Source organism: Engystomops pustulosus, chromosome 3, assembly GCF_040894005.1.
Source record: "Engystomops pustulosus chromosome 3, aEngPut4.maternal, whole genome shotgun sequence".
Taxonomy (NCBI): Eukaryota; Metazoa; Chordata; class Amphibia; order Anura; family Leptodactylidae; genus Engystomops; species Engystomops pustulosus.
The window spans coordinates 77,282,059-77,338,641 of NC_092413.1; the positions used below are offsets into that span (position 1 = coordinate 77,282,059).

The 56,583-nt window shown below is 42.1% G+C and overlaps 3 protein-coding genes across 4 annotated transcripts in view; 1 reads left to right on the top strand and 2 right to left on the bottom strand.

Moving 5' to 3' along the window:
* The window catches only part of MAP1LC3C (microtubule associated protein 1 light chain 3 gamma), a 13,209-nt gene extending 3,548 nt beyond the window's left edge, over positions 1–9,661 (top strand). The window contains exon 4 of the mRNA XM_072139514.1: positions 9,336–9,661. Within this exon, the coding sequence (XP_071995615.1) occupies positions 9,336–9,495 (160 nt within the window). The 3' untranslated portion in view covers positions 9,496–9,661. The remainder of the gene's footprint in view (positions 1–9,335) is intronic.
* Positions 9,662–23,023: 13,362 nt separating this feature from the next.
* FH (fumarate hydratase) lies at positions 23,024–55,956 on the bottom strand. The gene is made up of 10 exons (XM_072141165.1): positions 55,703–55,956; positions 44,991–45,125; positions 44,198–44,308; positions 40,515–40,691; positions 35,557–35,739; positions 33,743–33,908; positions 32,597–32,800; positions 27,756–27,883; positions 24,516–24,669; positions 23,024–23,227 (listed from the first exon to the last, which is right to left on the bottom strand). The coding sequence occupies exons 1-10, from the start codon at positions 55,925–55,927 to the stop codon at positions 23,085–23,087; spliced, it is 1,626 nt and encodes a 541-aa protein (XP_071997266.1). The 5' UTR covers positions 55,928–55,956; the 3' UTR covers positions 23,024–23,084.
* LOC140121495 (uncharacterized) lies at positions 47,380–50,588 on the bottom strand. Of its 2 annotated transcripts, none has more exons than XM_072141163.1 (2): positions 48,093–50,588; positions 47,380–48,014 (listed from the first exon to the last, which is right to left on the bottom strand). In XM_072141163.1, exons 1-2 carry the CDS (start codon positions 50,586–50,588, stop codon positions 47,718–47,720), a joined length of 2,793 nt encoding a protein of 930 aa, XP_071997264.1. In that variant the 3' UTR covers positions 47,380–47,717. The 2 variants fall into 2 exon arrangements, with proteins under 2 accessions (XP_071997264.1, XP_071997265.1); XM_072141164.1 differs by having other exon boundaries at positions 47,927–48,014; positions 48,475–50,588.
* Positions 55,957–56,583: the final 627 nt, after the last annotated feature.

The window sequence follows — 56,583 nt, forward strand, 5'->3', positions numbered from 1 at the left end:
TTTTTTTTTCCCCACATGTTGTACTTCATTTTAGTGGTAAATTTTGGCAGATAAGTTTTGCGTTTATTTACAAAAAAAAAGAAAGTATGATAAATTTTTTGAAAAATTTGCCATTTTCGAAATTCAAAATCATTGCGTTTTCAGGCAGATAGATTTACCACCTAAATAAGTTGCTGAATAACATTTACCATATGTCTACTTTACATTTTCATAATTTCTGAAATGTCTGGATAATTTATTTTGATGTCACGCGGCTTACAAATAGAATATCGCTTTTCCGGATTTTCAGAATTGACTATTTTGGGGATAAATACAGTTTTGAATGAAATTTTACATATTTAGCATCAAAACCCCCTATATAACCAACCCATTTTCAAATCTGCACCCCTCAAACTATGAGAAACAGCTTTTACGAAGATTGTTAACCCCTTGAGATCTTCATAGTAATTGAATCAAAATGGAGGTGAAATTTAGAATGGTCATATTGTTCCCTTATACGTTCATTTAGCCCTAAAATTTACACATTTCCAAAATATAAAAAGAGAAAACCCACCATAGAATTTGTTCAGCAATTTCTCCTGAGTACAAAGACCCCCCCCCCCCCATGTGGCCGTTACTTGTTTTATGGGGGCACAGCGAGGCGCAGAAGGGAAAGAGCGCCCTGCAGTTGCCAGGATTTTAGTTTCCTCATTGGCCCCTTTTGAAGGCAATAAAATTTTCGCTTTTTCGTTATTGGGGCCATGTGATGCCATTTTTTTTGCGCGATGAGATGCTTTTTCCATTGTTACCATTTTGGGGTTGGTATCACCTATTGTTGAAAATTTAGGAACTTTTTTTGAGGGCAGGAGTAGAAAAGCATCAATTCTGTACTGGATTTTTTACTTTTTTTTTTTTTTTTTTTTTTTTTTTTTTTGGTGTTCACTGTATATCCTAATAATCCTGTTATCTTTATTCTATGGGTCGATACGATTACGGGGATACCAGACATGAATATATTTTCTTACGTTTTACTAAATTTGTCAAACAAAACCCTAATGTGGGGAAAAATCTATCATTTATGTATTGCCGTCTTCCAAGTGGCATAACATTGTTACTTTTTTGGCTACAGAGCTGGTTGATGGCTTGTTTTTTGCGGGACATGTTGTACTTTGTCGGAGTACATATGGTTTTTTGATCACATTTTATAGCATTTTTTTGTGGGATTGAAAAGGTAAAAATCATAATTTTTGGAGGGATTATAACAGTTTTTTTTTTACGGCGTTTATCGTGGGGGTTCAATAATGATTTACTTTTATTCTACGGGTTGTTACGGACGCGGTGATACTATATATGTGGGGTTTGTGTTATGATTTAGACTTTTTTTTTAGTTATATGTCTCTTTATATGTTTTGGGGGTTTGGAGCATTTTTAGTGATTTATGACTTTATTTTTTTATTGAATAACTTTTTTTTTTTACTTTTTCACTTTTATACCATGGGACATGAACATGTTCATGATAATATTCTGCAATACTGATGTATTGCAGAATATTATCAGTGTCAGCCTATACACTTGCACAGGCTGGCACTGTGCCAGTAAGATGACGTCACAGACGCCATCTTACCGGCAATTCTTGCAAGTAACTCTGGGGTCCAGATCAGACCCCAGAGTTGCTATAGCAACGATCGGCGCCCCCCGAAAACGGTTCAGGGGGGCCGATCGTGGGGGAAAGACCCCCCCAGATGCATTGTAGATGCTGACTGCGGCATTTAACGGGTTAAGCACCCGCGATTGGAGACAACTCCGATCGCTGGTGTTACACTGGGGTGCCGGCTATCAGTCACAGCCGGCACCCCGTCTTTCCTGATGCTGGTTCGGCTCAGATCTTGAGCCGAACCGGCATCAGCTCAGCGTCCAATATATTGGACGCTGAGCGCTAAGTCACTGAGCTCAGCGTCCGATATATATCGGACGCTGAGCGTTAAGAGGTTAATGAAGAACGCACGCCACAATTTATGATTCTCTCGCCCTCTATGTGTAGTGCAGTTTGCACAGTGTTTAGTAAATGTGTTCCACTGGTTGCAGGCTATGGGTGAAGACACACGTGGCGTTTTTGGGCCGTTTTTAGTTAAAAAAAAACGCATGCGTTTTTGAAAAATGCATGCATTTTTGACAGGTTTGACCAATTATCTTAATTCAAACTGGTCAAAAATGCATGCGATCACCAATCAGTCAGTGTTTTGTATTGTGTAAATGAGAGACTCCAGACGCTGACTGCCGATCGCATGGGTTTGCATACAAACTCATATGCAACCGACTGCGGGCCGCCCCAGTGCGCGAAAACTGAATCAAAACGCTAACCTGTAGCAACCCCCTTAAGGCCATCGACACACGTGGTGTTTTGTTGCATTTTTCTCATTATGTTTTGCATCAGATTTGCATATTTTTCAATGGGTTTTAGGTTTAAAGTGTCTTGGTGTTTTCCTGCACTTTTTTTTGTCTGCGTTTTTGAGGTGAGATTTCATTGTGCTTTTCAAAGTGGCTGTTTTTTTGAAAATGCATGCTTTTGTGGTCTGCGTTTTGAAATGCATGTGATTACATGCACAAACAGCATAGAGAAGATCCCTGCATCTTTACAAATTCCAAGGAACACAGCTGCAAGCAATTACCGCACATCAAGCATTGTGTTTTTAAAAAATGCTAACGCAATTGAACATTTGAACACACATGTGCAAAAACGCATCCCTTTTCAATTCGTTTGCAATCGCAACCGAAACTCAACAAACGACACGTGTGTCACCGGCCTAAGGGTGAAGACACACGTGACATTTTTGGGCTGTTTTTTTGTTTTTAGCGCGTTTTCAGATCGTAAAAAACGCATGCGTTTTTGACCAGTTTGAATTAAGATAATTGGTTAAACCTGTCAAAAACGCATGCGTTTTCAAAAAACGCATGCGTTTTTCACGATCTGGAAACGCACGGCCCAAAAACGGCCATAACGGTGGTGCCACACATGGCGTTTTGAACCCGTTTTTAGGCCGTTTTTAAGCAGTTCCTTAAACTCATGCGCATTATAAACGCATGCATTTAAACCCATGACAGCCCACTTTGAGGATGCCACTTGACCTCTGTAGGGACAGGAAGAAGAGAGGTTAAAGGCCTCCCACCAGCATCCTCCCGCCAGTGTTCTTCCTGTCCCTACAGGGGTCAGGTCAAGAGTGTCTCTCTCCTCCTAAGTTTGGGGGGTGGGGTGGAGGGAACGTCGCTATAATTACCTGGGGTTATGACGGCCTTCGGCGGTCGAAATTCCCCTCCGGATCAATCCTTGGTCGGGGTGTCTTCCCTGAGTCATCTTTGGTCCGGCGTCCGTCCTCTCCAGCGGCAATGCGGGATTATGGCATATGCCAGGATGCACGACAGTTCCCAGGCGTCCTTTGCGCTCCGTGCCGGCTTCTGATCGTGACCGGAAGTGACATGGATTTCGCACGTAATGCTGAGGGAATGATAGGAACGCTGATGGTGGCCACCTGCATGGGGGATGGGCTCCCCATTAAGGTATTTAAACCTCCAGAGATGGTAGTTGCATTGATCTGAGGTCTATGGTGTGCATGCTTGTTTGTTCCTTGCTACCCCAGACAAGCTATGCGTGAGATCTCGTGAAGATGAGCTGTTTGGCCGTCTTAAAGCCAAGAAGCAACATATTTGTCCATTAAACAATCCCTTAAAGTGGTTAATCACTGAGGAATGGAAGGACCCTGAGAAAAAAGATTGCGATTTCTAAAAATTTCAGAAGACTTTTCATCTTTGATCAAGAGGTTTCCAAAGATTGGGATTCATTCCCAAAAGTGGACGTCTGGTTTGCGGCTAAAGCAGGTACCTAAACCAACGCAACAATAAGGGCTCTGTGGCTGAAACAATGGGGCAGCAATATTTGTCTAAGACCAAGCTCTGCAGTGTCCCCATCTCTGGGGCCTTTGTATTTTGTCCAGAATTAGATGCCATCCTGGAGAAGGCTTCTGATAAAAAGGGGTTTCCGGTGAACAAGGCAGTTACTTAGACTTCCTTTTATCCCTTCAAGAACCCCAAGTGCTCCTTTTGTTGGTGGAGCTACCCTAAGGGAGGAAGGCTTCATCTTTGCTAACCAACCTGCCTGTTGTGGAAACTTGAAACAGTGAGACCGGGGGGAGGGCGACTCCTAGGATTTGCATTTTTTAAGTGGTCAAGTATTGCTTCAAATCCTTGGGTCTTGAGTGTTATGCAGATGGGGTACAGAATAGAATTAAATCTGACCCCCCCCCCCCCTCAAGATTTGTTCCTCTATCTTCTGCTTCTCCCTCCACTCACTGTCTTATCTGGCAGGAGGTCTCATCTCTCTTCCGCTCGGAAAACGTAGTTCCAGTTCCTCAAGATCAAGAGTTGTCGGGCTTCTATTCTCTGCTGTTCCTGGTCAAGAAGCCCAACGGTTCAAATCGTCTAATCCTAAATCTGAAGCTTCTAAAGAACTTTATCACCTACAGAAATTTTCATATGGAGTCTGCAAGATCTGCTACTCAACTTACTCACACCAATTTCTGTATGTGCACCATAGATCTTCGGGATGCTTACGATCATGTCCCAATTCACCCCTCATCTCAAAGATTTCTCAGATTCTCAGTCCTCTCTCCATAGGGCTCTATTCTTCATTTTCAGTTTCATGCTTTTCCTTTCGGTATTTCCTCAGTTTTTACCAAAATTATGGTGGAGGTTGTGGCTTTTTTAAGGCTGTGGAATGTTTCCATGATTCCCTACTTAGACGACCTACTGATAGTAGGGAAGGACAAGCCAGGTCTAATTGTTGCAAAAGAGCTTACCCTGAAACTCTCAGATCTGGGGTGGTTAGTCAACACACAAGTCAGACACCTTCCACCCAAAACATATTTCTAGGGGTGTTGTTGAATTCTACTTATCAATGGTTTTTCCTCCCTCAGGGAAAAGCAAACAACATAAGTTCAGATCTGATCCTTTAGGAGAAAGGCTTCCATATCCATCAGAGGGGCAATGAAGATCCTGGGCCTGGGCAACACCGCGGCTGTATCTTATCTGAGAAGGCAGGGAGAAACAAGATCCCCGGTCCTTTCCAACTTGGCTCACACCATATTCTCCTGGGCAGAGGTTAACATACTCTCCATCTCAGGCACTTATCTGAGGGGAGTCCTAAACAGAGAAGCAGACTATCTCAGCAGGAGAGAAGTCTTGCCAAACAAATGGTGCCTCAATCAGGAGATCTTCCTTCAGCTAACCAGCCTCTGGGGCAAACCTCGTGTTGACCTCTTTGCCACAGGAGAGAATACAAAGTGCCGTCTATACTAGTCCATGGAGACTAGAGAGCACCTGGATGCTTTCGGTTACCCATGGAGGAGCCTCTCTCTTACACCTTTCCTCCTATTCCCTTGATCGCAAGGATCCTCAAGATCTTTCTGGATCAGGCGAGGTTGATTTTAATCTGCCCAAACTGGCCAAAGAAAAGCTGGTATCCTCTGCTAACGTCCCTGTCCCTGTAGCAGCCAGTACTCCTTCCTTTTAAAGAAGAATCTCCTGTACCAGGGTCCCATCCTTTATCCAGACCCGGGGGAAACTTCAGCTTTCAGCCTGGATTCTGAGTCTGAATTCTTTAGATCTCGGGATCTCTCCCAAGGCAAGTAGAAAAATGGTTACTTTTGGTATATACCATAAAATATGGAAAAGGTTTGTGACTTTTTGTGGGGCTTATTCCCTCTTCTCAGGCTAACCCCAATATTTTTCAGATTTTGTCCTTCCTACAGAACGGCCTGGAACTCTGGTTATCTACCAGCACCCTGAAGGTCCAGGTTTCTGCTTTTGGCGCCTTTTTTGACCATCCTTTTGTGGAACACAGGTGGGTCAATAGATTTATTTTGGCTGCATCCAGGATCAGACCTCAGATCCTCAAGCTGGTTCAAACCTGGGATCTCACCTTAGTACTAGACTTCCTCTCCAGGTCTCCTTTTGAACCCTTGGAAGGTGCTAGTATTAAAAATCTAACTCTTAAAAACCACACTCCTGATTGCGGTGACTTCAGCCAGGAGGTTGGGAGAGCTTCAGGCTATCTCCATTAGAAAGCCCTACATGTGAATACTTTAATTGTCACCTTGGATTCAAGCTTCGCCCCCAAAGTGGTATCAAAGTTCCAAAAGGACCAGATCATCACTCTTCCGTCCTTCTAAAAGAAACCATCTTCAAGTAGAGAATCCTCGTGGCATTCTCCTAGATGTAAGACGTTCTGTCTTATCTACAGGCCATAAACTCTTGGCGCATAGACCATAATCTGTTTATTCAATTTCAGGGGAAGAATAAAGGGGAAAAAAACTTCCAAGACTTCAATAGCGTGATGGCTGAGAACAGCTATTGCCACTTGCTATGTGGAACAAGGGAAAGAGGCTCCTCCTAACCAGAAGGCCCATTCTTCTCTAGCCATATCTGCCTCTTGGGCAGAAAAAGAGGCGCCTTCCTGGAGCAGATCTGCAAGGCGGCTACATGGGCTTCTCCTTCTACATTTATCAAACCCTACCGTTTGGGATTATCTGGATCTCAGGACCTTTCACTCAGATGGGGCAACATGGTGGCTGAGTGGATAGCACTTCTGCCTTGCAGCGCTGGGTCCTGGGTTAAAATCCCACCCAGCTCAACATCGACAAAGAGTTTGTATGTTCTCTCCGTGTTTGCATGGGTTTCCTCGGGGTCCTGCGGTTTCCTTCCATACTCCAAAATATACTTTTAGGTGGTTTAGATTGTGAGCCTCATGGGGACAGGGATCAATTTGGCATTCTTTGTGCAGTGCTGTGTAATCTGTAGGTGCTATATAAATATAACTATTATTATTAAGGAAGTTTCTTCAGGCTGTGGTCCCACCCTAACACTGCTTATTTTGAAAATTTCCAAGTGGGCCGTCATGGGAATGGTGAATTAGTACTCACGGGTAATTTGGTTTCCATCTAGTCCTCCATGACGGCCTAGTTTTGAAATGTATTTTTTGATGCATTTTTTATTTTTCTTTAGGTGAAAACGGTTAAAAATGTCCAGAATCTGAATGAAGAATCTGAACCATAAGCCATATAAAAAATGCATTCCTTTATAATCTAGTTGTGATATAGTTTTAACGGCAATGTGAGAATGCATGTGTTTGTCCAAAATTTGTTCTTGCTCACTTATGACATAATTGTGTGTCGAATACTCTGGGTTGCTGCACTCCCTGGTAGTTACAGGAAGCCAGCTTGATGCATATAGTTAGGATTCCTAGTACAGTAGTATGTTATGCCTCTGGTTATAATCATGCCATTTGTATAGCTAATTCACATGATTTTGGTATCTGTTTTGCCTACCAAAAAGAATGGCTGGCTGGCTGGCTGGCTGGCTGACTCGCTGAAGAGAATTCCTGAGGGAGAGGTGAATGAGAGAGCAGATTTCTCTTTAGTGAGTCACATAAGCCAACCTCTCTCTAAGCTCCCTTATTCCTGAGGAATGCCAGGTTAGCAGTGTCCACATAAGTTAGGTGGGTTAACTTGACTGTATGTTATCAAAGTGCAAAACGCCACAAAAGGTGGGCACCCCCTTCCCCAGTGTTGATCCACTCGAATATCGAGTTTACAAGCAAAAGTTTAGTGTCCTTTCTGTTTCCGTTAATGGATTTTTTTTTTTTAACCACTTCAGGACAGTGCCAGAAATGTTCATAGTAATTAAATCATAATTGAGGTAAAATTTAAAATGGTCTGATTTTGTAATGTGATCATTTAGACCTAAAATTTACCCCACTTGCGAAAGCTAAAAAGAGAAAACCCATCATAAAATGTATTATGCAATTTCTCCCGAGTACATAGACACACCTGATGTGGACGTTACTTGTTGTAGGGGCGCAGAAGATGAGGGCAATGCCTTGGCCGTAGAATTTGGTTATTTTTCAGTTGGTTCATGGTGCACTTTTTGTGCTATAAAATGTTTTTCAGTTAATGTTGCCATGTTGAAGGGGTTTCGGAAAATACATCAATGCTGTAATTGATTTGTGAGTTTTAATTTTTTTTTTTTTGTTGTTTACCATATACCCTAATATGTCAAATTTATTCAGTGGGGCAGTACGCTTGCCACAATACCAAATTTCTATGGTTTTGCTTACATTTTTCTAATTTTGCATAAGAAAACCTCATGTGGTGAAATATGTGGCTGTAATATTTGCATTACCATTTTCCAAATAGCGCAACTTTTAAAATTTTTGGTCTATATAGCTGAATGAGAGCTTGTGTTTTGCGGGATATGTTGTGCTTTACAACAGTACCATTTTTGTATTGATGTTGTTGTTGTGTTTTTTTTTTTTTTTTTTTTTTTTTTAAATACCTTTTTTGTTACATTTTATGTGGGACAATATAGGTAAAATTTTGGGCGGTTTAAAATTTTTTTACGATGTTCATTTTGTGGGTTTAATTGATTTTGTTAGGATGGGTCATTATGGTCGTGCTGATACTACATATGTGGGGTTTGTATGGTGATTTTCACATTTTTAATTTTTTTTTTTATTAATATAATGTGTGTGTGTATGTAACAGGGCTGATATATTGAAGGGTATCACAGGCATATACCATGTACAGCCCCGGGGTCTTGGCTGACACCCTGGGACTCCCGATGCTGGCTCAGTGCCATACCGGTACTATGGGCCATACTAGAACGGTTCAGAGCAATAAGGAGTTAAATAAGTTATAAATATTTACCAACAAAATCAAGCATGATAATTGGGGGGTACTTGCTTATAGATCCAAGTCCCATGGCTTTGGTAACTGTAATATATTTCTCAACCATGGCCTCATTCCTGCTAAAATCAACTTTTAAATTCTAATGAGTCAGGAAGGCTATGGGCATGTTATCGAAACCATTCCTGCTACAGATTCGTATGCGGTTACATTCTGAAAGGGCACTCTCCCCTCCCACAGTGTGTTCGCTTCTCAATGCTGCCAAGATTACAGAAGGTGCTGGAAGGTGGTTGAGACGAAGATGTGCTGCTGCAGCAGCGTAACAGCAGCTTGTGAAGCCACAGCACAGAGGGCTTCAGTAACATGGCCATAGTCATTCTGGCTTATTAGCATGATTATACATGTTTCTTTATAAAGAAAGTAGGCTATGAATAAGTCTGTGCTGGATCTATGAGTGTTTCTTAAGTGCTGGGTTTGAAAAAGATGCCATGGAGCTGAACATTTCCTGTTCCCTTTCCAGGCATATCAAAGCACACCAAAAATCAACAATAGTCTTTAATAGCTTCTTATTCAAATGAGATTACATATGAATGAAAAAATCTAACTTTTTTGTTTTACTTTCAGAAACCGCATGGACTTGTGTGCAACACAAGCATTTTATATTCTGGTGAATGAGCAGAACCTTGTTAGTATGTCCCTCACTATGTCAGAATTGTACAGGGAACATAAGGATGAAGATGGCTTTTTATACATGACTTATGCATCCCAGGAGATGTTTGGATGAGTGTTTTCTTATGTGTGATTTTATTACTTCCAGAACTTCAGCAAAGTAAATCTATTATTGCTGATGTTTTATTTGGTTCAAAATGATCCTCATTTTAAGTGATGATTTTATATATTTTATGCACGTTCATATATAACTGTAATAAAGTATTGGACTATGAACAATATTTAGTTCAATTATCCATCTGCCTATAATAGAAGATAATTACCATATATACTTGTGTATAAAGGTACTTTATTTTAACACCAACAGGGAAAAACTATTGACTCAATTAGAAGCCTGGAGTGGGAAATGCATTGGTCACGGGCTCCCCCCAGTATATAGCTAGCTTGCCAGCCTGCCCTCCACTATGCCCACCACAGTATAAAAAAAAAAAATCTGCATTCAACTTTCTGATGCTCCCCTCAACCCATTGGGCCCCCTCAATTGCTGTGGGTGGCCAGCAACAGGTTCTTGTGCAATGGCCCTGCACACAATATGACATAGCCGCTTGCTGATAACATAGTGTGAGTGCGCCACCGTCACGCACAGACCTTTCTCTCCCTGTGCGCACACGGATGTCAGCAGGTGGCTAATGTTGTCATGTGTCTCCAGCCAGCGGGCAAGGACCAGTCGCTGGCAGCCCACAGCAATCAAGAGGACCTGCATGGGACGTTGGAAGTGAGTGTAGAGTTTCTACAAGTACATGGGCCAGCAATGCCTAAATTGAGATCCGTGATCCTTTCACCATGCTAGTGGTTTAATCATACCTCCCAACCGTCCCGATTTTCAGCGTGACTGTCACGGTTTTTAACCCCTGTCCTGCTGGCATGGGTTACTAAGATAAAGTCCCGATTAGTCCCTCCCTTCCCCGCGCTACCTGTGGTTGTCCCGGCTCCGTGTCCCGCCCCCAGCACCGCCTCCTTCCTGCTGTATTCAGGTCTGTGGGATCTCCTGCACAGCCGGGCACCTCTCCCATCAACGCCCCCAGCCCAGGGACCAATCAGAGCCCAGTGTCCTCCCCCAGGGCTGTTCTATGAATGGAGCACAGGCTTCTTCCTACATGCCGAGAGCTGCACTGAACGTCTCCCAGCAGCATCCTCGGAGGATCCTCCTATCTGTGACTGTATATCTGATCCAGCAGCAGCATCCCTGTTCCCTGTTTTTATAGATTTCACTGTGCGCCCCAAATGACACCTCTGCTTTATTCTTTGGCCGGTACAATCAGAGACTCCACATTTTATAGAAGAATCATTATGTTTTAGTAAATTTTTTTAAAAAAAAAACCTTTTGTAGAAAAAATTAATTTTGCCATATTTTGGGGCCAATAACTTTTCTATACTTCGGTGTGTGGAGCTGTTTAAAGAGGACCTGTCACCCTGAAAAACAGCACTAGGAGGGTGCGTTCACACATTGTGTTTTGCCTGCATTTTCATTGCGTTTGAAACGCATTACAACAGCTGAGAGGCGATTTGCCTAATTACATCACTGTTAACGTTTACATTTACAGAACGCACTCTAAACGCATGTGTTAACAAACGTAAATAGTAATGTAAGTAAGCAAATCAGCTCTCCTCAGCTGTTTTAATGCATTTCAAACGCAATGAAAACGCAGGCAAAACGCACCATGTGAATGCGCCCAGAGATGTTACTAAAGTAAGCAGCTCCTAGTGCTAAGACAGACGCAGCAGTGTCATACTGATAGCGTTACCGGAAATCTCTGATAACACTAACAAACACTGCTGCGCTGTACCCTACAAATGTCAGACCGCTCTCAAAGGGTCCTACTTATTCATGAGGGGGCGGCCCGAGACGCCGCCTCTTCCCCTGACCTCCCCGCTCGTTCCATAGGCCGGTGACTAAGGAACGCGGCTTGACACAGGGCAGTCACCGCCCACAATCCTGCCCCCTCACGAATACGCCACTTTGAGAGCAGTCCGGCGTTTGCAGTGTTAGTTAGCATTATCAGAGGTTTCTGTGCTGCGTTTGGTTTAGCACTAGGCGCTGATTACTTTAGTAACATCTAGTGCTGATTTTCTGGGTGACAGGTGCTCTTTAAGGTGTCACTTTTGCGGTATGAGAGATGACATTCACATTAATACCATTTTAGGGACATCTTATTGAGCGGGTGCATGGAGCATGTCACAATAATTCAGTGCATCTGCCACAGTATGTGTTATGTGTCTTCCAGACCCGTACCTGTTGTGGACTACTTCGGATTCGAAGGATTACATAGATGACCATTTTATTTGTTAGAAATGTCGGTCAACGAGGGTGTGTCTGCGTTTTTTTTTGTTCAATTAAATTTGTTAAAAATGGTGTGAGTTATTTTTTTTGCAACACTCTTCATAGTTTGCCATAGTAGTGGTGCTGGCTAGATGACGGTGCTCATTACTAAGGGCTGGCCTTAGTGTTTTCCTTAATTGTTTTTGGCAAATTCACCGTCTATAGATGGTCAGGTAGTGGGGCGGCTGCAGGCTGATATTGTTGCGCTGGAATAGCCCCCTAACAGTGGACTATCCCAGCTCAGTAATGGCAGGCTACTGCTTTTTTTTTGTGTGTGTGTGTGTGTGTGTGTGTGTCTGATTTGAAAAAAAGGAGGCACCCCATGCCATTTTTTCCTCCAATTTTTGTCAAAAATGGTAAAAAAAAAACAAAACACGCGGGGGTCACCCTTTATAAGGGGATCCCAGGATGTTTCCCCCATTTTTCCAAAAAAATGGAGGAAAAACGGCATGGGGTGCCCCTTATTTTTCAAATCAGCCAGATACAAAAAAAAAAAGCAGCAGCCTGCCATTACTGAGCTGGGATAGTCCTCTGTTAGGGGGCTATTCCAGCGCAACAATAACAGCCTGCGGTCGTCCCAGTACCTGACCATCTATAGATGGTCAGGTACTGGTTTGTACCCGGCTCTTCCCAGCACCCCTGGTGGCGGTGGGTACTGGGGTAATGGTATGGGCGTTCGTGTGAATTTGCCAAAATTAAGGTAAACACTAAGGCCAGCCCTTAGTAATGAGCACCATCATCTAGCCAGCACCACTACTATGGCAAACTATGAAGAGTGTCGCAAAAAAATGAATCACACCGATTTTAACATATAAATTTAATTGAACAAAAAAGGCAGACACACCCTTGTTGACCATTTTATTTGTTAGAAATGTTGGTCATCGCAGTAATCCTTCGAATCCGAAGTAGTCCACAGCAGGCATGCTCCTGGAAGACGCAAGTAACACAAACACACAAAAAAGGGAACGTAGCCTTGGAGGGGGGAGGGGGTTGGGGACACGCTCGTTGTCTAGGGGGAGTGGAATATGCCCCCCAATTATATACATAAATATACATTGGTGCCAGTGGGGTTAATCAGCCATGGATAGATAGATATATATCTCTATCTATGTGCTATATATACATTGGTGACAGTGGATGGGTTGGAGGTATGAGCAGTGGCGTGGCCAGGGTGTGGCTTCCATAGGAAAAAAATCGCCGCTTCGCGAGACGCCATTTTATCCCTCTTTCTCCTCCACAAAAGTTGGGAGGTAAGGTTTAACTGGGATGACACTGAAGCTGAAATAGCTTGAAAGTAAGTGTGAGACTTCGAATACTACAGACACTGGGACTGTGATATTCTTATATTTGTTATTCATGGCCTCCTTCCTTATAAAATAAACTATTATAATTATGCTAAACAATTATGCTGAACAGCAGGAGGAGGAAGTGCATGGGGAGCACTTCCCCATGTCTTTTTAACAACCAGTAAAAAGATATCCCTGCAGGGCTCTGTAAACCCCCCTCCCTTCAGAGCCTCTCAGGCTCAATGGGGCAGATTTATCAAGTGTCTGAAAGTCTGAACCAATCACAGCTCCCCTTTAAAATATTCATGAGCACTGGTAAAATGAATGCTGAGCTGTGATTGGTTGCCATGGGCAACTGGAAATATTCCAACTTGATAAATCTGCTACATTGTATTTTAGAAGGAAGGAGGCAATGAATAACAAATATAAAATTGCCACAGTCATGGTCCCTGGTTTATGGTTTCTGGTCCCTGGGTTTGATGCTAGATTTTCTTTAAAAACAATTTCCTAACCCTTACCCATTGATGTATTCCATCCATCCCACCTTTATTATGACCTTCCCATTGTCTTAATAGTTAAATTGTATGTGGTTAGGGGGCAGATGGTTGTTTAGAGCAAACACTCATTCTTTCACTCCCACAAAATAGATATTTGCCAAAATTTAATGCAAAGAGATTGGTGCAGGTAAAAAATTAGCATTTCCCCCCCCCCCCCTCAAATATGCTATTTTGGCGCCAAATATTTTTTGCTCAAGTCATGCAATTGGAGACAAACATGTAAAAAATCATCATGTAGGTTATCCTGCTTATGGCAATAAGCCATAACGTGGCAATCAACAGGATCCGCACAAAGCAGGGCTTAGAAAAGAACTAGCAAAATCTAGCCTTTGGAACTGTATTTTAACTAGACTGGTGTTGGGGTGCCATTGAGGTACCAGTACAATGGAAACCCCCAGAAGTGACCCCATTTTGGAAAGGGCACTCCTCTAAGAATTTATCTAGGGTTATAATGAGATGAGCATTTTAACCCCCAAGATGTTGGCAAAAAGTAAATGGTGGAGAGTTAGAAATGCATAGCAATTTCTCAAATGTGCCATTTTGGTATCAAATGTATTTTGCCCAACTCATGCAACTGGAGGGGAACACCCGAAAAATAATAATGCAGGTTCTCCTGGGTATGGCGATACCTCATTTCAGGCAATAATCGACAGGATGGGCAGGGCTTTTTTTTTTTTTGTGCATCATGAAACATTTGTAGATGGCAGTAGGGACCTGTACAGTAGAAATCCTGTGACTTGACCAACCCTATATTGAAACTAATTCATGGAGTGGTGGAGTGAGCATTTTAACCCCACCGGTGGATCCGAAGGATAATGGATAGTGCATAGTAAAAAATATCCATTATAATATATTTTGCCCAGCTCTTGCCACTAGAGACAAACACCCCCAAAATCACGATGCCAGTTTCCTACAGCAATACCCCAGATGTGGCAATATTCTACAGGCTGGGTGCACGGCAGGGCTCAGAAGTGAAGGCATGAAGTGGCATGCAGCATGATGTACAGTATAATGCAATAAGAGTAAATTCATGGTGATTAAAATCTCAAAATAAAGTACAATAGCTACTAAATAATAATAATAAAAATGTATATCTAGGGAGGTGTGATTCTAAAACATTCTTTCATGCATAATCCAGTTTAAGTGGGGCATGTATCACACTGATAATTGGATTCCCTCCTTGTACCCCTTTTTGGAGCACATCTGCACTTTTTTTTTTAATTCCTTATTGCTGTCTGGGGAAACTTCTTCTGGGAAGTGCTGCCCTGGTAGAATATGTGGGGCCTTGCTTACAGAAGGACTGTAACTCCCCTTTTCCTGGTTTCCAAAGATCAATTGTTTTCTGACCATCTCTTGAAACTCCAGGAAAGTTCCCCTCTGGCCTGCACATCAATGTAGTACATACGCATTATACAGTGCCATCTGCAGGAGTTGCATGGCCAGCTTCTTGTAGCACACCCTCAGTTTCCACACACGGCTTTGTAAGGCTGAAGCACTTAGCTATATAACAAATATAGACATGTATATACAATACATAGACTATGTCCATGTACCTATTGTAGTCCAATATACAGTGATGTTTCTGTACGGGTAAGGGGGTAGCTGCATTTTGGAGTCTCTATTCTTGAGTCCTTCCCTTCATAGACTCCGAACTTATATGTGTACCCTTATGTACTCTCACATAGATTCTACATCTTCATGACATACCTTACCCTCTTATTTGAAATGTATTAGGGACTGGTCATCTGTGTATCCCAGGACTAGCTGCAAAATCAGAGACCTGAGGGGCATAGTTACTGGGGGTCACCTTTGTTATGTCAGAAGTTCTACGAACTTCAGTCCTAAGGCGCCTTCTCGGGGGTTTCTGAGTCACTAGGGGATGATGAGGAAGAAAAATAAAATGGACAAAATTGTATGTCTCCAATGCTGTATATGTTTTGTTTATTTCAAAGGCGGCTTGGCTTTGCATCACCCCCCCAGGACTTATACTCCAGTCAATAATATTTCCCAGTTGTTGTTTTTTTGTAGTAAAATTAGTTGCTTTGGCTTATACACAAGTATTTACTATATGAAAATTTTCCTCCATAGTGAAAAGGCCAAAGACAAGGAGGCATATAGTAGGGATATAGAGAAAGGGTATTTGTGGGGTGAACTTAAAGTTTAAAGTTAATCATTAAATTACTTTAATGAACAGCACAAGTAGTACTTAAGTTCTAACATCCAGGCACATGTTGGTATGGACGCTGGAGCACCCTATTTGTGTTAACTGCTCAGTGCCCATTGGACACAAACCGCCACTACCTACCGAAAGTTTTTATTTATGCATTTTTCAAATTTTATAACAAGAATAAAACTTTAACAATTCAACAAGAGAGCTGAACACAATGGAGCAAATTTACTTGCCTGGCCCTGTCGCGATCGCCGAGGCGGACAGTGCGACAAAGATGAAGTCCGGCGAGATTCACGTAGCCTGTGCCCCCGAGTCCCTGCATCAGTCGCTTCCCCGCTGAGGTCCACCGGAGTTCACCTTCTTCTTCCTGGTGCTTGCAAGTGCGTGTCTTGCGACACAATTCTAAATGTTAAATCCTGCACGTAGTCCGAATCAGTCGGGTTGTACGAAGGCCCGCCCCCGATTTGTCTCACGTGCAAGCCGGCGCCGATGTGCCAAAATCAGATCGCGCCCACCAAAATAACCTGTTAAATGCAGCGCAAACCGGAAATCGTCGGCAAACCCGATGAAAATGCTTAGTAAATAAGCCCCAGTGTATTATTTTCCGAACGCACATAGTGATGCAAGCAATCATAAGTATATATCAGTACAGCAAATGTCAATGAAGTGAAGTAATATGCAAGATGGTCAGAGCAATTGCATTCAGCTCAACCGATTAAAACAAAGTCTACATAAACACAGGACACACATGCAAACATTCCGCCTTACACAATCTCCTATATTATAAAAACAACCACCACCTGGGTATCTCTAGGGCAGTATAAGGATTCTCGCACCATCTGGACCAGAGGAGATCAAATTTCCGAGGACATCTCCTGTTGACATACACCAAGCGATAATGAGGGATGGTACTATTAATAAGTAGTATTCAACGTTTCAGGGACGGGGGTTCTTGATCTTTCCAGGACATAATTGCAACTTTCCAGGCATAGTATAGAGTAAGCCAGAAGAAAATCTTGTCATAATGGCCATTAATCGTTCATAATACACAGGAGGCATACCGTAGGGGACATTAAGCGTGGGAAGTCAAAGTGGGTAGATAAGAATTCCAGGACCTCTGACCAAAAAACAGTTACCTTTGGACAGGTCCAAATGCAATGCAGAAAGGTCCTAGAGTCGGCCTTACAACGAAAGCATAAGTCATTAGGCATAACCCCCATGTAAAATAATCTTGTAGGGGTGAAGTATACCCAATGCAGAAATTTAGATTGTATCAGAAAGTCCCAGACGCTCACCACGGATTCAAAATAAGAGAGTTCAACTTCCCTCCAGTCATCATCAGACAGGTCAGGGATGTCATTCTTCCAGCATTTAAAGGCTTTTTCAAAAGGTCTGTTGCCTTGTGCTTGCAAGAGACCATGACCTGGGTAGACCTGTAATCTTTGCCAATACACTGCAATGGTCCGAATAAGGAGCAGAAATTTTAAGGGGGGGTTTGTATCTGTATAATGAATTCCTTAAAGCTTCATACGATCCAGTGATAGCCCCTGTCAGGGAAATGGCAGCGTTACCCCTATCAATATCAATCCACCATTAGGCAGCCAAGTAGTATAGGTATAAGTCAGGAGCTGCCAATCCACCCCATGATTTGGGTGCCAGCAAAAGAGCCAAACTAAAACCCGGAGACCCTACCTTCCAGTAAAAGGATCTAAGAACCCCATTCAGGTGCTGAAATATGCTCTTAGGGAGCAGTACATGGAACAAATACAGGAATTTGGGGAGAAAAATCATTTTAAATATATTAATACGTCCGTATAGAGAGAGGGGAAGAGAGGACCAGGCATTCAAGCGAGACTCAGTTGTACATATTAGGGGCTCTTAGTAGCCCGACTCCCTGATGACGCTGTTTTTCCGGCAAAACATGTCGGGGTGGGGGTGGGGGCTAGAATGTGTTTTTTAATAGTCATGCTTGTGACTGTTAACAAGTAGGATCACTGCAGGGATCCGATAATGAGATTTACACATTGAGCTTACACTCATTCTTTAACCCCTAGGCGCACCAGGACGTTATAGTACGTCCCCGGCGCTAGATGCTTAGCGCACGGGGACGTTCTATAACGTCCTGCTTCTGGCACCGGCTCACGAACGGAGCCGGTACCAGAAGCAGCGGCTGTCAGCTGTCTAGTACAGCTGACAGCCTGCGCTAACACCCGCGATCGGAGCCGGCTCCGATCGCGGGTGTTAACCCCTTACTCGCCGCGGTCAAACATGACCGCGGCGTGTAAGGGTGTTTGCGCTGTGGATCGGATCCCCCGTGCCGCTTACCGGGGGATCCGATCCACTTCTGGGCAGCTCCGAGGACTGGCATGTGCCCCGGAGCTGCCCAGTCTCCATGGCAGCCAGACCCCTTCCGGGTCTGGCTGTAAACTGTCTGAGCATGCGCAAGCTTGCTCAGACAGTTTACACTGCTCTACAATAAAATAGTATTGTAGAGCAGTGTATTGAACTTAAACCAGTGATCAGAGCATCACTGGTTTAAGTTCAAGTATGTAGAAGTAAAAATATGCAAAAACACTTAACACTACACATTATAATAAATAAAAAATAAATACATAAAAATATAAGCCCCTAAAATGTCACTTTCCCATAAAAACACTTAATAAAGTATAAAAAACACAAAAACACAAAAAACCCCGCATATTTGGTATTGCCGCGTCCGTAACAATCTGTATAATAAAACAGAATCGTTACTGGACCCGCACGGTACACGCCGTAGAAAAAAAACGCAAAAACGTTCCGAAAAAAGATAATTTTTAATTAATACCTTATCAAAAAATGCTCTAAAAAGTAATTTAAAAAATGTTATGCACTCCAAAATAAGCCCACTAAAAAGAACAACTCTTCTCGCAAAAAATAAGCCCCTAACTAGATTTGTCAGCCGAAAAATAAAAAAGTTATGCATATGAAAAGATGGTGATGCTAAAATGAACAAGATTTTCTCCAAATTGGTTTTTATTCAGTACAATTGAATAAAATACACAAAACCCCCACATATTTGGTATCCCTGCGTCCGTAACAATCTGCATAATAAAACAGAATCGTTATTAGTTCCGCAAAGTGAACCCCGTAAAAAACAAAACAAAAAAAAGCTCCATAAAAAAGATCATTTTCAATTAATACCCTATAAAAATGCTCTAAAAAGGGATTTAAAAAATGTTATGCACTCTAAAATAAGACCACTAAAAAGAACAATCCTTCTCGCAAAAAATAAGCCCTTAAACAGATTTGTGAGGCAAAAAATAAAAAAGTTATGCATATGAAAGACGGTGATGCTAAAATTAACAACATTTTTGCCAAATTACTTTTTATGCAGTAAAAATGGGAAAAAAATAAAAAATCTATATAAATGAGGTCTTTTTGTAATCGTGGCGACTCATAGAATAAAAATAATATACTATTTTTATGGTATGGTAAACGGGCAAAAAAAAACCCCATAAAAATCTTCCTGAAAAGTGATGATTTTCATTTCCTCCACCAACAAAGAGTTAATAAAATCTCACCAATTAGCCTATAGATTCCCCTAAATTACGTACCAGAAAAGTGCATCTCATGTGGCAAAAGAAATAAGCCCCTATAGGTCCACATTAAAAAAAAGAAAAAAATTATAGCCTGTACAATGTGACATAGAAAATCTGATCTGGATGGCGCCTCCTTCCCTTCTATGCCCGGCCGTGCGCCCATACAACAGGTTACCACCACATATGGGGTATCGGTGCATTCGGGAGGAATTGGGTATCAAACTTTGTGGAGCCTTTTTTTATTTAATCCATTGTAAATGTTTAATTTTCCACCCAAAATGGGTGTATTGTGAAAAAATATTACAATTTGCAGACTGCACCTCCATTTTGTTTTAACCCCTATAAAACACGTAAAGCGTTAACAAACTTCTTAAAAGTGGTTTTTCATACGTTGAGGTGTGTAGTTTCCACAATGGGGTAATTTACGAGTCTCGCTATTATTTAGGCCTCTCAGTGTCAATTAGAAGTTGAGCAGGTCCATCTAATACAGGTTTTGGTGATTTTACAAAAAATGTGAAAAATGATACCTAAATTCTGAGCCTCATAACATTCTAGTAAAATATGTGGAATCTTAAAAAACCATGCCAACATAAAGCAGACATTTGGGAAATGTAAGTTATGAATTTATTTGGGTGCTATGACTATCTGCATCAAAAGTAGAGAATTTAGAACGTTGAAAATAAAGAATTTTTCCAAATTTTTTCCAAATTTTGTTTTTTTTCATAACTAAACACAAAAGATATCATCCAAATTTTTAAACTAATTTGAAGTACAATGTGTCACGAGAAAACAATCTAAAAATCCCATGGATATCTCATAGCGTTCCAAAACTATAACCACTTATAGTGACACAGGTCAGATTTGAAGAATGGGGCCGCGTCCTTAAGGCCAAAATAGGCTGTGTCCCCTAGGGGTTAACGTGTATGTATAGTTAAGGCAGCAGCTCAAACATGCAGTTTTAAAGAATGATTTCAGTTAAATTCTGAAGTTAGACATAACCTAATAAAAGTTAAGTTTTAGGCCTGACCGATAAGGCATCATTCTGTCTTAGGACAGATTTGTAATTAAGGTGTTGATCTGCCTTGGCAGTCCTAAAAGGGCTAATCATTTTGTAGAATTGATGTTTAATGTTTACAAGGGCTATAAACCGAGTACCGATCCCCAATCTAGACAATAGAGCCCATAAATAAGACCATTCGAAAGAATCAAAGGCCTTGCAGTTATCTAAGGAGAGGATAAAACCTGAGTCAAGTGTGTCCCTGGCCTCTGCTATATTTAAATGCAATCTTTGGATTTTGATATCAGTTCCCTTACCTGGCATAAAGCCCATCTGATCTTGGTGGACCAGTGATAGGATGACTTTGTTGCGTCTTCTTGCAAGAAATTTGGCTAGGACTTTAATGTCAGAGTTTAGCAGGGAAATTTGGCGATAGGAATCAGGGAGTAAAGGGTCTTTACCTGGCTTAGGAAGGAGTACAATAAGGGCTTCTTGCATAAACTCAGGAAGAGATCCACGTTCCAATGCTGCGGAGTACATTTGCAGTAGGAGAAAAGATAGAGGGTGTAGGCGGGAAGGAACAAGGTGGACATTATGGTATATATACCAAATGATCTGTACTATAAGGAAATGAGGTATCAGTATGGTAAATACAGGAATAAAGTAAAGCACAACCCTCCTATACTGAAAGGATAACAGTAACAACACAATTAGAATTGTTCGTTTTCATTTAGGAGGAGGGGATCCCCTAGCAGCTTGGGCCTCCCGGGGGGTGGGGGTGGGGGGGTTTCAGCATCCGCACAGTGAAGAGCCTCAGCTGGTGAGGTGAAGAATCTGGTCTTTTGACCGTCCACGATGCCCAGAACGTCTGCATACTTGTACCCCCTTTTCCCAGAGATAAGCACAAGCTTCAGTGAAGTGCGAACTTCGCTTCCGTACTGAGACTGAAAAATCAGGGTAGATGGACACTATTATTGGCATATAGAATCTCCCCCTTGGTACAGACTGCCCTAAGGATAGAGTCTGTGTCCTGAAAGTGTAGCAGGCGGGCAAGAAAGGATCTGGGTTACCCCCTAGGGGGGCCAGGCTGGGATGGCACCCGATGGGCACTTTCAACTGAAAAAAAAAAATAAAGAGAAAGTGTCTGCTGGCTATAAATTTTTAAGTCACGTTTCAAAAAAGGATACAGGATCAGGACCCTCAGATTTTTCGGGGCGCCCTATCACGTTGTTCCTCCTTATCCGGTTTTCAAGGTCATCCACTCTGTCAATTGACACCCTCATTTGTCGCCAGAGATCATTAATTTGTTCCGGCATTGGCCTCTTCATCTTCGACCTCCGACACCCCCTTGGCCTTTTATGTCTCAGCAGCAAAAAAAATCTTGCCTAGCTTTGCTTGAAATAGATTAATGGCTGCCAGTACCTCATCAAACTTGCGATCCAGTGTTGCGGACGGATCAGGTGGATCAGTTATGTCCCCCGAGAAAGACTTTGAGGCGGACTTTGGGAGCCCTCAAACAACGAGGGGGATGAGTCTGGAGGCTCTTGAGGTGAGCAAGGCTGTGTACGAGAGAATGTCTCCAGTTTTTGAGCAGCATTAGACTATATTTGTGCCAGAACTACTTGAGAAGTAGAACAGTGGGCATACAGTGACTGAAACGAAGGATCATCTGAGGGTGGTGCAGAGGCACAGGACGCCATTTAAGATTGTTTGGCTGTCTTCCTCCTGTTAGCAACAAGGGCAGCTGGAGAGGATATCAGTACAGTTCAGGTTTCGTGACACGTGGCCAACAACACTGCACCCTCAAACCCCTCTAAAAGCCTATACATAAATCAACACAGTTAATAAATAGCAGGCACCCTATATGTGCAGGGCCGGTGAGGGTATCAGAGAAGATAGATGCCTGCAGGCAGGCTCATTTCTCACCTCCTTCACAGGAGAAGGCCAGGTAGCCTCAGGGCTTACAGCACTTGCTGTAGATTGAAGTGCAAGTGCAAGTAGTGCAATATGGTGCCGGCCACGTGGTCTTCCGGAAGGTGAAGATGTCAGCCGGCTTCATTGCCACTCTGGGTAGCAGTAGCGAAGCGGCAGAGCTGTGACACTGCCGCAGTGCAGGAGTGGAGGCAGCGGAGGTCACCAGGCCCAGCAGTATCGGCGCTCCTGCACACGTGGTGCGGAGGTGAGAGGGCCAACAGACGGGGCACAACCCGGCCTGTATACGGTGTCAGACTGGAGCAGACCGCGTACGGGACCCAGGGGACTTGGGGGAGAGGGATTTGAGGTAGGGATTGGCTGCCTAGGGATTCAGTGAACAGGTCAGGGCCCATGAGCTCTTCAGCATGCGTCCGCTCAGTCACCTCTCTTTTCCAATGTTTACACTATTTTCTAAGGGGACGAGAAAAGGCAAAAGAGGAGGTCATCAACGTATACCTCTATTTTATAAGTCACTCCTCTAATGTCATTGTAAATAGTAGGGGAGACAAGGGACATCCTGCCTGTAGTAGTGTTATCTAATGAAGATTTATACAATGTGAAACCAGTCCTGGATTTAGCTTAAAAAATGTGATCCCTCTGCAAAATACTAGGGGTGGGGTTTGTTTTCCCTTAGCCTTAAAGCTACAAAATCATACAAGATTTGTTGAGAGCGTAAAATGGATACAACTTATGAAAACTGATCAGTTTGATCATTTTTATTTTACAAATTATGAGACAAATAGACAACTACAAATGAGAGGTTTATTTTGGACCAAGCATGTCTTCTGGTTTAACCCACTGGTCAAACTGCTCAGCTGTAAGAACTCCAAGTTTTATTGCAGTTTCTTTTAATGTTCCACCCTCCTTGTGAGCGGTTTTGGCTATTTTGGCAGCTTTATCATAACCTGTATAAAAAAAAAAAATACATTTGTAAATACTAGTTCTCAACTTTTCTGTGGTGTGGTGTTGACGCCATAACTTAAAAGAGAGCTTGTCACCACATTCTATTAGTTTTTTTTCCCCTCGATCAAATTTGTTCTCTTACCTGGCAAAGGGATATGAGTTAGAGGGGCGTGGACTCCTCGGCCCAGCCCAGCAGCTCCTCCCCATGTCCCATCTTACCATTCAACACTTCATACCATGTGGCCAGGGTGATCTCAGATAAGGTCCTTTACCCCAATGTGTGTATCTGATCACATGAATTCACTGTATGCCTCCATGGAGTGATTTTATTGCATGCTGTGATTTCATGTGATCAGATACATCAATGTCATCTGAAAGTTCCAGCAAGGCACTGTGTAATGGTAGCAAAGAGGCCTGTCAACTAAGGAGGCCTGCCACTGCAGTAAACACTGCCTATGCAAAACCCCATTAATATCATTGGGCTCATCAGGCGAGTTGCACATAAGTTTACAAACTGATGATTTTAACATTGCAGCCATGGAAAGGAACCATTAAGGGAAAAATGCAATGTTTTTTTTTTTTTTTTTAAATGAAGTATTTATTTATTTATTTAAGGTGAGTTGATTAAAGGGAACCTGCCATTCAAATTATCGACGTAAAAAAGTCAGCTTATAGATGAAGGGGAAAATAAAATATTGTCCAGGCGCAAAATCGGGTAGGAATTCACAAATCTCATCCACATGTTGCTGTAAAACGGTATTTAAAAGGAAATCTACAGCAGCATAGAGTGATGGGTTTATCAGAAGGTTTTATAATAGTGTAATTATAAAAGTTTAGCTTTATGTAAATGAAGCACAAGAGCTGTAGGGCGTCACCGGGGCTCTGGTTCTTACACACCCCTCTTAAGCACTTGTGTTCGCTTCCCCTGACACTTGTCTCCTACGGTCTGCTATAATTTTGTGGCAAAGGTGATTAAGATACAGTGATTAAGAGACCCACTGCTTCCGGCACAGAGGGGGTAGGCAGGCAAACACAAGTACTTTGGGGCATGTAAGAGCTAGAGCTCTGGATGCCCCCCCAAAGCACTTGTGTTTAATTTATATAAAGTTAAAACTTAATTTTAGATAAACTATAGCGATAACCTTTAAAAAACATATCCCCCCAATCAGCTTGTCCATTTATGTTTTGTACTTTTTTTTTTTTTATCATGGATTACACCACTTGCTGTGCAAGGGGGCAAGTTAAAGAAACAAAATCCTGTTTTGTAATTCAAGAACCTTTCTTCCTTACCTATGTGCGGATTCAGTGCAGTGACGAGCATTAAAGATTCATTCATCAATTTACTGATTCTTTCAGTATTTGCCTGGATACCAACGACGCAGTTATCGGTAAAAGAAACTGAGGCATCACCGAGTAACCTAACAGAGTTCAAAATATTCTTTATCTAAGAAAAAAAACAATATTTATATTTTCAGCAGCATTCTCACTATAGAAAAAGCTTTGATTTGATGTTGAATACTTTAAAAAAAAAAAAGTATTTATTTATTAACATTTTTCCAACTTTTTACAATTATAAAAAACCAAAACTGATTACAGAATTAACAAATATATTCATAAAGCAATGATCAGTGTGGTACATCTTTAGTAGGGAACATGTGGTATACAGTTTGTTTCAGAAAGGACATTAGTATAGTGTAGCCAGTCCATAACACAAATTAACCTTGACGCAAGACAAATCAGACACTCACCCATACATACCAATACACTCCTTCTGCTTTGTTATAGGAACATATAGGAAATCTGAGAAAATTATAAAGCGGTATGGGGATTCACACACCCCACCAGATGTGCTCAAATTTCTGGCGGCCCTTTCTGTTGACATAACGAGCGATAGTGAGGAATGACACTGTTAACCCCTTAAGGACGCAGGGTTTTTCGGCTCATTTCTTGCTCTCCAACTTCAAAAATCCATAACTTTTCCTTTTTTACGTGTACAGACCTGTGTGAGGGCTTATTTTGTGCGTAACAAATTTTACTTTCCCGTAATGTTATTTATTTTAACATGCAGTGTACTGCGAAGCTGAAAAAAAATTCCAAAATGTGGAAAAATTGAAAAAAAACTGCACGTGCGTCACGTTCTTGTGGGCTCAGTTTTTACGACTTTCACTCTCCGCTCCAAATAACACGCCTACTTTATTCTTTGGTTCGGTGCGATCGCGGTGATACCAAATTTATATAGGTTTTATATATAGGTTTTATTTTCAAAAATTAAACGAATGTGTACACAAAAGAAAAATTTTTTTTGCCATCTTCTGACGCTAATAACTTTTTCATACTTTGGCGCACGGAGATGTGTGAGGGGTCATTTTTTGCAAAATGAGGCGACGTTTTCATTGCTACCATTTTGAGGTCTGTGCGACATTTTGATCATTTTTTATGTTATGTAAAAGGTGTAAAAGTCGCATTTCGGACATTTCCCGCCTCGGAGGTCACCACCGGCCGTAACCGTTTTTATATTTTGATAGATCTGGCATTTTGGGACGCGGCGATACCTAATATGTTTGATTTTTACTGTTTATTATGTTTTATATCCGTTCTAGGGAAAGGGGGGTGATTTGAATTTTTTATATTTTATTAATTTTTTTTATTTTTTAAACTTTTTTTTTTTTTCTTCACTATTTTTTAGACCATCTAGGGTACATTAACCCTAGATAGTCAGATCGCTCCTACCATATACTGCAATACTTCTGTATTGCAATATATGGCATTTTTGCAGCACATTCATTACAATGAGCCACTGGCTCATTGTAACGAATCTGCAGATGCCAGATGGGTCTTCGTTTGACCCGAGACTGAGGCTACCATGGCAACCGATCGCCGCCCCCCCGATGACGTTCGGGGCGCGGCGATCGTAATAAAGATGGCGGCGCCCGAGCGCCGCCGTCTTTTAAACGCCGCCGGCGACTTTGCCGGCGGTGTTGAAAGGGTTAATAGAAATACACTCGGTGGAGAAATTAAGACTGGATTAGGAAGTCCCTAGCACAGATGTAAAGTAGGATAGTTCTACCTCCCTTGAGTCATCATCCGACAGGTCAGGGATGTCGCCCCTCCAACATTCAAGGGCTTTATCAAATGGTCTAGTCCTTTGTTCTTGCATGAGATTACAGACCTGGGTGAGTGGTTTAGGGAGGTCCAGGGTGCTCATCAGAGTCTCCAACTTGGAAAACGTCACTGTCAGGCGAAAGTGTGTGTGTGTGTGTGTGTGTGTGTGTGTGTGTGTGTGTGTGTGTGTGTGTGTGTGTGTGTGTGTGTGTGTGTGTGTGTGTTTAAAGGAATCTGTACTGTCATGTTTACAATCACCAAATTTTGCACAGTTGTTTCCTATGACTCTGGGAACGTCAGAGACCAGGTTTTTAGCCGAAAACTTTCACCCCGCACTTTCCAAAATACACTTATTACTCACCATATATGGTGCTGCTGTGGCAGTTACAAGCTGAGCCGTGATTGGTTGCTTTTCTGCCACAAGTCATTAATAGGAGCTCTGATTTCTACTCATTGCCTGTAGTAGCCAGACAACTTATCTGTGAGGCAATATGGATACAGAGATGGGGGGAGATTTATCAGAAATGTCTGAGGTAAAATTGTTCCAGTTGCCGATGGAAACCAATCAGTTCAGCTGTAATTTTATAAACTACTGTCCAAAAATGAAACTTCAGCTCTTATTGGTTGCCATGGCCAACTAGAGCAGTTATGCTCTCAGACACTTCTGATAAATCTCCCGACAGACAGTTGCTGAAGTTTCATTGTTTATAAAACAAATGACGGTCAGCGACAGTCTGACACTGCATATAGATACATAACAAAATAAAATGGCTAAAAAGCAATATTTTGTATAGCCAAGAGCAGTTATTTACTATTACGGGCAGCTGTTAACTTTATATAAAAGCAACATAATCACATTGTGCCTATATCCTAATTCTATACACTACAAACCAATCTGTATTGCTTTGAGCAGCATGGTATATTGGTAAACCCTAAATAATCCCTCATAAATTCATAGTGACTCTACCTTCTCTATTGAGTATTTGTTAAATAAATTTGAACTCCTCCTTAATCCAAAAATGCTGTTCTGGAAAAGTGATGAATCCCTTCAAATGAAAATGATACCCAATTTCTCACTGTGCGAGAGGAACACAACGCACATGCATGAGAATTGCAGAGTCAGGTGATGTCACTGGCTCTCGCAGGTGGAGAAGCAAAGGGAGGGTGGAGGTAAAGCGCTGAACAGGAAGCATACATAATTATAAGCTGGGAAAGCGGCAAATTTGATCTGTGATGTGGCTAGAGTGCCAAAGCCTCATAATAATATCCTATAAAGTACATTTTTGCAGAAAGTAAAGGTTTATGTGCCTAGTAAAGACATTTTCCAAAATTACCATCACAGCCCCCACCAGTATGTCTATTTAATTCATATACATGCTATCTTACTTGTTAATTTTCTTTACTAGAAGAAGAAAAGTAAATACTTACAATTAAAGGCTTGAAAACATTTAATTCAAAGTGTCCATTACTGGCTCCTATTGTTATAGCCACATGATTGCCCATCACTTGAGCAGCTACCATAGTAACAGCTTCACATTGTGTAGGGTTCACTTTGCCTGTAGGTGTGAGGTGTTCATAAATTTAGTCAGCAGGTACATAAATCAAGGTTTACTAGGTATCTGAAACTTAAGTTCTGTACTTATAATGCACAAACTTTAAAAATTCAGTCCATTATATAGAAATGCACAACATCCACTATGCAAGGCAACATCAACACTGGCGGGAGAGACTTCCGGGGCGGCGTCCAATGGCAACACGCGGGTGAGCGTGTGAGCGAGATCCTCCGTGATCCACTAGCCAGGTGAGAGAAGGAGATGGACGCAAAGTGAGAGATGGCAAAGAGAGGAAGAAGTTCGTGAGAGTTTGAGGAAGTGCATCATATGCTGTAACCACGCGACACACCAGGCTTCCGGACGGACGCAGGAACGCCACGTCCAGCGCACGGTTGACACTTTGTGGGAAGACTTCTGCCATCTTGCCACGGTGTAGCCAGCAGCGAACGGAGCAAAGGAAAAAAAGATGAGGAGCCGTGCGGAGAGACACAGCGATGATTGTGTGCAGAGCACGGAGGGGCGTAAAGATCATAACCTGGAGGCGGTGGGGGAAGATGAGTAGAAATTTTTTTATTCTTTTCTTCTTACAGCCACTGGAAAGTGTAAACGCAAGAGCCCCATCGAGTCTTTTACTGAAGTGCTTCAGGCAGCATACTCTATTGGACTATGCCTTGTGACTATGAGAATTGGTTGAAGTAATATGTGAGGAGCATGCTCGGTCTTCCTTCTGTTATTCAAAAAAGGGTAGGTGATGAGCGTTTTACGGCTCTGGATGACTCTTCAGGAAGGTTTAAACTTTCTTTTATTTATAAAAACTGAACTTATTAAATAAATATAAAAATATATAATCAGAACAACCAGTTTTGCGCTCGAGCTGAGCGCTTTATCTGGTTCACATGCCAAAGTGGTATTCAAGGTGTAGGTCATGAGGTCACAGGTGGCCGACGGTCAGCTGGATGTGTGACTGAACACTGGTTCAGCGGGTTAATAGTGTTACAATCACTGGTATCGAAAAATGTAAATAAATACAGAGAATGGCGAATTAGTTAACTGATGTGTATGGATGATGAACTGAATTAGTTATAAAAGTAGACAGTTTAAAATTCCAGGTAAGTGTATATATTCTTTGATGGAGCTGTCAAGGACTAAAGGTAGTTTTCAACATGATCCCAGACAGCCCCATACTTGTAGTTTTCTGACGGCACCATCCATGAATGATCCTAGACTGCTATCGTGTCGTTTGACGAAGAATATATACACTCACCCTGAATTTTAAACTGTCTACTTTTATAACTAATTCAGTTCGTCACCCATACACATCAGTTAACTAATTCGCCATTCTCCGTATTTATTTACATTTTTCGATGCCAGCTCTGCAACTGGCTTCGATGGAAACTGTAGGAGAACATCAAGACATAGATGGTTAGTAATGTAATTAGAATTAAATCTTGGAATGTAATCACCTGCGAAAAGGGGGAAGATTCTCTCCCATCCTCAGAGGTTGGAAACAGATATTACCCTGCTCCAGAAGACATTCCTAACCGAGAGAAAGATTGGGAAACTGGAAAGAGGATGGGTTGGCAAAGCAGTAAGCCAAAGGGTAAGATCAAGGAAGTTAGGGGTTATAATAGTGATAAACAAGAGACTTAAAGAGGAGGTTCTTTCAGAAGAATATGGAGAAGAAGGTCGGGCAATGAGGATACTGTTAACTTAGGATTTATAATAGATATGCACCAAATGATAGGAGAAGTAATGTGTACTTTCTTAAAAGGATCTCAGGGTGGATAGGCAAATGATAAGAAAGTCCTCATTACTTCTCCTAAAAGGATCTCAGGGTGGATAGGAAGGGATAAATTAGAATATAAAGTCATAGGTGGAGACTAATAGAGTTCTTGATGATAGATTAGATAGGTTGGATATTAAAAGGACCAGTAAGAAAAGGGGTGAGTATCCAATTATGTTTAATATCTTGCAGTCAGGAGAATTGGTTGATGCTTGGAGGGTACAAAATAGAAAAGAAAGGGAATACACCCACTTCTCAGGGCTCCTTGAGACATGGTCAAGAATAGACTATTTAATAACTTCATCCTCATTGGCAAAAAAATGTGAAGTTTACCAGCATTTTTGATATCCTTATATCTGATCATGAGAGAAAGGGAATTTCAAAATCTGGTTCAGAAGAAATGGGATGAATATGAAAAGGAGAACAATAAATGGAAGAGAACCCAATCCTGTTCTGGGAAACAAGTAAGTTATTCCTAAGAAGAGAAATAATATCATATGTAGCAGGTAAAAATAAAAGAAAGAAACAAATATGAAGAGATCAAGGGAAAGTATAGAGAGGCAACACAGAAATATAGACTGTCACCCAACATTGAACATAAAGGAAAGCTGATAGAAAGCAACGAAGGTTTGAGCCCTATGTGGATAGGATACAGCGAGATAATATTAAAAGGTGACAGAATAACTTTTATTGATTTAATAATAAAAACAGGGAAAATGTTATCAGGCATGATAAGGAAAGAAAGTGGTTAAGGCAAAATAGAGGGGTTACGGAATTAGAAGGGGGAGCTAGTTAGAGACAGGGAGGGGATAAACGAGATATTGGCAAAGTACTATAGGAAACTATATGAGGGATAAAAAGAAAAATGTCCCATCTCTGTCTAAAGAGCAACAGGAATTTACTCAGCCCCAATAAAAAAGAGAAGAGATAGTGGGCATTATTAAAGGAAACCTACCACTTAGTATGGCAGGGGTAAGCTGTAAGTACCGAGCACCAGCTCAGGGTGAGCTGGTGCCGGTACTTACTTTCGTTAGTGTTAAAACCGCGGTATCGCGGTTTTAACACTTTTTAAACTTTAGGGCAGAAGACACTTCGGCGCTGCGTGCGCACGATCGTGCGAGCGCCTCCATAGGAAATAGCGGAGATGTTGCGCGCGCACGGTCGCGCGCAGCGCCGAAGCCCCTTCTGCCCTAAAGTTTAAAAAGTGTTAAAACCGCGATTTTAACACTAACGAAAGTAAGTACCGGCACCAGCTCACCCTGAGCTGGTGCTCGGTACTTACAGCTTACCCCTGCCATACTAAGTGGTAGGTTTCCTTTAAGAAAATGTCGAAATACAAAGCACCAGGTTCGAGATGGATTTACCCCTGACTATTATCAACTGATAGCCCCACAAATCACCGATTTGTGTACCAGGAAGGCAAGACCCTAATGACAGGGAATTTAGCATTTATTAAGGTAATACCAAAAGGAAAAGGAGACAAAAACTCATCCAGCAGCCTTCAGGCCTATTTCGCTAATTAATGTGGACACAAATATTTTCAAGTATATTGGCGAATAGACGGCAAAAGTAATGCCCAATTTAATACATTCCTCCCAAAATGGGTTCGTGAAAAGGAGAAACAGGGTTAAGAATGTGCGCTTGTCAATGGCCGTACTGGACTGGGCCAAAGCAAGGCCACAAGATAGGGAACATGCGGCAATTATATCAGTCGATTCTGAAAAAGCATTCGATAGTGTGGCCTTGCCCTGGCTCAAAAAGGTGATGAATAAGATGGGGATAAATGGGTTGTTTCATAAAGCAATTGATACAATGTATAGGGAACCACAAGCACAAGTAGTGACACAAGGCGAAATTTCAATAAGGTTTAAGTTACATAGAGGCACACGTCAGGGGTGTCCACTTTCACCTTTGTTGTTTAATCTCACAATAGAAGCAATAGCAAGGAAAATTCACCAAAAAGATAAATATCAGGGGATAACCCTGGGGAAAGGACAATTGAAAATAAGCTTATTTGCAGACTGTTTAGTCCTATTTTTAATAATGTAGAAAGGGATATACAGGGGGGTTTTAGGTTTTTTTTAAAAGACTATGAAAAAAGTTTCAGGGTATAAGATAAGCACTCATAAAACACAGATTTTGTCTATGCAATATCTTTTCCTCTTAATAAAACATGACGACATAAGCCGAGACCCCTAATTTTACCACCAAAAAATGGGAAAACCTATTGACTCGAGTATAAGCCAAGGGTGGGAAATGCATTGGTCACAGACACCCCCCCCCCCCCCAGTATGCAGCCTGCCCCCAGTAGTATACAGCCACCCCAGCCTGCCTCCAGTAGTATACAGCCACCCCAGCCTGCCTCCAGTAGTATACAGCCTGCCCCCAGTAGTATAGAGCCACCTCAGCCTGCCCCAAGTAGTATACAGCCTGCCCCCAGTATTATAGAGCCACCTCAGCCTGCCCCCAGTAGTATACAGCCAGCCCATGTGCAGCGCGGGTCGTCTTCTGGCTTCTGCGCCTCTTACTTCTGTAACCTCCTGCAGGGTGCCGCCATTGTGCTCTCCCGGCCAGCAGGCGCATAGTATGACGCGCCGCTGCTGACGTCATACTATGTGCCGCCCGGGAGAAAAACATGGCGGCACCCTGTAGGATGTTACAGAAGAAAGAAGATGGGCGCGGAAGCCAGAAGAGCCGCACTGACACTGGGGGAGCAGGGCTGCGCATTGGGGCCAACGGAGGGTGAGTATACAAGTTTATTATTTTTTAAGTGCATTGACATTTGTATTGACTCGTGTATAAGCTGGGGGATGTTTTTCAGCAGGGTGAATGTGGTTAAAGATATGGTTAATAAAATGTTGCCCTGAAATGTAATTGGGGACAACAACATTCAGCTAGTTTTAAAACAGCAATAAATTTAATAAAATCATTACCGGGCATGATGCTGCTTCCAGGTTCATTTTCTGGCAAAATTAATTCTCCAAGACCAGACCGCGGGCCAGAACCAAGAAAACGAATATCATTGGCAATCTTCATTAAGCTACAAGCAACAGTGTTCAAGGCGCCACTCAATTCAACCAGGGCATCATGGGCAGCAAGAGCTTCAAATTTGTTTGGAGCAGTGATAAATGGCAATCCTGTAAAAATGTTAAATTTTAAAAAAAAAAATGCACTTTAAAAAAAAATATTTAAATCACTATCTACGTTCGGAAAATAACATACTGGGGCTCATTTCCAAATTAGCCCCGCGGACCGCACTTGTGTCGGACATCCCGACGATCTCCGTTTTGCGCCGCAGGGATTTAAAAAGGGGTTTTCGGCGCACGCGATCGGATTTTTCTCCCAATTGCGCCGGCTTGAAGGCGACACAAATTGGGGGTGAGGGGCCCGTCAGACGATCCGGCGGAGTCGGACAAATCGCGGGATTTAACTTCAAAATTGTATTGCAAGCCAAGCACTTACATGCACCAGGAAGAAGAAGGTGAACTTCGGCAGACCTGAACGGGGAAGCGACACATGCCGGATATCCGGTGCACGATCTTCATGAATCACGTCAGAGTTCATACTCGGACAGTCCGGATTGGGGATCGCGCTGGGACCGGGTAAGTAAATGTACCCCACTGTCTTGCTGAAGTTTTATTCTTGTTATAAAAAATTTAAAACAGCTACCATTGAAGTCAACGGCACGCAGTCACAGTGCGAGGAGTGTTTCACCGTACCATGACCAAGCTTTCTATGGAGTGGGGAGGCATGAGGAGTGCTCACCCCTCCTCCTGACTGTGTGCTGCCTTGGGCAGAGATTGTTTTAGTTTTGGGCAGGACAATGAAAGCTATAAGCACAAAGCACAAATTTTTGTCCATTTTAGCACATTTGGGATTTTTGCCCCGCACACTCTTACTAGGTCCAAAAAAAATAAATAAATAAATTCATTGACAGATCATGGATGCCATCTATGTGCCGTAATGGTTTTTACATACACATCACGCATATGATGAATGAGGGAGGAAATCGTTATGAGCCCGCAACTGACAAATACTCTGTTGTACTTATACAAAGATAAATACATTTTAGAAACTACCTGTGAGTTCAGATACTTTGGCAGCAACCTTTTCTGCAAATCCAATTCTAGTATTCAAACCAGTTCCAACCGCTGTTCCCCCGGCTGCCAACTCATAGACCCTTGTTAATGCAGCTTCAATTCTTATTATACCATATTTTATCTGCTGAACATAAGCACTGAATTCCTGGAAAAAAAAAAACAAAAAACAACACAAATAGAAAAACAAAAACGGTTTAGTTCGGGGATTAAAAAGCATGGCTTCTTTCAAAAAATTAGCTCCACATGTAAAGGGCTTTGCCAATGAAATAAAGTTGACCCTCCTATGTTAACCCCTTCAGTAACGACTGTGGTAGGTGCCAGCTCATGTTCGGAGTCGGTACCATACAGAACGGGAGTCGGCTGCATATTGTTGCTGACACCCTTCTGTAACGACCATAACCAAAGATTCCTTATTCCCGGGGAGGTCCGATCCTCCGCCAACAATTTTTATGTCCGTATCCTTTTGTTTACGGATAGCAAACGGACCCATTGTTTCCTATGTGTCTGTTCACATGTCCGTTTTTTTTTTCACAGATGTGAACAAAGATGTGAGAAAGTTTAGTTTAGTATAGTATATGTATGGTATGTAGTAGATGTATATGCTGACATCTCCGGCCCTTTGTACATTATATAGTGGACCATGAAGGCCCGGGGGCATGAATAAATTATATAGTGGCAGAGCAGGAGGTGCGAAAGAAAGGGGCACTGATACTCTTGGCCGGCCATGGGAGGCAGGTGGCGATAGCCCATGGCAGATGAGGCTGTGAGTTGGATGTCAGCCAGCTTGTCAGTCTGCAGCAGCAGGAGGCTAAGAGAGAAGTTGGGCGCGCCAGAGGAGAGGATAGTGCTCTGAGCTGTGCTGCAGAGCGGAGCCAGACTCGGCAGGAGCTCACAGAGCTGCAGGTGGGAGAGATTTGGGAGACCTCCAATGGTAGGTTGATGTTTCCGGTACTGGGAGTGGACGAATCTGTAGGAGCATAGATTCACAAAATGACGGGCCACATGGAGGAGACTTCTAGACGTCTCGAGGTACATCTCTGGGTTGATTTCCCCATAAAAGCCATGTAATAGGGTCCTCAAAGCTACGGCTGCAGACTGAGTATGTGTCTGTTCACCATCACAGATACAGCATGCCCCTGCTTTTAGTATAAATCTTTATGCTGCAATTTTGGTTTTATTTGTACAGGTCAAAATGTAATAACATTTCTAGAAATACATGCCAGAAAAAGGGTGAAAGGAATTCTACCATTAAAATAAAGCTGATTTTGATAAACCAGGGGCACTTACTCATAGATCCAGACACCATGACTTAATTTTCTTATATTTGTTTCCATGGCATCTTTCCTTCTAAAATCACCTTTCAAAAGTATCTAATGAACCAGAAGGGCTATTGGTGGTGTTAACCGACCATCTCCAAGGTATGGCTTCACAGTCTCACTGCACGGTGACCGGGTGCCATGATCTAGCCACAAATTGTGCAGTACAGTTGCGTGTATGAGGCCTAAATGTTCCTGGTTTATTGTGCTTGATTTTGATGGTAGATTTCAATGAAAAACAAAAGTAAAATATGAGAAGGTTGAAACAAAAATCAATTTTAAAAAGGATGGGAAGGTAAACATCTGAAATAATTGCTGCACTTTATTTGAAAAAAATAAATGCATTTTAAATTTTGTTCAGATTGTTCAAATTTTTATTTTTAAAATGTATGTAAAAAAGAGGCTGAAAGACTTATATTTGGTGTAATCAAAACCCACTTTATACTCTTTTCTGAAACAATTTGGATTACACTATACCTGTCCCAGAGTAAGTGGCACCGCATCTTGTGTATGAGTACGACCAATTTTTATTATATTGTCAAATTCTTTTGATTTTCTTTCTAGAGCATCGTGAAGCTTTCTGAGTCCAGGTAAAAGAACTTCATTAACTTCTTTGGCAGCAGCAATATGCATCGCAGTGGGGAAAGTATCATTGGAACTCTAAGAAAAGAAAAAAAAAAACATTCTGTAGTGCACAAGAGCATTAGATACCTTGTAATAATTAAACCTTTAATGCCATTTTTATTTATTTTACAAATGAATTATGCAACTGAGAATAGTAACTTTAACAATATATTCTTTGGGGATGCCAACGAGACATGCCATTTTAGGTCCATACTAAGCCTACAGCCTGCAATATTATGTCTTAGTAAAGGAAAATATTCCTCTCTTAAATAGAGCATGGGTGGGACATCAATACCATTCAGTTTATTCCACACATGCGAGGGGGGGGGGTGTGTGTGTCAGTGTTCTAATACACGGTGCCATAGCGTTTACTTGTGAAAGGAAACTGATAGACCATGAGAGCAGATGTATATGTTTACAATGTACAATATATACGGAATTAAATGTATAATTGCTGCTGTGTATGTACCCCCTCCGTACTCCAGTACCACCATTCAGAAAGTCATCTTGTTTGTTGCCGGCTCTCCGGAGCTGCCAGTGCTGATAGTAGAGGACTTTAATAACAATTTACACCCCTTCTGGGACAAGTTCCATACTGGCACCATCGCGGAGACGGCACCTCCAACCATGTTATTAAGTATGATGGATGAAGTAGGCTTGTGTGACATTTGGAGGGGTAGGAATGCAGGGGTTAGACAATATTCATGCTATGCGGCCTCCCACCGCTCCCTATCCAGGATAGACCTGGCACTGGGAACGCAATCCCTTCTTCCCTACGTTGGGGACTTTCAATACTTAGCTCGTAGTAAATCAGACCACTCCCCACTCCTAGTCTCCTTAGTCATGAGACCAGAGGTAGGACCCAGAGGGGGCTATTAAAAGGTTAACCCGTACTGGCTACAAATTGTAGGAGGCATTATTCCGGATGCTTTACAGGGGTATTTTGATACTAATGATGGGTCGGTCCCGGACAATGCTAAGTGGGGACTCTATGAATGCGCACATAAGAGGTTCCCTGCATCAGGCCATAGCTATTCATAAGTCTAGGTCAAGGGCTTTGCATAAGGCCCTAATGAATAGGGTGGTAGAGACGGAGGGCAAATACATTACTGAACCCACAGAGAAGCACTTAGATGAGTGGACAGAGGCCCAAACTTTATATAAAGATTATATGCTGAGCTATGCAGCAAATAAAAGATACTTCATGAAACAGAGGTATTTTGAAGAGGGGGAAGGGACGGGGCACCTCCTGGCAATGATAGTACGAGCACAACAGGGAATGGGGCTTATCACTCATCTGGGTAGAGAGGACGGGACTAGGGCGACACATGATAAACAGATTCTTGACGTGCTCTTTGAATATTATAAATGCCTCTACAGGACGACTTTTACAGATAACTGGGAGGATATGATGCAATATGTAGATTCACTACCCGTAAAACGACTTCCCGATGTAGCGAGACAAACCTTAGATTCCCCTATAACACTTGAAGAGCTGGAGGATGCGTTGGGGACTATGCATAATGAAAGGGCACCTGGAATGGACGGACTTCCAGCCGGATTATACAAGACTCATGGTGACATAATTCTCCCCAGATTACTCTCAATACTAGAACAGGCATATGAGACGGGACGACTCCCCAATTCTATGCTAGATGCAGTGATAGCGGTGATCCCTAAACCAGGGAAAGACCCCGCCAAACCGGAATCTTACCGACCTATCTCATTACTGCCCGTCGACGTAAACATTTTTGCTAAAGTTTTGGCTAGGAGGTTGAACCAGGTGATAACAGAAATTATACATCCTGACCAAAACAGGGTTTATCCCTGAGAGATCTACATCTATCAACTCTCATAAAAAGGAAACAGTGCTAGGGCAGTCCTCTCGCTAGACGCTGCCAAAGCCTTTGACAGCGTTGAGTGGAGATACTTGTGGGCTGTCCTGGACAAAATGGGTTTCGGACCCAGACTCAAGGCTTAAATCAAATTACTTTATTCATCCCCTAGATCTCGGGTGAGGGCGAATGGTTGTCTCTCTGGAGCCTTTTATCTGGAGAGGGGCACAAGGCAGGGCTGTCCTCTATCACCCCCTCTTATTTGCCCTGGCTATTGAGCCGTTGGCGAGCCTACTTAGACAATCATCTGATATTGTTGGCTTCCGGAGAGGGGAGATGGAGGAACGCGTGTCCCTATATGCGGACGACATGCTTTTGTACTTGGGTGAAGTGGAAGCCTCCCTAGCGCCTGCCATGAATATCATTGAAATATTTGGTCAAAAATCAGGACTTAAAATAAACTGGGATAAGTCTGTTTTATTGCCGGTGGATATGCTCCCTAAGTCACTTGATCTAGAGGAGACCCACATAAAGGTGGTGCAGTCTTTTAAATACCTAGGGGTGATGATCTCTAAAAATACAAAGGATTACACTTCCCTTAATGTTGACCCACTGATAGAAAAAACAAAAACTAAGGATCAGGCTTGGAACAAACTCTCGCTCTCCCCGGTGGGGCGATGTAACTTGATAAAATTGGTCTTAATACCCCAATGGCTGTACATACTGCACAATGCCCCTGTCTGGATACCGGTAGCATGTTTCCGTAAATTAGATAAGGCATTCCGGACTTTGATTTGGAAAGGGAAGCATCCCCACATCAGACTTGAGACACTACAGAGGGGAAAAGTGGACGGGGGTCTGGCACTCCCTAACCCTTGGATTTACTACCTAGCTTCTCAATTACAGCATCTGAAAGGTTGGCAAAAGGAGGAGAGACTGGGCTCTGCCGGGAGGAGGAAGGTTCGCCATGGAGCATCCCCCTACACATAGTAGAACTAGTAGATGGCCATAGGCAATGGAAGTACGCACCGACGATATATAAGGATGATTTATAAGGTAAATCAGTTGATATATAAGGTATGGAATAGAGGCAAGAAGTGTGTAGGGTTTTCAGGATACACTAAACACACTCCCCTATGGCATAATAGTGCCTTTCCCGAACTGAAAAAACTAAGAGGGGTTAATATGTGGATAGCTGCAGGTGTGGTGACTATATCCTAGCTCTTAGAGGACGGGAAACTCAAATCGTTTGAGACACTGCAAAGGCAGTTTAATATCCCTCACCGCTCTTTTTACCAATAGCTCCAGTTACGTCATGCGTGGTCTGTGCAGTTTAAAGAGGCAGATCCGACGATTGGGACTAGATATTCTCAACTCTTATTAATCCATAGGGCATATAAATCTCCGGTTATACTGCGGAAAATAGGGGCATGGGACAACGCAAACTGCCCTAAATGTGGGATAGATGACGCAGATTTGTTACACATGTTCTGGGGCTGTACAAAACTTGGGAAATATTGGAAGGAAATGCTGGAGTTGATCAGAGAAGTTTGCTCCTTGACTCTTCAACCCATCCCCTGTCATTTGTGTGTTAGGCTATTTGGGAGATGTATGTGGCGAAAGATCGGTCACACTGACTATTGCATGCATTCTATAGCAAGCCTGGAAGCTCATTGTGGTATACTGGATTCAGCCCACTATCCCCTCTTCTGCGGAATTGCGTACCAGACTAAATAACTATATACGACTGGAGCGAGCAGTGTATAAAAAAAGGGGAGTTAAAGAAATTTGACGCTATATGGGGAAAATGGATAGCCACTCCGGGATTACCATCTGGTGCCTTACTAAGGGATGCATTAATGCATGCATAAAGTTATCTAATTAATAGGCTGCTACTATAAGGAACATACCAATACTGGATAAGGTTTGCAACTAGATGCTTTGTCACTTTACCCGGAAAAGATGTATGATACAGCACCTTGGTGTACTAATAATCACGGTTTGGGATGGGGTGAGTTACTGTTAAGTGTTTGTATGTTTAAAACGGTTGTAATTTTCCTAAATTATCACTGATGTCTGTGCAATGTACTATTTGTATCGGATCTGTGTAATGAAAATGGAAAATTGGTTAAGTGGTTAATAAAAACGGATTTAAAAAAAACAAAAAAAAAAAAAAAACAAACAAACAATATATTCTTTATTCAGGAAAAAAAAATTTCCCTGTCACATATACTGCTCACTGCATGAGAAGCAAGAGTATCTGAAAGCCTTCTGAAGTCCTTCAACAAGAGATATTTTTGACTATTCTATATTTACTATACTGCAGTTTGGGAAAAATGTGGAAGTTTGAGTGCTTATGTGTATATGTGTGCCTTGCTAGGTGGTGAGGGCGAACATTGGAGTTCTTGTCTGGGCTGTGGTCTGTTTATTATTAACCAACTTGTGTTGTCCTGGCTAATTGCTGTAAGCCCCCCCATCTCAATTGGGTTCCTACCTCTCATCACTCTGTTCCTAATTTCATTATGCTGCACCTTTATAACTCTCCATGCCCCTGTCTATGTTTTCTCTCTATGCATAGAACTCCATATGCTTAACCTTACTCTATGGTTTTAGATAATGGCTCTAACACACCCAAAAAAAAATTAACAGTTTTCCCATATCTCTACAAGGCTTCTGCTGGGTGCCAATTATAGATCTCAGGCATGGCAAAAATGAACAAATCACATCACTAGTACTGCTACTGCCAACATTGGGATACTGCTTTCCTGTAGAGGTAAAGCCCCCCCCCTTGTTGTTGAACGATTGCTATTGACAACCATGAACCTTTCAAAGGCTCACAGGTATTTCAACCAGCATTTCACTCCAATCTGATAGATCAGGACCTTATGGACAACTTGGTGAAAGAGAGCTGGTAAAAAGCTGGAACAGGTTCCACTAGATGTTTAACTACATTTCAGTAAATGTTTAAGAACATACCTGGCTCTTGTTAACATGGTCATTAGGGTGCACAGGATCTTTGCTTCCAAGTTTTCCACCCATCAGCTCAATGGCTCTGTTACTTATCACTTCATTTACATTCATGTTAGTTTGTGTTCCAGAGCCAGTTTGCCACACAGCCAGTGGAAAGTGATCATCCAGTTTACCAGCTGCAACCTAAAATAAGAAAAAAAAAACGAGCCAAGCTCACGATGGTTAAGTATAGCCATGCAGACAGTATTTAAACCATTCTCACATGATGAAGTTAATTCATGGAACTGGTGCCATACTCTTTTTAAGGGTGGGCCTCATCAACCTAGTGGTCGATTTAAAAGGGTCTAATGTTAATTGATAACTGTATAATTTTATCTACTTGAGCTGTCAAGTAATACATTTTTTGTACAGTCTCACCATTACAATCAGCCATTTGAAAGCAACCCCAAAACTGAACATACTGTTATGCAACCAGAGACACTGCATGGCCAATATGTGCCACTATAGTAGCAAATGGTCACACTGTCGACCAGTAAGCCAATTGTGTCAGTGCCCTAAATAGTCACAGTGCACCCCACAGAAGAAGATAGTCACAACCACAGAAAAGGGGGCATTATCACAGCCCCTTTTCTCTATCCCAATCACAGATAATGATCCCCTGCCCCACTCCCGATGTAGGTTTTACCGTGGGAAAAAGTGAGAGGCTTATACTTGACTAACATCCAAATTTGGAGATAACTGCTGTATAATAATAATCTTTATTTATATAGCGCCATCAGTATCTAAATAGGTGTACTGCTCAAGGCTACCTACCATCTATGAAGGAAAGCTACCATCTAATCAAGTATGATAAACCACGGGCACCTACTCATAGATCCAGACACCATGAGTGTCGCAATCATCTTATTTCTTATCCATGGCCTCCTTCCTTCTTTAATCAACTTTTGGAGTTATGCTACTGAACATGAGTAATGAACAGTGCTTTGGGAGGCATTACTAGAGTCCCTCTGTACTTTGGCTTCACTGTACAAGGGGGGGGGGGGATAGAGTTACGGCACACAGTGAACTAACCTGGGAAGCTACAGCATTGAGGGGATGTTGAGGCTATCATGGCAACTGAACGCCCCTTCCTGATGATGCCACGATTAGTGCTTGCTGCAATATGCCGCAAAGCCCACCTCTGTATGAAGAGGGCTCACCCCGCAAGTCCTCTTTATACAGCGCCGAGCATGAAGGGAACAAAAAGTAAAACTTGCCGACTTTATCTTTACAACATATGATTTTTAAAATGCATCTTTAACCCCTTAACGACCTGGCCCTTTTTGTTTTTTCATTAGCATTTTTCCCTCCCCATCTTCAAAGAGCTAACTTTTTTTATTTTTACACGTAAAGAGCTCGGTGACGGCTTGTTTTCTGCGTAACAAATTGCACTTCATAGTGGTGGTATTGACTATTCCATGCCATGTACTGGAAAGCGGGAAAAAAAAAAATTCCAAATGCAGTGAAATTGGTGAAAAGCCGCATTTGCGCCGTTTTCTTGTGGGTTCGGATTTTACAGTTTTCACTGTGCACCCAAAATGACACCGGCGGCCCATGCACCACCATCTTGCCGAGAATTGTCGCTCCCCATGATGTCATCGGGGAGCGGCGATACGTCGCCATGACAGCCTCGGGTCTCCAGAAGACCCGAGGCTGCTTCGTGTTAGCACATTGTAATGAATGAGGAGGAAAATACCCATATACAGGCGTTCCCCTACTTAAGGACACTCGACTTACAGACAACCCATAGTTACAGACAGACCCCTCTGACCTCTGGGGAAGCTCTCTGAATGCTTTACTATAGTCCCAGATTGCAATAATCAGCTGTAAGGTGTCTGTAATGAAGCTTTATTGATAATCCTTGGTCCCATTACAGCAAAAAATGTTTAAACTCCAATTGTCACTGGGGCCAAAATTTTTTTTGTCCGGATTGACAATTATAAAGTATACAGTTTCGACTTGCATACAAATTCAACTTAAGAACAAACCTCCAGACCCTATCTTGTACGTAACCTGGGGACTGCCTGTACTGCCATACTGTAGTACAGACAGCCAAGGGTTAAAATACCCGAAGGGAGTCTAAAAATTGAAAAAAAAAAAATTTATAATAAAAAACCAAAAACTCAAATATCATCCCCCTTTCCCTAGAACTAATATAAATCTAAATAAACAGTGAAAATCAAACACATTAGGTATCGATGCGTCCAAAAATGCCCGATCAAAATATAATAAAGTTTTTCCACTGCGTTTAATCCCGTAACGGAAAATAGCGCCCAAAGCACTTATTTGCCATTTAAAAAAAAAAAAAAATTCTATAAAAAGTGATCGAAAGGTCGTAAAAGTATGAAAAAGTTATTAGCGCCAGAAGATGGCAAAATCCCAAACTTTTTTTTTTTTTTGTACAGGAGGTTTTAATTTTTGTAAATGCATGAAAACATAAATCCCCGTAATCATACCGACCCAAAGAATAAAGTAGACATGTCATTTGTAAAATCCAAGCCCACAAGAATACGGCACAAAAACGGCATGGAATGTTAAATACCACCATTTTTAAGTGTAATTTGTTACACAGAAAATAAGCCATAACACAGCTCTCTACATGGAAAATAAAAAGTTATAGATTTTTGAAGGTGGGGAGTGAAAAATGAAAATGCAAAAACAAAGAAGAGCTGAGGCGGGATGTGGTTAAAAAAAATTAAAACCTGTACAATTTTTTTTAATTATTATTTTGCCATCTTCTGGCGCTAATAACATTTTCATACTTTGGTGTACGGAGTGGTGGGCGTTGACATTTTGTACGACTTTTGGTGAAGTTTTCAATGCTACCATTTTTAGGACTTTACAACCTTTTGATCACTTTTTATAGAATTTTGCCATTTTGAAAAATATATTAAAAAAAAGAAAAAAAACATTTTCAACTTTGGGCGCCATTTTCCATTACGGGGTTAAACGCAGTGAAAAACTTATTATATTTTGATAGATCGGGCATTTTCAGACGCGGTGATACCTAGTGTGTTTATGATTTTTACTGTATATTTATATCAGTTCTAGGGAAAGGGGGGGTGATTTTAATTTATGTTTTTCATTATACAGTAAATAAAAAAAGTTTAAAAATAATAATATATATTTTTTTAACTTTTTTATTTTTACTTGCACTATTTTTCAGACTCCCTAGGGTACTTTAACCCTAGGTTGTGTGATCGATCCAACCATATACTACAGTATGGCAGTATATGGGGATTTTCCACCTCATTTATTAAAATGTGCAAATCGGTCTTTGAAGCACCCAAGGCTGTTATGACGACCGATCTAATTGCAGCCGCCGGAGGCGATCGGCAAGATAACACCCGCTAATGGTGCAAGAACCGATCGCGGGTGTTACCAGTAAGTCATTGCTGCAATATGCAGCAAATACTTACCTGCAAGGGAGAGGGCTCAGCCCGTGAGCGTCAGCATCCTTTAGTAAGGGGTTAAAACCCTATAGTAAATAGCCGGTGCATCATATCATACACGTAACAAAAAATGAAAACACCCGTCATATTACTTTTGTTAACCTTGCCTCCAAATGGAATAAAGATTCTCAAATACCGTTTTCAAAACAGTAAACATAACTTTACATTTTTCTACAATGTCAGTCAATTCATGCTTACCTCATCAGCAGCTTTCATAATATATTCAGCAATTTTGGGGTCAAGACCATAATCCTTATTTACTTCAGCTGCTGCCTTTTTTAAGATCCCAAATGCTCTGATAACGGGTATCTTAAAAAATAAATAAAAATAAAAAGTGCTTTTAGAAGGTATGAAACAACATAAGTGTGGCACCAGCAGAAAGATCAACGGTTATCGGTACTGTATTTTTCGGCCAATATAAGACTTTTTGGCAGAAAAAAAATCTTCCTAAAAAGTGGCTGCATTATATACAAAAGGGCAGGAGGGTCCAGACATGGTTATTACCTACAGGACCTGGAGTGATGTCAGAAGCATGCTTCCTACATCACTCTAAGCCCTCATGCTGCCGAGGATGGGGCAGAGAACTTAGAGGTTGAGGATTGGGACAGGGTAAGGAGAAGAAGGGCGGTGGCTTTTGTTTGTGTGTTTGTGCGTGCATAACAGAGTCCAGTGTATGTAGCAGTGCACAGTGTGCTCCTATTCGCGTGCATAGCGGGGCTGTGCGTGCGTGTGAATGAATAGATGGATGGATGTAGTGGGGCTGCGCACTCGTGTGAATGGATGGAAATCAGCGCGTGGAAAGCTCTGGACGCAGCGTGTCCTGTGCGACCAACGGGGATATTTTTAATTGGTGTAAAATATATTTTTCCTTTTTTGAAAACTATTAGTGGTAGTGGTAGGTAGTGTTCTATAGTCTGAAAAATATAGTATATGTTTAAAGTGCTGTGATTGTTTGCTGCAACTCCTGTTTATACTTTAGCAGAGTACTTACTGGCATCCGCTCAGTCACACCACCAATTTTGAAGTTCATCGTTGACCGAACAGTTTGTGCTCCATAATATCGATCGTTAGGAACTTTAAGTTCACCGAAAGTGTCATATTCAATTCTATAAGAATCAGAACTGGCCTGTAATCAAAATGTATTAAATAAATTAGTGCTATACATATTGTAAACCATCACTTGGTAGAGAGATTGATGGGCAGTATGTCTCTTTAAGGTTATTGGTCTCAATGTTTTAGGGGCCATGATATTTTAACTGGACTTTAGGTCCAGGGTTTAGATGTTGCAGGATTCCTGGCTTAATGGCTCATCTTCATACTTCATTACCTGTGTTATAACCTGGAGATGGAGATGTTTTCAGATTTGCTGTTGTTCTAAAGACAAGACAAACTGCAGGTCCTGGACTACACAGCGGGAGCAAAAAGCCAGAAAAGCTGGGTGAGAACCATTGTTGGACTATCCCTTTTGTACTGCTACCCTGAAATTTATATTTTGTTTTATGCTGAAAAAAGCTTGTTGAGTTCCCGTTGGAGTATGTTAAATAAATCTGGACTGTTATTTGGACAAACCTGTCTGTATGTGAATTTGTGCTAGACAACAAGTCTGTCTGAAGGGTCCCATTTCCCAAAGCATCAGGGGTAACATCTCATCATACATATATTTTGTTAAAAAACACAGGAAAAAAAAAAAAAAAAAAAAGAAAAAAAAAAGAAAATAAATAATTTTTAATCATAATCAAAAAGCCCTGTAAACACCAACAAGTCACTATGCAAAAAATAAGCCATATTGACAAAAAGACTTCTAAAGTTATGGCTCCTAGAAAGCGACAAAACAAGAATCCCTCCCCCCCCTACCAAACGGATTCCATTACTCAAATGAAGATTTTTTTTTTTTTTTAATTAAAACTTTATAAATTTGATTTTTCAGTGTGTGTATTGACTTAAAGAAAAAAAAGCTAATGTTATTTAGGGTCCACAATAAATGTAGACATTTTTCTTAGAAAACAATAGATTTGCATTCCTGTTTTAAAGAACCCGAGGGTGCGATCACACATACCACTAGCGCTGCATTTACAAACACAACGTTAGGGTACAGGGGTGGACCTTGGGCCGATCGCATAAGAGTTTCTAGGTTTTAATTCAAGACACTGGTTTCTGGATACGATTGCATGCGTTTCCACAGAAATGCATAGGTGATCTGGACGAGGCCCTCTCCCCTACTCTAGCGTTGTGTTGTGCTGTAATCTGTGCTTGTTATGTTCTGGAACAGCAGCATTTGAAAGACTATCACTTTTTTTTTTAATTATTCATGTTAGGCTGAGGAGCTTGTGTAATTTGAATTATAAAAAAAAAAAAAAAAAAAAAAAAAAAGGGATTTTCTTGCAAATACGGCGTTCCAGCAAATAAAATACCTTTTAATGCCCACCTTCCGTAATCCAAAACTTCTGTATTTTTTCATTTACAGAACTGCATGAGGCTTGTGATATACAGGACAAAGTGTACTTCCATGTGTCAGTATATATTTCTTTACAATGTACTGGGAAGCTGGGTAACAAAATTTTAGTTGACCAAAAGCAGAGAGGCCATGTTCTAACAGGCTTGGTGGAACCCTATGGAGGGTCTGATTGGTCATGCATTATTTACATAAAATAATTTTAAGCACAGCACTTAAACAAATTACACCTACTGCGGGACGTAGCTGAGGGTGTCTGCTGCATAATGTAGCAGACACCCACCCTGTATGGAGATCAAGCCCATGAGCACTCTCCATACCGCTTCAAAGGGTGAGAGTAAAGGAAAAATTCTCCTCCTTTCCCAAGAATGTGTATATAAATATCAAAATACAAAAATAAATATTTAGTATGGCAAATCCCTTTCCAAATGAAAACCTTCTGGTACCATTCCCAAAATGTCATCAGCAATTGGCCTAATAAACTACTACCAGTATATTGTCAAGCAGCGTAATACCTTCAATTTTTGTTTCTTTCATAATCCAATGTGGTGGCATCATTCTCAAAATCAACTTTGAAGTGAGATGTAAATTGGTTGTATAAAGTCACAGAGGAGGAGAGTTTAACACTGAAGTCAAGGTGGGGAGCACTGAAGGCCTCCTCCTCTGTAATTGACATCCTGCATCAGACCTTCAGGAGATCTGGTTAATGATTCTGAACCATCAAAATTACAACAAAGGGGGCTTTGAGGAAATAGCTAGATTTCAGTGTTAAAATCTCTGCCTCCTTGACCTTATATAACCAGTTTACATCTCACTTCAAAGTAGATTTTCTGGATGATGCCACCACACTGGGTCATGAAAGAAACATAATATTGAAGGTGTTCAGCTGCCTGACAAAAGAATGAATTAGTTACTCACCGGTAATTCCATTTCCATTAGTCCACCATGACGGCCCACCTGGAGGATGCCCCTTGACCTCTGTAGGGACAGGAAGAAGAGAGGTTAAATTCCCCTCCCCGCATCCTCCCGCCAGTGACTTCAAAATAACCACACTGAGGAAGATGCAACAATGATTTATTTATATGTTTTCATCACATACAGTTTCATCATTGTGAATACCACATAACCTATAACAAGCAAGGGAGGGAAACTATAGGCCGTCATGGTGGACTAATGGAAATGGAATTACCGGTGAGTAACTAATTCATTCTTTCCACTTCGTCCCCCATGACGGCCCACCTGGAGACTTACAATATGAGTAGTCTTTTAGGGAGGGATCACTGCTTGAAGCACTTTTCTCCCGAAGGACAGATCCTTCGAGGAGGGCAAGTCAAGTCTATAGTGTTTAGAGAAGGTAGAAGAGGAAGTCCAAGTTGCTGCTTTGCAGATCTGTTCTAAGGAGGCCCCTCTTTTCTCTGCCCAGGAGGTGGATACGGCTCTTGTGGAATGTGCCCTTATTCCTGATGGTACTGGAATCTCTTGGATGTCGTAACAAGAAGATATCGCCATCCTTAGCCATCTAGCGATGGTTGCCTTGGACGCCTTCCTCCCCTTATTTTTCCCCTGGAATTGGAGAAATAGGTTAGAATCAACTCGCCAGGATTCAGTTATTTCCAAGTATCTAACGACAGAACGCCTTACATCTAGAGTGTGCCATTCGCGTTCTCTTTCTGAGGACGGATTCTTGCAGAAGGAAGGTAATATGATCTCTTGACCTCTATGGAACTCCGAGACCACCTTTGGGATGAAATTTGGGTCCAGTGTGAGAATAATTCTATCATCAAGAACCCTCATATAGGGTTCCTTGATAGAAATTGCCTGGAGTTCACCTAATCTCCGTGCTGAGGTGATTGCTACCAGAAAACCTGTTTTTAGTGTCAGGTTTTTTACACTAGCAGAAGAAATTGGTTCAAAAGGCTCCTTAATTAAAGCATTTAAAACCAGAGAAAGATCCCATGAAGAAGTCCTTTTAAGGACCTGGGGTTTTAATCTAGAGGCTGCTAGAATGAATCTTTTCACCCACCTGTGCTCGATGAGGGGTTGATCGAAGAACGCACTTAGGGCTGATACCTGGACCTTTAGAGTACTTGTGGAAAGTCCCAACTCCAAACCCTTTTGAAGGAAGTTAAGAACCTGCAAAATATTGGGGTTAGATTGACATGGTGGATTATCTGCACAGAAAGAACAAAACTTTTTCCAAATCTTGTGATAAATGGCAAAAGTTACAGGTTTTCTACTTGCCTTCAGGGTGTTTATAACAGCAGAGGATAGTCCTTGGGACTTCATATAGTCCGATTCAGGATCCATGCTGATAACTGGAGTCTTCCTGGATCTGGATGGGATATTGGACCCTGTACCAGGAGATCTTCTGACACTGGTAACATGACTGGGTCCTGAGTGGACATCCGCTTCAGAATTGGGTACCAGCTCTTTTTGGGCCAATTTGGGCACACAAATATGGTCTGTGTCTTCTCTAGATAAATTTTCTCCAATACTCTGGCGATCAGGGGAATAGGGGGGAAGGCGTAGGCGAGAGTGGTGTTCCAAGGGTGGGAGAATGCATCCAGACGATCTCTTGTCTCCCCTTTTTCTAAGGAAAAAAAGTGTCGACACTTGGAGTTTCTTTTTGTCGCAAACAAGTCTATTTGAGGTTCTCCCCAAAGAGAGGATAGGTACTGGAATATCTCCTCTTTTATGCACCACTCGTTGGGAAGTATTTTCCTTCGGCTGAGGAAATCCGCCCTGGTGTTCTCTGTTCCCTTTAGATGGGTAGCCGAGATTGATAGGACATGGTCCTCTGCCCACAAAAATATTTGCCTTGTTAAGGACATCAGTAATGGGGATCTGGTTCCCCCTTGCCTCTTCAGGTATGATACTGTCGTGGTGTTGTCGGACAGTATCAACACATGATGTCCTGCCAATTGGGCAGTGTTTGAGCTGAGCACTTCCCATACTGCCCTTAGTTCTCGATAGTTGGACGACCTTCTGGAGATCTCCTCTGTCCAGGAGCCCTGCGATAACTTTTGAGGAAGCACTGCTCCCCAACCGCTCTTGCTGGCGTCTGTCTGTATGGTGATATACGGACTGTTCCTCCAGAAGATTCCCCTGTCTAGATTTGTGTCCATCAGCCACCACTTGAGATCTTCCTTGACTGATGCGGGGATTGATACCTTTTTGTCCAGTCCCTTCGAACTCCTGTTCCAGGATCTTAGAACCCATTTCTGGAGAGCTCGAGTATGGGCTTGGCACCAGGCCACTGAGGGGATGCATGCTGTTAATAGTCCTAGGACCTTCATAGCGCCCCTGATGGAGATAAGAGACCTTCTCCGGAACCTTCTTAACTCCTCCTTGATATGAGCCCCCTTTTCCTGTGGAAGGAATGACATTTGTAAGCATGAGTTTAAATTTACTCCCAGGAATTTCTTTACTGTGGCTGGTGATAAATCTGATTTTGGGTAATTTATGATCCAGCCTAGTTTTTCTAAAGTTCCTATTGTGATGTTTCTGGAAGAAATCAGGTTCTGTTTGTTTTGTCCAATAACCAGCAGGTCGTCTAGATATGGAACAATCAGTATGTCCTGCTGTCTTAGGAACGCCACCACCTCTATCATCACCTTGGTGAAGGTTCTGGGGGCTGAAGATATGCCAAAGGGGAGTGCACGAAATTGAAAATGTAACGTGGAACCCCCTGGAGAAAGGACAGAGAACCTTAGGAACTTTTGTGAAGACGGGTGAATGGGGACGTGATAATATGCGTCCTTTAGGTCTATAGTGCACATTACAGCATTTTTGTGGATAATGTGAGTGGCAGACCTTACCGACTCCATCCTGAACTTGTTGTAGACGATGAAGTCGTTGAGTCGTTTCAGGTTGATTATCAGCCTGTTCGATCCGTTCGGCTTCTTTACAAGAAAAAGAGAAGAATAAAATCCTTGCTTTTCTTGTTCCTGAGGAACCTGGGTAATAACTCCAGAAGACAGTAAAGATGATATTTCTTGCCAGATTAGATAGTGGGACATTTCTGATGTATGGGGAGGGGGTGGTAGGTAACTGGTAGGAGGAAGTTTCTTGAAGTCTATCTTGTATCCTTGAAGAAGGATGTCTAGAACCCAAGGATTTGAGGTGATTTTTAACCATTCCTGTCTGAACTTCAATAATCTTCCTCCTACTATGGCGTCACTGTTTCTTGTTTCTGTTGGGATCGGATGATGTTGAAAAGAGAAACCCTTTACCTTTTCCTCCTTTCGGGTAGCTCCAGCGACCCCTTTTCCCTTTATCTTTGTATTCTTCTCTTTGGCTCTTAAAGTCCCGAAAGGGCTGCTTCCTGGGTATTGGCTTATTCTCCGGGAAACCCTTTCTTTTATCTGATGCCCTTTCCAAGATGGTGTCAAGTTCAGGGCCAAAGACGAATTCACCTGAAAAGGGAAGACCACATAGCTTTGTTTTTGAGCGGATATCCCCACTCCACTGCTTCAGCCACAGCGCCCTTCTTGAAGCATTTGTCAGGGCTCCTTCTTTTGAAGAGAACCGTACACCTTCAGCTGCCGCGTCTGCTAAGAAGGACGTTGCTGATTTTAATAGAGGGAAATTCTCCAAAATTGTAGTTCTGGGAGTTCCTTCTTTAATATGAGATTCGAGCTCATTTAGCCAATACAGGAGATTTCTCGCGACTGAGGTGGCCGTTAAATTTGATTTCAGACCCCACATGGATGTTTCCCAAGCTTTTTTCAGCAGAGAGTCAGATTTCCTGTCCATGGGGTCTCTAAGCTGCGCTGCGTCTTCAAACGGCAGGTCTGTCTTCCTTACTATTTTAGTAACCTGCACATCCACTTTGGGACAGGAATCCCATAGCTTAGAGTCTTCAGGCTCAAAGACCAATCTCTTCCTAAAGTTTTTTGATATAAGGATCCTCTTCTCTGGTTCCTTCCATTCCTCATACACTAACTCTTTGAGGGTGTCATTTAAGGGAAACACCCTCTGGCGCTTTGCTTTTAACCCACCAAATAGCTCATCTTCTTTAGATTGGGGTACGACCACATCCTCAATTTCTAATGTCTGTCTGATGGCCTTCAATAATTCATCCAATTCATCTATTGGGAAAAGATGTCTGGATTCAGTAGATTTTACAAAATCCTGGGGATTTAAGGAGTCTTCCGTTTCTATTACAGAACAAGAAGGAGTCTCTGAATCACTTCCTGCTCCGGATGGTGACGACCCCAGTTCCAATCTGGGCTTTTTACACGGGGGAGCCCTAGATGTAGCAGCGGCAATAGATGAGACCACCTTCTCCTCTATGAACCCTTTGAGCTCGTCTAGGAAGGATGATTTCTCCTCTCGCATGAAGTTATCAATACATACTTTACAGATTGGTTTCTTATATGAATCTGGCATAGAATGGTTACACATGTTACATTTTCTGGTCCTGGTTTTATCCGATTTCTCGGGTCTTTCAGGCCTGCTAGCCTTATCCCCCTTCTCCTCCTTGCCTTTCCCCTTAGACCCCAGGTCTTTTTCCTAAAAGGCAAATATAGGAGACTAATAACCCACAACATTGCATACATAGTGGCAATATCCCCTGCGATTAGCCCACTTACGGATACTGGAGGGTGCAGGAAGATTGGGTTAACTTCGTCAGTCATAGTAGACAGCGGAAGATTTAGATGCAGATACTGGAGCCGTAGTCACTTGAACAACTAGACCTCAGATCATAGTGATCTACCTGCTTTAAATACCTTAATGGGGAGCCCATCCCCCTTTGAAGCGGCTGCCGGTCCGCGTCCCACGGCTCCCAGTGATGCTGCGCGGTTTCCCCGATCACTTCCGGTCGCGGCCGGAAGTCGTCATCAGACTACGGGCTGCTGGGAAGTGTAGTTTTCTTCAGCCGCGCGCGCGTGCAATCGGAACTTGCGGCGCGGCGGCCCTGTCAACGGACCCCCAGACGGCTACAGGGAGGACCAGGATCGACCGAGAGCCGGGGCCGCCGGGATTTCGCCGTGGACGGCATACCCGTGAGTAATTCTTCGTCCCCCCCCCCCCCACCTGGAGGAGAGAGGGCACCTCTCTATGACCTGCCTCGGTAGGGACAGGAAGAACACTGGCGGGAGGATGCGGGGAGGGGAATTTAACCTCTCTTCTTCCTGTCCCTACAGAGGTCAAGGGGCATCCTCCAGGTGGGCCGTCATGGGGGACGAAGTGGAAATACTGGTAGTGGTTTATTAGGTCACTTTCTGCAGACAACCGCTTATCCCTTCAACCTCTTAACGCCGAAGCCACTTTTCACCTTCCTGACACGGCCCATTTTTTCAAATCTGCCCTGTGTCACTATACAGGGGTTAAAACAAAATCGGATGCAATTTTTTGGCTAAATGAATGTGTTTTTCAAAAAATGTACAAATTCTCAGAACGCTCCACAAAATTTGATACCCAATCCCTCCCGCATATATACCCCATATGTGGTGGTAACCTGCTGTATGGGCACACGCCAGGGCATCGAAGGGATGCTGCGATATGTTTCTAGCCCCGTCACCCCAGAGGACGCCACGTATGTGGCGAAACATGTAGGGGGGGGGGGGGGGGGGCGTTAGTGTGGAACAAGTTTTTAGTTAGCAGGCAAAGTGGTGTGTGGAATCCATTATCAGTGTGTGTTGGCAAGGGAAAGAATAGTATAACCTATATGGTACAACAGTACCGAACTGAGGCTTAATAGAGGTCCTGGTACCAACACTGTGGATACATCCAATCTATATGCTGGGCTCGTTGAAAGTGACGTTAACTGTCAAATAGAGCCACTATAGTAGTTACTAAAGTACCAGTGGAGCACATGAGATGGAGTACCAATTAGTTGACATTGATACTATATCTATTTAGCAACAGTTACAATATTGTTACAACCTCACAATGCTTAAACTAGCAGTATAAGATTGACACCTGCTGCTGGAAGTCAGAACTTTGATACTAACTGTTTACAAAACAAGCATTATTGTTACAATCTCATAGCACTGGAAACAGCAATATAAGATTGACATCTACTGTTAGGAGACATAATCCGGGTACTAAAACCTCAGGACACTGCTGCCCAATTACAGAGTGAGCACTCTGAACCACACAAAGAAGTCTCCACAACGGCCTGCTTAATTTTAACCCAACATAGAAACGGTCCATACCAAAAAACCTTTCTTTTGGAAATTACATATTGCTCTTAAAATTGTTTAATAAAAGTGAAGTTTTAATTGACAAATGAGTTTCAGTGAGGCTTATATGCCTTTTTTGTAAATAGTCTCATCACATTCTACAAAAATGAGAGGACACAGAGCAGATATGAAAAAATAGGAAGGTGCAAAATTGTCAAGTCGTTTCAAGCTTTATTAATAACAATTTTCAAACAGGAAAGGCCAAAAGAGTCAGAGGCAGGGATTTCTCACAAAAATTCAGGGGTACTTCTACAACTAAATCAAGTTACAGTGAAAATCAGGGGGCATGACTGGAATAATAACGTAGACTTGGTTTTCAAAACTAATACCCTTTAATTCGGAACATAAAGAAATCAAACAAAATTGTGATGATATTTTATGTTAAATAAATCCATTAGTATTGGATGGTCTTTACTCCACCCTCCAATTTCATATAGAAATCTTTTCTGCCAGATGTAATGAATCCAACGGAACAAAAGAAACACCAGTTGAATGCTCTATATAAAGACCTGCTTTTAACTGGAAGCAAAGCCCTGTTCATCCACAATTGACTTTCAAAGGGTTTAGAATGTGTTAATGTTTCATGTTTCCAAACTTTGAAGCTTCCATATTGTGCAACATGCATAATTTTGTTTGCTAGGGCAGAGGACATCTGGAAAAACATTTGGAATCAATAAATCCTGCTCTTTGCTCATAACAATAAAAATAGACTTTGGGGTTGTGGGAGTCTGCTATAAGTTTACAGATCATTCCAGCAAAACTAACAACCCACCCCGATCTGACCATGACATCATGATAGCCAATCCTAAGCATGTTTACCAAGCATTTGGCTGGTTTGTATCTGTTCATTTTAATTTCTGGCAGTGTGAACAGCTGTAAACACCTTTATACAGCTGCTTGTGCTTCCAGAAATGAAGAAAAACGGATTCAAACCAGCCAAATGCATTGGTAAACATGCAAAAACGCATGCGTATTCAGTGTGTTTACGAAATGAACCAAGAACAGACGAAGAATGCACCGTGGTACAGAACCCTAGTGTACAGGGGCAGGCCCCGATCACATATGGGTTTCTATGGAAACAGAAGCAATTGTTAACCAGGACCTGTTGTCTTGCATTGTTTTAGTATTGTAGTGCAGTGTCTTGGACTTGAACCAGCGATCAGAGTGTCACTGGTTCAAGTCCAAGTTTGTATAAAGTGAAATAAAAAGAAAAAAAAAGAAAGAAAAAGTTTAAAACATTATTAAAATAAATAAAAAAAATTAAATATATGCCCCTAAAATTACACATTCCCATACAAACACTTAAAGTATAAGAAACACAAAATGCACTAACTCCCCCCCCCCCCACATATATGGTATGGCTGTGTCTGTAATAATCTGTATAATAAAACAGAATCCCTACAGAACCTGCACTGAACCAGGCTGCTAAAAAGAACAACTCTTCTCTCAAAATATAAGCCCTTACCCAGATTTGTAAGCCAAAGAGCATGCCTTTGAAAGATTGGTGATGCTACAATTAACTCTAAATTAGTTTTTATTGGGGAATTTTATTTTTCAGAAGCCATGTAAATAAGGTATTTTAGTAATCGTGGCAACCCATAAAATAAAAATTACATTTTTATGGTATGACGAACAGCCAAAAAAAAGCCTACCATTGAAAATGTTTAATTTTCTACCCAAAATAGATGTATTGTCCACAAATATTACAAATGTGTAGACTGCACATTTTGTTTTAAGCCCTATAAAACATCTAAGTGTGCTTTTACATTGGCTTTATTTCACATCAGTGATTTCTTATGGAAACATACAGATTGGGTCTCTCTTGCTGGCTTCTGTGACTTTTCACTAATGTCTTACTGACCCATTTCGCGTTGAGCCTCTCTCCGGCATCCATGCCAGAAGCCTGTCTTCTCTTTTGCCTATACAAATGAATCCTGACGTCTCATAGACAGAGCCCGGTGTGAATGACAGGCGCACAGGCCGGGTGACTGCAGTGCAGGATCTGCCCTAGAAGGTGACCTTTCCAGGAGACAATGTGCAGTGACAGGAGCTGTTTCTTACCATCCTCGCTTGTGGAGCAGTGACCGGTCGCCTGGACACCACGGGCTGCAGGAGCTTCCTCCTATGACAGGGGAAAGTCCTCAGACGCAGAAGGGAACTGAAATAACGATTCATGGCGAAATCCCCCGCACAGCCTCCACACTGCAGGACTGAAGCTTGCAGCGGCCCCGCCCAGCTCCTCCTCAGCAGCCAATCTGTGACAGGCGCGCGCCTGACGGCTGACATCTACTCTGCCAGGAGAGAATAATCGATCCTGATAAAGCGCGTGGCTTGTTGTCCGCTGTAGGCAGCGTGGCTCGTGCTCTGGTGTGTGGTGTTTCCGCTTAGTTCATAAGACTAGAGCTACATGAGGCTATTTTGAGTCAGCTTTATTTCACTCGTAGTATGGCGCCTTTTCTTTTTGGAAAACAAAACTGGCTCACTGACTTTCCTTATATTAAAAGAGGAAGCAGATGTTATACGGTATATATAGTTCCCTCTGGGACCTGCACTAATCTCAAGAAGAAGGAGGATTGCAAAGGTCAGATGTCATGGACACGTGCTCGCTATTTGTATCTATGCGAGTTCTGAAAATAACCAAGAAAATATACTCTGCTATTATTGCCAATGCCATACACTGCAATGGAGAGTGGAGATATAGTCCCAGAGGTGGGACCAGGGGCGTTGCTAGGGTCATAAAATATCCGGGGCACGGGCCCCTTTTTTTTTCACTATTTTTTAGACATTAACCCTAGATGGTCAGATCGTTCCTACCATATACTGCAATACTTCTGTATTGCAATATATGGCATTTTTGCACACTATACATTACAATGAGCCACAGGCTCATTGTAATGGATATGCAGAAGCCATGTATCCTCGGGTCAAACGAAGACCCGAGG

Coding starts and splice junctions, on each gene's coding strand:
- FH (XM_072141165.1), bottom strand. CDS start 55,927: ATGTCAGCCGTCAGGCGCGCGCCTGTCACAGATTGGCTGCTGAGGAGG. Junction 35,740..40,514: donor ACCATGTTAACAAGAGCCAG/GTATGTTCTTAA, acceptor TTCTTTTCTTAG/AGTTCCAATGATACTTTCCC. Junction 32,801..33,742: donor CAAAGTATCTGAACTCACAG/GTAGTTTCTAAA, acceptor ACATTTTTACAG/GATTGCCATTTATCACTGCT.
- LOC140121495 (XM_072141163.1), bottom strand. CDS start 50,588: ATGGTTAAAAATCACCTCAAATCCTTGGGTTCTAGACATCCTTCTTCA. Junction 48,015..48,092: donor GCGAATGGCACACTCTAGAT/GTAAGGCGTTCT, acceptor CTCCAATTCCAG/GGGAAAAATAAGGGGAGGAA.